The 72089-nt window shown below is 38.0% G+C and overlaps 6 protein-coding genes across 6 annotated transcripts in view; 3 read left to right on the top strand and 3 right to left on the bottom strand.

Annotated features, from left to right (window-relative positions):
* Positions 1–446: 446 nt before the first annotated feature.
* Positions 447–4458, bottom strand: LOC136264972 (adenylate cyclase type 10-like). The gene is made up of 12 exons (XM_066059735.1): positions 4171–4458; positions 3988–4122; positions 3806–3930; positions 3044–3185; positions 2899–2993; positions 2717–2829; positions 2569–2665; positions 1163–1278; positions 1008–1110; positions 877–932; positions 699–823; positions 447–638 (listed from the first exon to the last, which is right to left on the bottom strand). The coding sequence occupies exons 1-12, from the start codon at positions 4456–4458 to the stop codon at positions 447–449; spliced, it is 1587 nt and encodes a 528-aa protein (XP_065915807.1).
* Positions 4459–4468: 10 nt separating this feature from the next.
* On the bottom strand, positions 4469–6474 carry LOC136264973 (uncharacterized). The gene is made up of 5 exons (XM_066059736.1): positions 6342–6474; positions 6192–6248; positions 4841–4909; positions 4635–4786; positions 4469–4585 (listed from the first exon to the last, which is right to left on the bottom strand). Exons 1-5 carry the CDS (start codon positions 6373–6375, stop codon positions 4469–4471), a joined length of 429 nt encoding a protein of 142 aa, XP_065915808.1. The 5' UTR covers positions 6376–6474.
* Positions 6475–9328: 2854 nt separating this feature from the next.
* LOC136264974 (ficolin-3-like) lies at positions 9329–10499 on the top strand. The gene is made up of 3 exons (XM_066059738.1): positions 9329–9505; positions 9567–9945; positions 10486–10499. Exons 1-3 carry the CDS (start codon positions 9329–9331, stop codon positions 10497–10499), a joined length of 570 nt encoding a protein of 189 aa, XP_065915810.1.
* A 54-nt stretch (positions 10500–10553) lies between these two features.
* Positions 10554–37583, bottom strand: LOC136263854 (deleted in lung and esophageal cancer protein 1-like). Its single transcript, XM_066058479.1, has 35 exons — positions 37323–37583; positions 34646–34781; positions 34083–34193; positions 33919–34022; positions 33064–33137; positions 32888–33014; positions 32745–32832; positions 30146–30249; positions 29975–30044; positions 29816–29922; positions 29420–29494; positions 29058–29362; positions 28551–28713; positions 26861–26959; positions 26723–26806; positions 26295–26391; positions 25677–25807; positions 24022–24168; positions 23726–23886; positions 22962–23118; positions 21872–21982; positions 21173–21306; positions 19326–19561; positions 19123–19274; positions 18719–18819; positions 18081–18151; positions 17332–17570; positions 17163–17282; positions 16131–16216; positions 14286–14376; positions 13931–14080; positions 13324–13449; positions 13123–13273; positions 11423–11549; positions 10554–11374 (listed from the first exon to the last, which is right to left on the bottom strand). Exons 1-35 carry the CDS (start codon positions 37554–37556, stop codon positions 11266–11268), a joined length of 4578 nt encoding a protein of 1525 aa, XP_065914551.1. The 5' UTR covers positions 37557–37583; the 3' UTR covers positions 10554–11265.
* Positions 37584–43986: 6403 nt separating this feature from the next.
* LOC136264975 (adhesion G protein-coupled receptor E3-like) lies at positions 43987–50894 on the top strand. Its single transcript, XM_066059739.1, has 24 exons — positions 43987–44112; positions 44181–44288; positions 44337–44409; positions 44476–44580; positions 44842–44936; positions 44998–45167; positions 45278–45326; positions 45375–45615; positions 45686–45811; positions 45864–45954; positions 46063–46242; positions 46297–46414; positions 46469–46575; positions 46637–46748; positions 48472–48628; positions 49185–49251; positions 49484–49550; positions 49611–49714; positions 49772–49898; positions 49950–49991; positions 50098–50148; positions 50210–50225; positions 50390–50488; positions 50778–50894. Exons 1-24 carry the CDS (start codon positions 43987–43989, stop codon positions 50789–50791), a joined length of 2445 nt encoding a protein of 814 aa, XP_065915811.1. The 3' UTR covers positions 50792–50894.
* An 11628-nt stretch (positions 50895–62522) lies between these two features.
* LOC136263705 (adhesion G protein-coupled receptor L3-like) overlaps positions 62523–72089 on the top strand; it is a 10301-nt gene continuing 734 nt past the window's right edge. Inside the window, exons 1-29 of the mRNA XM_066058342.1 lie at positions 62523–62608; positions 62847–63179; positions 63475–63774; positions 63951–64222; positions 64271–64478; positions 64530–64663; positions 64714–64821; positions 64869–64941; positions 65008–65112; positions 65664–65758; positions 65810–65979; positions 66095–66143; positions 66222–66290; positions 66352–66469; positions 66525–66650; positions 66703–66793; positions 67101–67259; positions 67313–67430; positions 67478–67584; positions 67642–67753; positions 68375–68531; positions 69001–69067; positions 70686–70752; positions 70810–70913; positions 70971–71097; positions 71151–71192; positions 71318–71368; positions 71423–71447; positions 71551–71658. Of these exons, the coding sequence (XP_065914414.1) occupies positions 62885–63179; positions 63475–63774; positions 63951–64222; positions 64271–64478; positions 64530–64663; positions 64714–64821; positions 64869–64941; positions 65008–65112; positions 65664–65758; positions 65810–65979; positions 66095–66143; positions 66222–66290; positions 66352–66469; positions 66525–66650; positions 66703–66793; positions 67101–67259; positions 67313–67430; positions 67478–67584; positions 67642–67753; positions 68375–68531; positions 69001–69067; positions 70686–70752; positions 70810–70913; positions 70971–71097; positions 71151–71192; positions 71318–71368; positions 71423–71447; positions 71551–71658 (3457 nt within the window). The 5' untranslated portion in view covers positions 62523–62608; positions 62847–62884. The remainder of the gene's footprint in view (positions 62609–62846; positions 63180–63474; positions 63775–63950; positions 64223–64270; positions 64479–64529; positions 64664–64713; positions 64822–64868; positions 64942–65007; positions 65113–65663; positions 65759–65809; positions 65980–66094; positions 66144–66221; positions 66291–66351; positions 66470–66524; positions 66651–66702; positions 66794–67100; positions 67260–67312; positions 67431–67477; positions 67585–67641; positions 67754–68374; positions 68532–69000; positions 69068–70685; positions 70753–70809; positions 70914–70970; positions 71098–71150; positions 71193–71317; positions 71369–71422; positions 71448–71550; positions 71659–72089) is intronic.

Raw genomic sequence — 72089 nt, forward strand, 5'->3', positions numbered from 1 at the left:
GCTCCATGTGTTGTGTTGTTGCTGCTCCATGTGTTGTGTTGTTGCTGCTCCATGTGTTGTGTTGTTGCTGCTCCATGTGTTGTGTTGTTGCTGCTCCATGTGTTGTGTTGTTGCTGCTCCATGTGTTGTGTTGTTGCTGCTCCGTGTGTTGTGTTGTTGCTGCTCCGTGTGTTGTGTTGTTGCTGCTCCGTGTGTTGTGTTGTTGCTGCTCCGTGTGTTGTGTTGTTGCTGCTCCGTGTGTTGTGTTGCTGCTACTCCATGTGTTGTGCTGCTGCTGCTCCATGTGTTGTGTTGCTGCTGCTCCATGAGTTGTGTTGCTGCTGCTCCATGTGTTGCTGTGACATGTGTTGCTGCTGTTGCTGCTGCTACTTAATGTCTGCTGTCATATATATACTGGTAATGGCAAAGAAAAGAATGTGTAGTGATGATCGTTTGGAAGGAACCAGCTAGCTATTGCGTTCAGTCCAGTATAGCTCCAAATAATTATGAGCTCCCTGGGCAGACTTGATGGCAGAGTTTAATTTCCTTTTGGCTGTTGATGTCTTCTTCTGTATCATGAGGTGGTAAGCTTCCAAGTGCTTTGAGCGTGGCTTAAGCACGGGAAACTTTTTGATGACTTTCTTCAGTTTCCCAACTATCTATAGATAGAATGACATCATAGTTAACAGCACAGAAATGAAGACACTAATACAGCACACCTGTTTGATGTTCTTCTTCACATCCTTATTGTTAGGGTTATGAGATAACATAATCAAATATGACTCAATGTATCGACATAACCCCTTAGCAGCCAAAAGGGTATCAAACTTCGATGGCATACAATCTACAAAGAAATCACAGATTAGCATCCACAAGTTACTATACTCTTGTTCTGACCTTGAGCAATCTTCAGGCTCCGTTCAGCTGGTCCCCACTCCTCATTTCTGCAGTACCTATAGGTGTACAATAATAAATGAAATAAAAAGACATGTTTGCCATAGCTATAGTACATCTCTTAATACACCCACCATGTTGCTATGCTGGCAGTGAGAAAGAAGTTCTCATTGTCACTGTTAAACTCATAGTCCTCTATAAATGATATTAGTCGGTCCATTTCATCATGTTTTATCCCTACAAGGAACCACAATTTTCTACACAATCAAGTTAGTGATAGTTTATTTACCAGTCTCCAAGAGCACGTCTAGCTCATAACAGTGATAGAGTGCTGTCAACTTTGTATCCTCCATCACTGTAACTATTTCCTTAAAATTCTCTAATGTACCCTTGACAGCTTCAATGCTAAAATTTAGTGGCAAAACATGTCAATAATGTCTAAAAATATCTGTACAATGTGTTTGTATGGTACGTGTTATATGTGTTAATAGTGTGTGTGTGTATGTGTGTGTGTGTGTGTGTGTGTGTGTGTGTGTGTGTGTGTGTGTGTGTGTGTGTGTGTGTGTGTGTTGTCAGAAGATTGGAAGGTATCTTGGGTCTTTGCATAGCTCTGTGTTTAGTGATAGGAGTCTTTCATTGTTTACCAAGAAGATGGTGTACTGTTCCATGGTATTGGGGCCAGGGTATTGTTATATGAGACTGAGTCTTACACAATTAAGGAACAGACCATTAGAAAGATTGAGCTGTTTAATATCGGTGTATGTATTGTATACTGTGTGTTAGTCAAGCTGAGCAAAGAATTATATTGACACTTTACCAATGCCCAAATAAGAAGTATGTTTGGAATGGAGACATCTGTGAAAGATATGTTATCTGTTAGACGTTTGTGCCGACTTGGTCACAAAACAAAAATAGATGATGTTAGCTAGGATTCCAAAGAGACTGCTGTTAGGGTGGTTGCACAGGCTCGGCCTCCACATGGAGCCAAGCTTCATTGGAGAGACAAGGTGAGGTAGGTTCAATATTGCTGAGGCTGATTGGCATTGCCTTGCCCTGACAGAAACATGTGGAAATGTGTGCCAGGAAGGACAAGAAGAGGGTGCACAACACTGAACTTTCTGCACAGTTTATTTAATTAATTGTGAAATATGTCCATCATGAATTTTGAAGGAGACAGGACATCACCAGACTCAAGCGACATGTCCACAAGGAAGAAAGAGGTAGCCATGGTTTGATCCAATACCAATAGTGGGAAGCATAATCCAGTGAATGGCTTCTCTTCAATGGTGTTTGTGACTGTGTGTTTAGCATTGTGAAGTGGGGAAGGTTGCAGGTTCAGTGCCCAGTTGACGTTGTTGTTCCTTGAGCAAGAAACATTGCCTCAGCTGTTTAAATGGGGACCTATAGTGACCTGAGGAAACAGCCCACTCAGCCATATCATCAATGGGTGTGCTTGGTGTTAACTGGGAAAGCAAATGCTAACTATCCATGTCTCACATAACAAGTGAAGGCTCAGATGTGTGCATACATGTAGTGTGGCATGTAGTGTGGCATGCATGTGTGTGTGTATGTGTGTGTGTGTGTGTGTGTGTGTGTGTGTGTGTGTGTGTGTGTGTGTGTGTGTGTGTGTGTGTGTGTGTGTGTGTGTGTGTGTGTGTGTGTGTGTGTGTGTGTGTGTCACAGTGTTACACTCACTTAAACATCATCAACTGAACCTCAAGGTGTTGAGGAATGGCTAGAAGTAATAACTGATAATCCTCCAAGTTAGCAGCAGTGGATAAAGCCATCTCTCCTACATTTTGTAAGTGTGTTAATAGGTGAGCTACTAACTGAACATGTCTACCTGACTGACTGGCAGCTTCCAGATCTCCATTGTTCAACTTAAAGCTGCTAGTGGCAGTTAACAATTGGACATATGATGACAAGTCTTCAGTAGTTAGACTGAGCTTTGATGACCTGGAATTATATAATATATGTACACCGTGTTTGTACTGTACATCATACAGTATGTGTTAGCACACTTACTGCTTGTTGGCCTGTTTGATGCAGTGTTCTCCCAGCTTCTTGCAGTGGCTTAGTTTGCTACAACATTTGGTTACTGCAGCATAAGCCTCGATCACCTGTAGTGTAACTTGTAAACATGATTTAGTCATCATCTGATTGATCTAACCTCATTAGTATCACCATCATTCTCAGCTTCATTTAGCTGTTCTAGAGCAGTCATCAAAGCATGGCTGTTCATGTGTTGAGAATGGTAGTCCTCTGTTAGATGGTGAAGTGACTGTGTGGTGTCCCTTATTCCAACACTGCTCCTAAAGTGGTTATAACACATTCATTGTACTCAAACACTCTAATAGAACATACAGGTGTGGTAAGTTCTCATGACCGGGCCTGCAAAAATAGGGTACATGGGCTCCTAAAATGTGCCAAATTTTATGACTCATAACTTTTAATGCCATTATACTATGGCCACACAATTTTCAGCCCTTGTTAAAAGTTTATGTGCAAGTTACAGAATGTACGTACGTAGACGCGTATTCTATCCTGGTCTTAACATTGGATCTGTTGTATGACAGGCTGTAGTTGTGCCCACATGTGTGCCCTGTTTTCACAAATTTATACAGTACAGCGGAAACTCAGTTATCTGCACCCTTAGGACCACCTAGTGTTCAGACAACTGAAAAGACCATAACTTCGAACTAGTGTGTAAAAAACCATCTAAAACAAAGAAATTTTTGTCAACATTCACTACTCTATTATTTTTGAAGTTCAGTTAACTGTAAGTTTGAATAATGGGGGTTCTACTGTATAAAGTACAGTACAGTAGAAGAACAATGCATATATAGAAGAAGTGTGTATGTAGAAGAACAATGCATATATACAGAATAGTTGCTCCTCTAAATGCTTTGTAGTACATAAGTTTTTTGCTCACTTTTTGGTCTTAAATGGCACTGACACGCACACTTGGTGCCTGAACACACGGTACATGATCTTGAAGAACACTGACAACAAGTTCTTTCCAGTTGCTGGTGCCACTTCTACACTACAACTTGATACCTACAGTATACAGTAATATACTAATTCATAATATTATGATCATTACTGTACTCATACTTGGTCAAGTACAGCCATGTCAGTTATATTACTGACTGGTTGAGGTAGCTGCGGAACAACTTCCCATTCTTCTCTGTCACTGTGCAGAGAGAACACACTGGCGTCTGCACTGCTGATGTCATCATCTTCATTTAGCTGAATGACCATGAGTTAGTTTATTGCGTTAAAGTGACTTTGACTTACATTATGATGGTAGTGTAGTGTTGTAGTGTGCAGAGAGGTAGCAGGCTCCAGTTGGGGGATGGTAACAGCTGGTAGGGTTGGAGCTGGCCAAAGGACATCTTCATAACTCCTTGGTTGTTCATAAACTGGTTCATACTGTTTAACAACAGGTTTCCCAATCAGTTCCCAGAAGGTGTCTGGTTGATCATATACTATTGGTATGTTAGTATGTGTGATGTGGGCATTCCTGTTGTTAAACAGTACATCCCGGTATATAGCTTCAGGATCTTCTTCTGTTGCAATATACATTGTTAAGTTATTATTGTTTGATGTAGTAACCTTGGTAATGATGGGATGATGTGTTAGATGTCTCCATCTCCACAACTACCTCATTGATGCTAGGCCCTACAGTAGCTATAGCAGCAGGTGAGTTGTTCTGGATAATGAGAATATATTACATGTTCGTAAACATGTATTGAGAATACATTTGAAAATGATGTTGCCACTTTGGGAGGTGCTGGCTTTAAAGATTCACACACGATAGATTGATGTTTATCTGGTGGCTCTACTTCCTTGGCCTGACCATCTTGTTGTTCTCCGGTGTTAGTAGCACCCAGTCCAAAAAGCAATGCCAAAACTGTGATACATATAAGTGTTTGCACTGTACGCTGTATACATGAACACCTCTCACCCCATAAGATGTATCTTAGGCAAAAGTACAAAGACTTCAAGAGCACTTCCATGGCTCTCCTAGCTAAGGCTGTTAACAAACAATAAAATGAAACGTGATTTTATCTGTACAGTGTATACAAAAATAAAAACTGTCATTAAAACAAAGCATCGGTATAAACCCTGCATCACACACACACACACACACACACACACACGCACGCACGCACGCACACGCACAACACACACTATTACTATTACTAACACTTTACAGTGACCAGCACTGAAGGTCTGACAGGGATTACCAAGGACTTAGACTTCAATGACTTATAGCAAATAAGGTATGTGTAACAGAAAATCCCTCCAACCCAAAGATTCGAACTGCAGGTCACCCAATGTCTAGTCAGGGCCACACTCAGTCTCCCTCCAGGAGCAAGGCCGGAGTCCAGAGATTTTGAGTGCTGACCATCCATGGACCGCAATGGAGGTCACAGTCAAGTACACTCCTTTTTTTTATTGATCGGATGTGATTTTTAGATTGTTTGCTTTCATGTGATACTCAATTCAACTACATGTGTTAAGTACACACAGCATTCCAAGCTAGGGGGGTCTGGGAGTAAGCTCCCCCAGGGAAATTTTTGAAAAGAGATGCTCTGAAATGGCATCTAGAAGCTATTTTACTTGCAAAGCCTCTTTCTCCTTTTGTTAACATCAAGGATATATCCTGGTAATTTTGCACTACAATACTAATAAATTCAATTTCATATCTAAAATTTTACTTTCACAATTTTAGTGAAAGCTTAGTTCTTTGAGATACAGAAGCCATTGAGATTGTAATTGCTAATGCATGACATGTATGATCAATTAACCCAATGCAATGCCATGCAGATGACTCACTGGAACTTTGAGTGATTTGAAGACAATTAACATACATGTATAATGGCTTACACTAAGTAGAACAGTGGCTATATTGTATACCGAATGCTCTATTAGAGTATTGTGATGACTGCTCTATTAGAGTATGTCAATCTTTTTACAATTCAAGTGGTCCGGCCCTGAGGAGGGATGGATTTTCTTCCTTAAACTTAAAGTATTTACTATTACCAACACTTTACAGTGACCAGCACTGAAGGTCTGACAGCAACTTGGCAGCCTTAGGATTACCTAACCTAATTACAAGGACTTAGACTTCAATGACCTATAGCAAATAAGGTGTAACAGAAAAGAGGCTAAAGTAAGGAAAAAATCCCTTCAACCCCAAGATTTGAACTGCAGGTCACCCAATGCACACACAGACACACACAACACACACACACACACACACACATGTACTAGTCTACACCACTACAAACCATACTGGATTAAATACTTACGATGATTGTACAATGTCCTTGTAGTAAGGAACGAATTCTTGACTTTCTGCCACGCCGCTAAATATAAATCACAAATCATTTTACAATCAATATATTTTATCGCAAAATTTATAGCTACAAACAGAATTTATTGTACCCCGATAAACATACCAGAAACCCACTGAACACGACGTCCACCAAACATTGCGAAAAGTCAACGTTGATATGCACAAATTATAGAACTGTAATACCTTTCTCGTACAGAGAACACGCGCGCTATTGGAAACGCTTGTTTCACGTGATCAGTTGCTTGGAAACAACAATGACGTATTTCTTTTTGTTTCAAATAATTATTAGCAGGTTTTTAATAATATCATATGCTACGCGTAGCATATAATATCTATGATACGATCGATTGCACTTCTCTTCGGATCAAGTGCCCGTCAGTACGTATATAAAGAGCAAAACTTTCAAGACGTCTTGATAAATTTTGCGAGCAGAACTCGGCTTTTCACGATTAGGCCACTCCAAATAAATTCTCTGTTTCCCGTCCTGGACACTGGCATATTCGCATGCGGGCGGGCGGTCCATTTCCATTATTTCATTATACGATTGGCTAGCCTTTCAAGCCATGATTTGCCTGGAACAGCCAAAAAGGCTGCATAAAAGCATGTTCCTTCCTTAGTAAGTTGCAAAAATAACACAAACGCGACGTTTGTGCTGACTTGATAGCACTGCTGACACGTGAGCTGACACTGTTTCAAGATAGCTTTTACTGAGTCTATCAGTATGCAAGAATAACCGGAAAATAATGGAAGAATACAGAATAATGGAATATTTAGAGCTGGCAGTAACCAGATGCGGGCGGTGGACGGGAAACAGAGAATTTATTTGGAGTGGCCTTAGCTGAACCTATATATACAAATTCAAATGTAACACACCCGTGCATTATAATCTGTATTGATTGCTGCACAGTATAATATCAAGGCCAGTGAGGCCACCAAACAGGAGGATGTCACACAGCTAGGGAGGGGGGTATTGAATCTGGACATGCAAAAAACCATAGTCGTAGCTACTTCACAGGGACAACTTGTGCTGCAACCTTTGAATTACCCAACCTAACAAACAGATATTGGAGACTTTAAACAGGTACGTAGCTAATAAGGTGAAATAAACAATGGATCAATGTACTGAAGCGACTCAATGGAACATTCTTGCAAAGGCTATGATGCTGACGATATGATGTGACTTTGATCTATTGTGACCAGCTGATTTAGACTTATCTTTTAAACCTCCAAAGTGTGTTTCTTTCCGTTTTGATGGCACCAAAGTTATTCCACAAGGCCTACCCCTATCTAAAAGAACAACCAGATCAATCACAGAAGATATACAATTTTTTGTGAATGATAATTGATGTCTCCTTAAGTGCTACAAAGAAGGTTGCAAGCAAACACATGGTATGCTGTATGTCTAACTTGCATATACTGCAACTGATTTGCTCCCCATTATAAGCTATGGATTTACAGAAACTATATAATTTCATTGCTCCGATTTCACCTGTGTGTTGATGCTGTCACCTTCAAAGCTGGAATCTACTGCCACTCGTTTTCTATAATGGCTAAATTTCCCAGGAATGCTACTCGTGTTGTACTGTACTACCCTGGGGTTTGTTGCCCAAGCCTCCAGAGAAGCCAAACTAAGTTTATTAGCTTGTGTCAGTCACACAGTAAAAACAAACTAGTGAAGGTCACTACTAATGTCTGCTACAATACTCACTATTTTTGTGTAGTGGTGTTCACTACTAATTTTGTAGTGACCCTCACACTATACCATGTAGCTAGTGATGTAATCATGTTCACTAGAAAAGTAGTGAATGTCACAAAAAATAGTGAGTATTGTGGCAGAAATTAGTAGTGGCTACTATATCATCACCAACCAATGACACTGATTGATGTGAATGACAAAACATTACAGTGAAACCTTGTTAATAGGGCCACCTGTGCATGGGACCCATGAAAAGTAACCCTATCTGAGGTGGCCCTATTACCAAAAACCTCATTAATGCAGCCATAAAACAAAACCAGCAACTGTCAACATAGGAGACACTGTCAGGGGAAGCCAAGGGGGGGCAAGAAGTTTTAGTACACAACGGTGTTTATTCCACTAAGAGGATAAGAATAGAATTCTAGTCAAGGATTCTAGTACACAAGTTATATTCATTTGCAATTACATAACTTTATTCAGCATATAGCTGGATGAATGATGGACATAGTTTTTAGACTGTAGTTGGAGAAAAATTTTAAAAATTAGACCTCCCAGGGTTGAATTTAAGAGAATATTTAATTGCACTTAGCTAACAAAGTGTATGCTTTGCAATGCGTACAATTAAGGATTGGTTAGCCTATCTGAGATAAACCTGTTTGATGGTAAAGTGTATACTAAATCAAATTAAGGAGTAGCTAGTTTTGTTATGATTTGTAAAAATTGGTAAATTGATGTATTAGAATTGCGACTGTTCTATTAGAGTAGTGACTGCTCTATTAGAGTATCACGATCTTTGCACAAAAATTCAAATTTATTTGCCTCACTTTCTTTTACAGTGTACAGTTTAGCTGTAAAGTACATTTATAACTGTTAAATTGTCTTCTATTTGCCCATTGGCTTTCTATACTTCTGAATACAGTACGAATGCATGATTCTAGTTTCTGGTATCAATATAGTACTGTAGGTCCAAGGGGGGCAAGAGAAGGACCATGGGGGTACAGCACCCTTTGGCCCCCCTCAGATCCGCCAAATTGCTGTAACAGCAATTTATATAATTGATCTGAACACACTATTTATCAGAGAAAAGTAGGAAAACTCACTGCATCAGAATCATTCCAGCAATTACTTGAGATAATGAAAATACATGCAGTTTTAATTGGATTTTCCCAACAAAGGAAAAAAACAGTATAATATTGGTTGGTGAAGCCAAGTTATTCACAACCCTATAATACCTAATACACTCACCTTATTAGGAAGTACACCACACTACAATGTCCTTATAAGGAAATACACTAGTGTATATAAACAACACAGACCATGGCCAGCACACATCATCACAAAGTACATAACTAGTTGACCAGCAACTCTATTATGACTACTACTATACTATTACAATGTTGTTGATAGTGGCTGCTGTAGGAGGAATAGCAGTAGTAGATGGGGAATGTAAAAGATACAGCAGTGAATCCCCCAGTGATCCTATTGAGAACTGCTGTTGTCTTGGCTACAACTACTCTACCAGTTTCAACAAGAGAAGATCAGTTGTTTACACTCTAGCTAACTTCTGTGGAGTGAAGTGTTTGGACATAGAAGGATATTGTGGTAGTATAAGTGAGGTGGTGGGTGGTACAGAGAAGAAGACAATCATTACAACAAAAGAATTTACTCCATAGAGACTGGGTTGAGTATGAAGATGGGTTTGGATCACTGACTGCAGAGTTTTGGTATGGTCTGAGAGCTCTACATTGTTTAACTAGTCAGGGAGATTGGGAGATGAGGATAGACTTTCAACTTAGTAATGGAACAAGATCTTATATGCATTATGGTGGACACTTTAGAGTAGGACCAGCTGAAGATGACTATCAACTGAGTATTTCTGACTTTAAAGGAATTACACCTGAAGATCCATTTGGAGTAGGCAGCAAGAGTTACTACGACTTGAACTTGATGAAATTTACCACTAGGGACAATGACTTGTGGATAGGTGGTAATTGTGGAGTTAATGGACACAGTCAGGGCCGCCCACAGGGGGGGGGGGGGGGGCAACTGGGGCATTTTGCCCCGGGCCCCCAGGAAGGGCCCCCTGAATACCTGTTTAAAAGATCGATATACTCTAATAGAACAGTCAGATCTAAATACTCTAATAGAGCAGTCACAGTATTCTTCAGAGGAGCAGTGTAGCAAGCTTATAGATAAGGAGATATGGTTGGTGATGGGTAGTGAAGGGCCCCACTTTAACTCTTTGCCCTGGGCCCCTTAATTTCTCTGGGTGGCCCTGGACACAGTAGTACAGCTCCAGGTGGATGGTGGCACAACAATTGTTTCCTTATAAATCCCAACCATAATTATGATAGACCACATGGGTTATTGTATATAAGGTACCTGGTACCATCCACCATTTATACAAATGATGATACGTCCATTGAACTGCAACGTTTATTGTATTTAGTGTGTGTACATGCATAACTGAGAATATGTGTAGTGAATTTGCTAGATACTGACATTAGCAATACATACGTATCATATTGTATGTTGTTACTCTGTACCATAGTGCATGAAATATGACAAGAACATTTATTGGTATCAGATGCCACAGTTTATTTGTAAGACAATATGGTCCATAACAACCAAACAATGACAATCAATAATGGTATGGTTCATCATTACTTAATATGCTCAGTTAAGACAATTGTGACAGATCTGCAAGAACCCAAAATGTATGCAAATTCCATGTTTCCTTTCCAAAGGAATGGGCGATTAATTAAACAGTAATAACTTACCAATTCACATACATTAGGTCCATGCCAATTATGCCAGCTGGGGCATACTAGATAGGTAAAAACATTGAGCATATTTCCAGCATAATAGGCATGTTTTCGTGCATTGGGTATCACAGACGCTAAAACTTTATGGAGTTTGCATGATTCAGACTAAAAAAAAACAGGCAAACAACAAAAAGTCTGATTTAGAGCTACTTGTGAAGGGAAGAATGGCTAAAGATCAAGATACTCTAATAGAACAGTCACCACGTGTTGAAATGTGCTCAAGAATACCTCTTGCCTTGGTGAACACAATGTCACGGTTTTTGTCTTTAGTACATTCTTTTACTGCAAAACCGGTCCTCAAAAATGGTTTAATTTTTGACATTGTATTCACCCTCCCACATTGTATTCAATGCATATTACTGTACAATCAGGAATGTGTGAACATAATAGGTGATTCTTGCAAATCTGGTACAATTGTTGACTCAATACATCAATCATTAACAACAGTACTATACGCATGACAGTACTATACGCATGACACAGTTATTATGGTATCATCACAGTTACTATGGTAACATTGCTTCATCAGCAGATCCAGTACCAGACACAGTAAAGCTCACATGATCTCCTAACACACCCCTGATGTACACCCTCACAACATACTCCAGCTCATCACTACAACAAGGAGATCATCAACTGATCACATTACCTGCTACTACTCACATTGGAGTGAACATCACTGTTATAATAGAAGAGTGATGTGGGTAAGTGGTAGAACACGTTGGGCTGACACTGAACACTTGTCCTGAACAGTTAGCTCTCTCATTAGTGCACTCCTCCACTGGTTCAACTGTATGATGTAGCAAACACATTGTAGCATGTATCACTATAAATTCTATAACAGGCATCTCTTACAATAGGTTAGTACTATATACATATGTTAGTATCATGCCATACATGTTACATACATATATTTCCCATTCGCACATGCATAGGTGACATGTACAACAATAAAATGAGGATGGGGTGCTAGAGTCTCAGTATTGCAATTCTGTATTTCGTGTATTTCAAAGTATAAGCCAAGGTATATGTTTGAGTGCAAGAAATTTCAAGGGATCATCGAACTACGTAAAACAAGGGAGGTCACCTACAGCTGCATACGGTGGAACCTCAGTTATCCGAACCCCTGGGGACCACTTACAATTCAGAAAAGTCCATAGCTTTGATATTTTGTGTAAAATCACCTTAAGACAATACATCTGAAACATGAAAATTATTAACTACTCTAATAGAACACTCACTACAATCAGTTTTGGCCTCTGCTTAACTGAAGATTCGAATGAGATAACTGAGGTTCCACTGTATATATTAGTATATTAGTGGACATTTAAGGTAGTGCTGAAGTAATCATGTGAAGGCGTACAATGCCCATTTGTCGCAATTGAAATTAACCCACGCACTTAACAAGCTATTTCAGGGTGATGGAGAACTTCACTTGAGACCATGCAGTCTACGTTTAAAGGGTTTTTAAGATAGTCTGTAGTGTTGCAGTTAACCATACCAAGTTTCGTGGAACCGCCTGCTTTAATTTCATATCTATGAAACTCTGAAATTAGAAGCCGATTTTAAAAATAACTCTCCTAAGACACAACCTAGCGCTACACTACTTTGGCTTATACGGTTTCTCAATACGTAGAACAACTCTATGGATTCCTTTTTATCAATAAAAGTTGTTAAAATGCTCACCCGTGTCCTTCAACAAGCCTGTCAAGTGCAAATCTAAAAAAAAATTGTTCAATAGACTTTTAAAGATGCATCTCTCTAGTGTCTTGAAGGGCTATGGTACCCAAAAATGAAATTATTAGGCGAATTGTGACTAGCCAAGGTGTGCTCCGTAAAGAAGTGATCATGCAATAACAGCTGTTGCTGTTCACCACGAATTTTCCAAACTTTATACAAGGTGATGATGTTAGAACATGTTGTATCAACAATAATAGACTGACAGGTTAATAGAGCTGATTCGTTCAAATCTTCGTAGCACTCCGCTTTGTTCTATAGTTTTCCGTGGTTTTTCATACATGACCACAAACAGGCTGTCCCAATAACATTGTAAGGCTTCACATAATTACTTCAATGCCGCCTTAATTCCTACTTCAACCTATAGTCATGACTGAAATAGGGATTTTATGCCCACTAGTATATCTGCAGGTATAGGTGACCTACTTTCCAAAGCATTAACTGCATGGCTTACTATCTTACCATAGCTATATGATGGCTTCCATCTATGTATACAAATAAATTTAGTTTGGTGTAAATCATACAAAAATATTTATTTCTAATACGATTTTTTTTGCACAAAGATAAAGTGAATCACGTAAGTAGCTACATTGATAGAAAATGTAACATGCTTAGAAATTTAGTACCTGACAAGTTCCACTGACTAGTACAATTGGAATTGTTGTACACAGTAACTGGTAGAGATGTTGACTGGTTCAGTAAAGTGGCGCCAAATTTCACATGATCGACATCAACACTCAACGTTGGTAGGAACACTTGTGAAGTCAGTGATAACAACTATCAACACATCACCAGTAACTACATTATATCATTATCACTCTGTGTACTTGTTCTACTCCAGTGGAATACTTCACTGTGAGGTGTCCTGTGTTTGTGATGACCAGTGGATCATCTGGCTGGCTGTTGTGTCTTTTAACTACTTCATCTAGTGTCAACTGATAGCCCAAACACACCTACAAAATATTATGTATAGTATGGTACCACCTAAGTGCAATGTCATTTCTCACAAGTGTGTGCAATTAAAAACTCACTAATTAAAGGGTGTCGCAGCCATTTCAATAGTGAGTAGTTACCCGAGTTTTTTAATCATGCGCACTCATGAGAAACGACATGGTGCCGTAGCTCACATTACATTGCACAGATACCATACACACACAACAGCAATGTACACAGTCACACCAATGAAACACTGAGTCACCTACACACTACTCAGGTGCTACATAAGAATTGGTGCAGGAATATCCCCATAGGGACAGGACTGATACCATGCACCACGTCTCATGAGTCCCCAACCTTAGTAACCGTTTTTGTTTTGAGATACAGACAAATGGTAGTTAATACCCAGGTGTCCAATAACACAGCTAAGTAGGATGGAGCAATGCAATTAGAGTTACAACAAACACATACTAGACCACACACACTTAACTACACTACCTGTGCAGTATAGTGAGGAGTGAGAGTTATTGGTAGTGGAACCGATGTATCACATGAGAATGGTGGGTGTGCCATCAGATCAAAGGTCAACTTCATGTCAGTTACATTGTTCAAGTTGACGTTTCGTTTAGTAAAACATGATGACTTCACCTGTAAAGAAGAGAACTATGCACCAGCTGCAAAGATGCCTATATAAACCCAAACTGGCCACAACTTATCTTAACAGATCTCCACACTTAACAGGTTATTTTATACATACAGCAGAGATGACAATAGAATATTTGTAAAGCCACTGACTAGTTTATTGTGTTACTACCTAACTAGTACACAGTCACATTGTTACATTGTTACATACTACTCCATCAGTTCCCAATAACTGGTCAGCCATGAACTGGAAGATCACTTCATCTTCTTTACCATCATCATTATCAAACTCCATACTCAACCTGCACACATGGTACCCCATGGATAAAAGAACATGTAGAATACTGAAGAAGATCAAATACAAACCTATAACAATAAATTATCATACACGTACTTTTAAATTTGTCATTGATGGTCAATTGTGATTTGTGGCCAAATTGTGGGTACCTTATTTTGTGGGCAAATAGTCACAGTTTGCACACTAGCCACCTCAAAAATAAATTACACTTTAGCCTGCGTGCCAGTAACATTCACATACAAATTACCTTAGTAGCGCAATGGTTGTATTTAAATTGTAGGGCAATCATCTGATGTAACCTGTCTACTTGAACTGATAGGGATCTATCTATATTTCACCAGAGCCTTACCTTTTGCAAAGGGGTGGGCAGCACCAGACTAAGTATCCACATGCTTTTCCTTATAATAGCTGCTGAAAGTTTAATGGTAAAAAACGGTGGCCCATTCTCAGCACCAAACATTCACACTGTCCCCACCCATAATAATATTAAACATGTACACCACCTACATACAAACAGTGTTGGGAAAGTTACTTTGTCAATGTAATATATTACATATTACTCTTTACTTTTGGGCAATGTAATAAGTTACAGTTACATATTACTCTAAATGAAAAGTAACTTAATAGTATTACATTACAGGTTTTTGCAATTGAATTCGTCGCCTTTGCAATTGCGGAATTCATCCCGTTTGCAATTGAATTCGTCCGTATTGCAATTGAATTCGTCCCGTTTGCAATTGAATTTGTCGGTTTTGCAATTGAATTCGTCGGTTTTGCAGTAGAATTCGTCGCGTTTGCATTACAATTTGTCATAAACAAAACGGCTCCAAGAAACCAACCTGTTCATTAAGAGATGAACTATTTTGGTCTTGGAGAGTTACACTTGAGACACTAGAAGGTAATAGAAGCTGGTAGTACGCGAAGTTAATAGCTGTCTGACAAGTTAATTAACTTGCTCACGAGTGACCTGACCACACCCATCACGAATGGCATAGTAGAGTTTGGAATGTTGCTGGATAGGCTGTAGAGGAAGAATTATTGCCTTATAAAGAGTTGTTTACTACTGTTGTACTTGAACAAGTTCTTGTAGCAGCTGCTACATCATGTTTTCGTGTTTGCTCCAGCTGCCATTTGATTGCAAACAGGATGAACTCAATTGCAAACGGGACGAATTCAATTGCAAAGTCGCTGAATTCAATTGCAAAAACCTGTAAGTTACTTTTGCTCTGACCATACACCTTTCCTTTACACCTTGCATGTTAGTTACTGAGCTAGCATATAATAAACACTCCTGTAAATATGGCTATTGGCTTCTTGCACCTGTGTAGAGATGTTCATTATTTTTACCACTTCAGCCATACCTAAATATTGTTGGCAAATCACGTGACCAGTTGTCTGAGGTATGAACTAATACGGATAATTATATTATAGGGGATCAGGACAGTAGATTATTGCAGCCACTAAGCTGTTGAGTAACACTAATTGGTTAGTAATGGACCTGGTAATGTGTTATGAACATCTTTACACGTCACTAACGAACTTTTGTTACTAATAAACGAACTGTGGGTTCCTTGAAAGTAACTTTTATATTACTAGACTATGAATAGTAATGCATTATATTACTTGAAATCACAAAATGTACTAACTATTACATAATGCATTACTTTAGTAACACGTTACTCCCAACACTGCATACAAACACCCACTCCCCTTCAATTGTTCTTATTATACTGTACTACTATTCTTTACTATGATCACCTTGGGTAGAGGCTCTTTCCAGTAAGGTCAATCCTCAATGGATCAATCTCATATCCTTCACCTCTCACTGCTCCATCATAGTGATCCTGTGGAAGTGATAACAGTGACCAGAGGGTAGGGTCAATTAACTGGACCCCAATGATAAATGTATTAAGATAAATGAAATGTTTGGATAATTGAAGGCCATTTATTATATACAAAGTTCACTCAATCACTCAATAGAACATATGTGATCGGATTTGCGAAAAGGTACTTTTTCCACACATTTGACATACCAGCAAACAAAATAATGTAACACTTGACTCCTTACACCAATTAACTTGCTCTTAGTATCAAAATGTAGCCAGATACTGTGGCTACATTCATTGAAAATTTCAAGCAATTATATGCTATGATCAAAAAGTTATGAAGCTTTGACGTCCAAAAAATGGGTCAAATTTTGTGTGTGAAAAAGGTACCTTTTCGCAAATCCGGTCACATATTGTATACACTATAGACTCATGTTCGTATAGCCTTGCTACATTCCTAAATGGCTAGCCTTTTTTTTCTATTCAGTATTGACTATTGAAAAAGGCAGCCAAATTACTAGCCAAAAATAGGAGGAATGCAGCAAGGCTGAATGTAGAACACAAGTCAATGATAGAGGTCCAACATTAAAACTATTAAAATCACAGATAGTTGTACTTGACCGCTCCAGATATCAGTGTTAGTTACTTTTATCTTCATATTGTAAAGCAAAGAAATTGTTATGGTATTGTCCCGTATCATCAAGCAATGTTACTAAATGGTTATTCCTTGTAGTTGTGAGGTATCTTTTATGTGGCTTCCTTTGATTTAATGTCAACTATCATCTTCATCACAAAAGATTATTTGAAGGGGTCAAAACAAGTGAAAAAACCAATGGGATGAGATGGAACTGCTGCCTACATAATGCAATGATGCCAGCTTATCTCCAAACATATATAGTCCATCTTTGGCCAAATTGTCCAAATATGTTGGGCAAAAGAGGGCTGAAACAATAGTATAGCTCACACTATCAGAGGTGATGCTGACACGACCCAAAATATAAGAATATATAGATCCATCGCCAGTTTCCATAACAACAGGAGTAAATTCTACCTCAGCAGAGGCACTAGAATGTCCCTTGATGACCTGTAAGTGATCAACAACCTCAATCACAATCAAATTAACCTTGACATACAATTTGATCAGGATGTATTCTAATGGGATGAGATGAGACTACTCCTTCATGAGCCTTGATCATGACCTTCACCAGATTATGTGATCCCTTAATGACTTCATCAGGTATGACATCATCATCACATGATCCCTCATCATCAGTGATATCAACAGGGAATGGTTTACCCACAGCCACAGTGAGGTCTATCAGTTGTTGATCACCAGGTATTTTATTGTACACCTCCCAGTCCACCGTCAGCTCTGTACAAAGGAACAAAAGTTGTAAAATTATCACAATATAAAGGCTAGACCCCAGGACAGTCATTCACATATAAATATAAATTTAGGCAAACCAATAATGTATATATTACATGGTGATCTGTTTCAATGTACAGTTCTATTCTGCAAAATGCATTAGCTGTTTCTGTTAGTATAGCTTAGCTAGAAACCAGTCATATATTTTTATTGCTCTTGTGTATAACACTGTTTTCTTTTTCTGATTAAGTAGCAAGGCATATGTACGTACTACAGTGGAAACTGTCTTATCGGTCGGTCACCTGTATAGAAAGACTATCTCTTTAAAACACACTTTATTTACTAATCAACCTGCCTAAAAGCAATCATGACCAACAATTAATTTTGGTCCAGCTTTGACAAATTCTACTGTATCATAAAAATACAAAGGAAAGCTCTACCAAGAATACAGTGACCAGGTGTGACCGTACAAGGAGAGGTGTAGTGTGCTTGCACCACAAATTATAGCTGACTCACCACATGGACTGGTGTTCTTTAGTTTAACAGTTCTCTTAACAGGTCCACTATCAGCTGGGTGAGAACCAAACCTGAACAACACACACACTAATCACAGCCATACCTTAATGTGACACATTACCTTGATATAGACTGTAGATTCTTAAGTAGTGCAATAGGACAGTACAAAAAACTTGTAGAGTTTCAATAGTAACATTAATGACATGCATTGCAATAGATTAACTAAGCAAGCACCCTCATGTACTTGAACTCTTAGTATGAAGTATCTATCCTATGGCCCCAACATTTTACATTGTGACTATTGTTTAATGTTTACAGGGATGACAACATAGGCTGTTCTTCAGCTGTGCCCTGAATTGTACATAATACAATATGTTCCCGGTTTTACAGCTGGGTGGCTGGAACAATGGGGGCAAAGTTCTTGCTCAAGGAAACAACAGTAGTAGTAGTAGTAGATCCCTGCCTGGGAATTGAACTTGGGACCTGGGATCTCTCGATCACCAGGCCAATTCCCTACCACCTGGGCTACCACTGCCCTGTTAACTACTGAAATCAGGACACCACCCCCAATAGTGTGAAGTGGTGTCAACGTATCCTCCACAATATCACTATACAGGCCATATAACATGTGTACTTACCTCACTATAGTGGAGCCATATGTAGCAGTGGTAGGGAACAATACTGGACTACCAACAACTCCATAACTGATAGGAATTGAAGTATCAGCTAACCCTGGTACCTGAATAATATAGACAACACTCTAATGTTGGCTGTATGTATACACAAATCCGTAATCCAAGCATCCATTTTAAGAATCTAGACAATAGTTTAGAACTACTCCAATTTATGAAAAATTTGCCAGTACACTAATGTCTACCTAATTATTTAGTACAACCCAATTTGATGACATAAAATGAGGTCACATGACATCATATTAGGTCACATGACATCTTATTATGTCACATGACATCTTATTATGTCACATGACATCTTATTATGTCACATGACATCACACAAGTCATATGAGATTCCTTGACATTACCTGACACACTAGTTGATCAGAGTATGCTCCCCACATGTCAGAATATGCCATCACCTGGATCATGTGACTAGAGTAGGCGGGAATGTCTAACTCACTTGGGGTCACAACAAAGCCACACCCCTTCCCTCTAGACAACACCTGATTGGTTAGATCTGCAACAGCAACAACTTTGGCATCACATGACTATCCACAATGTCTCTTACCTAACTGACTCTTTTTGTTTGTCATGCTCTTGGGGTTAGCTAGGTTAGCAGTTTGACTAAGCAGTGTGTTCTTGCTAGCTCTTGTAGTTGGTGGCTCAGTGTGTGTCACAGTAGATAGAAAGTGTACCACATGAGCTATTAGACTGGTGGGTATGGCAGTGTCATTTGTCACTTTGAGGTATAGTGAGTGAGGGGCCTTGCCAAGTGAATTGGTACTACCAAAGTCTAGCAGACACCTAGTGTAGCATATGGTGAAGTAAAGTATGTATATAACTATACAACACACGTGCATGGACAACACACAAGCACACACACACACATTACACTACACTACACTACACTGCACAATGAACACACACACACACACACACACACACACACACACACTTACAAGCACATTCACAACACATACATACACAACACATACATACACAACACATACATACACAACACACAAAGAACAGAAAGGTCATTAGCTGCCAGTACTACTGTCATGCCGAGTGATACTGCCATACATGTATAATAAACAGATGCTGTGGGGACCTGGATACAGGATCAGTGTAGAACTGCATCAAACCTCACAGCAGAGTGTGTGGGTACAATAAATCTCACTCATATAGATAGTTAGCACTTGCTTCCCCAGTTGACAATGGAGAGCCAAAACATGCTACACTATAAACAATATATTAAAAATTATAAATTTAAAAATAAAGTAGGAATCCAAGCGATAAAAAGTAGTGAAACAAGAGAAGAATGATGGTAACTATTACAGCATAGCTTGGTGGGAAATCCCTACTTTGGCATGATATAGCAATTATTTTGTGTTCAATGCCAAAGTATGTAGGAATTTCCCACTGAGCTATGCTGTAATAGCTACCATCGTTCTTCTCTTGTTTCACTACTTTTTATCGCTTGGATTCCTACTTTATTTTTTAATTTATAATTTTTAATATACTAGTTTGTTTAGTTTTTTGTTAAGGCATACAGCTAGCTATAAACATGTGACTGTTCTATTAGGGTGACTGCTGTGTTAGAGTATCTCGAGTCAGCCTGCAAAGATGTGCGCTTGCCCAAAAAGGGGCGTGGTTTCGATCAATTATAGAGTATCTCGAGTCAGCCTTCCAAATTGAAGGTGTGTGGTCACTGTAATACAGCTAGTGCAAAAGGGGTGTGTCATCGTGGTTTCAATCGATAGATCGATAATGTGTAGAATGAAGAATGGACGTGATCTTGTGATCTATCGTGAAGCTATCTAGTACCAGTACCTCCATACAGTACCCTCTGTCATCGATTATATCAGTAAGGAATATAATCTATTCCTCCTTACAGTAGCGTAGTCTAAGCGCCTTAAATAATCTTGTGGCGTCTACTATGCTGCTTAAAGAAAGTGTTGATACAGAAAATTAACGCCTCGATATGGTTTCGTTGGATGAAGAAGAAGGCAAGCAGCCTGATTGAAGATGAAAGAAAAGACAAGGCACAGAGGGAACACACTTGTCGGAACCCCAAAAGGCACATCCCACTGGTGAGTTTGTTATTGTAGCATAAAATGGTGGCTATGCACTGCTTTGTTTGGCCTCTAGGCTTGTGACTGTGGTCAGTCAGGCAGTCCAAGTTTTGGCGATTTTTTTAAATTCTGTATCCGGCCACCTGTAAGCGTTTTGTTGTATTTAATGCTGTTTTATGCATTATATGGACTAGTACTATTCCGTAAAGGTGATTTTCGTTTCGTAAGATATCGCTAGGATGATTTTTAAAGGTGGAATTTTGGGCGGCACGCGAAAATTTCATTCCTACTTAAACAGTACAACCATACCGTTTGATTACTACACAACTAAGTCACTTACTCTTGGTCACTTGGTCTATCCAGTACAGAGTAATGGATGGATAGTCCATGTACATGACCAGTAACACTTAGTAATACAGGATCCTTCATCCCATCCACCTCACAACACATAATGGCCGCTGGTAGATCATCTCCCTACAACACCACAATACACACCACAATACAGTCAAACTCTATTGATCTTATACAATGATAAAAGTGCCCAGAGACTCAATAGACTCAATCCTAATAATTACATACCAAGTAATTGCTCTATTAGAGTAGCTGGGCTCATCTTAACTTTGTAGCTATCACAATAAACTGTGTTTCTCTGCATCAGTCATACACACAATTTAGTGGATGCAGACTTTCTCTCCTCGATACTGCAGTGTAGCATGGTGTAACTTATAATTCAAAGACTATTTCAAGATATTCACAAACAGGATATTAAGTTGATATAGATTGTTCGCTAAAAACGCTATTATACAAATCTTGAAAATTGCTCTTACTCATACAGGGAAATCTCTATTAACAAACTATACAAATTAAGAAAAAACCTTCACAAGACAAATGGAAGATACAAAGATTTTGTGGTCTACATATTTAAAAGGAAATCCTCTATATTGCAATAAAAATGAACTTCTTGATTATAACGTATTCATTATAGCAAGGTATAATAAATAATACAGTATAACGTACACAACAAACTGACAGTACACACCTCAGTGTTCCATGTCACAGTAACAGTGAGATCACATGAGCTCCTAGGACCAATAGTCCCACATGATGGACTGATGGTAGCATCACAACACTTTGCACCATCACCATATAGCTAATAATGGATGTGTGGTGATATATAGGGTAATAATTGTGCTATACACTTGTGCACACATACAAATGTATTGTAGTACCTTGTGGAATAATACAGAAATAAATGCTTACAAATGACTATGTTTACAGTAAATACTATATAAATACTTTATAGCAAATTACTGTCCTGCTTTTGTTGTATTGGGAAACCATGTAGTTTTACCATTCTGTCTATAGTTTTACAGGGGCGGATCCAGACTTTTGGAAAGGCAGGGGGAGGGAGGGGGGTCAAAATGAAATGACACTACATTGTCTGGTTTGGTAAGGTGAGACCAAAAAAAGGTAACAGCCTGTAGACAATAGCTGCCCACCCCAGCATTTATCAGTGATAAAGTACACATAAATCCTAACATAGCTCACTACACACTGCTTTGAATACTGTGACTGCTTTATTAGAGTATTTCGATCTTGGTATACTAAAAAACTTTTAGGACCCCCTTCCCCCACCTGTATCCGCCACTGGTTTTAACACACTGTGTCTTTGTAAAACACTCTAATTGAACAGTCACAATTTACTGCTTGTATAAAGCACTGAAAAGCTATGACAATGTACAGAGATTATATGTACAAGATTCTATAAGCAACAAAGTGCTAGGATATTAAAATAACGTGGTATAACATACCTTACAAAACTAAACAAAAATAAGTTGGTCATGTGTCATAACCCCACAATATATTGACATACAACCAAAAAATGATGCATGGTGTTGATATATTGAAAACCCTATGAACTTTGCAAGAAGTATGGCAGGGCTATGAAGAAAAACACCATGTATTATGTCGAGAAAGGACAGTGAGGGTTCTGGGACATCATGACATGGATACACAGTTCACACATAGGAATGCGTAAATGTGTTTGACTATCAAAGAATTCATTTCTGATCATTTGAGATGGATGACCAAGGAACACACACTACCTTGGGATATCCTCCTTCCCTTACTTGGTTCCTCCAGTTAAACTGTGCCGGTATCATCATCATGTTGTGTAGAGTGATCACATGATCCATTGGGATGTTGACATATGCATCATTCACATGTAGCTCACAAGATTTCAGACACACTCTTGGTGATTGTATCTCACCCAGTACTTCCAGACAACTAAACAATGAGAATAGCTTATAGGTAACAGTACCGTACTTCCTCGAATAAAAACCCGGGCTTTTATTTCCATCCCAGCATTTTTGACCCAGCCTGTAAATAAATAGGGCCTTTATTTGAGACCGGAAATTTATTTTGGGTTAGTCCAACAGACGCCCCAAATTCGGGTGGTAATACAATGGGATTACTGTGATGATAAGCATAGAAAACAGTAATACAGTGTGTTGACCATATAAACAAGTGTAGTCAAGGCTTAAAGTGATTAAAAAATATGTAGCTGCATCATACATATCCGCATGCACGCGGGCTACCCACGTGATTACTTGTAATACTTTAATCCCACAGAAGGCTCTAAACTCAAGTATGAAGAAGCAACAGCAACAAGGAACAATTTAAGCCATTAATAGTAGACTCAAGTAATAGCTTGGCTTCTATTTGAGACCAGGTGTATATTTTCCAAAGGTGCTGGAAACCCCCCGGCTTATAATCGAGATAGGCGTTTAATGGAATGTGGCTTTTATACAAGGAAATACGGTACATGCATGATACAAATGTCCATATCCTTCGAACAAAGCATCTTCAGTATAAAAGTAAGAAAGTAACTCACCTTACAACCCCCAAGTCTGTGGTACATGACAGTATGGTACGTAGACTAGAGTGCGTCACTACCTCCCCTAGTGGTTGGTGTTCTGTGTCACACTTCACGGTACACACCATTGTACCATGAGGTGGCACCTCGCCATCAGAAGGCAGACAAGTCAAACAGCCCTACAATCATCAATACATACAATAATAAACTATCATGGTGAAAGCTAAGCACACTTGCACACACATGTACAAACACACATGCACGCACGTACACACTATTAAATATAAGCAATGTTTCCATGGCTAGGTACATACCAATTGATTAGAAGGGACCACTTCTTGTAGAGTGAACTTGATGGGTATCTCAGTGTCATTTCTCACTGGTAGTTGAAGTGTCTTGGAGCAACCATTAGTAATCAGACCATAGTTGAGTGAGGGAAGGTCAATCGTCAGTGAGGGAGCCTATAAGGAATACATCATTCATAATCCATTAACAACTGGACTTGTACGAAGGATTTAGTACATATGTAAAAATGGAGTCAGAAGTTTAGTAGAAAACATCTTCACATTAACATACATGTATGTGCTAACGTCCCATCCCAGGCTAACCAGAATGTTAAATTCAAGTAATCATTACCACACACTGAAAAATAATGAGCTAAACAAGCACACAATAAATACAGTAACATGTTTTTGATTATTTAGCCACTGGTACTAAAATTGTAGTGACAAAGTGAAGAACCAGCTGTACAATATTATGGTAGCTTACCCAATAGTATAAGCTATTGCAATTGGGTGTGCTCCCTTTTGCCAGAAATATCAATATGTCACCAGAGTGAAACTGTTATAGAATCTACACATCGTAGTCACATTGTTGAATACTTTTAGTAAGTAGATAGTTCTGGCTGAGATCAAACATAAGCAAATTATCATTGTCACCCTATCTCAGAATATGTTCACACTGCATCTTACATATCCTGGGCCAACCAGTGCTCACCCACCTCGTTGTATCATGCCAGGCTGGGCCCAACTCAGCATGGCTTACACTACTATTTATTTTGAACTGTGCTGTACCCGGGTTAGATGGTAGTGGGAACAGGGTGTAAGGATCCACTGGAACCTTAAATAGTGACTTCACTTGTAGTAACTAACAAAAAGCACCAAACATAGCACTGAGCACCCAGTGATCCATAGAGAGATTGTTTTACTGTGTTCCAGCCACAAAAACTTATTGTAACTAATACATGTACATGACACATAAAATTCAGTGAGTGTCATGGCTGATAAACTCCTATACTCAATACCAGGAGTGCATTGAATCCTATGGACAAGGCAGCGTGTAACTCCACACACTACTAATACTACAGGAGAAATTCAAACATGGCGTCCAGTGTTACTATGTATATAATTGGTTACATCATTCTTACATGCAACAGGGATACGTTGAATGGGCTGTTACTCCATCGTCTTGTGTGAAGGTAACAAAGCTGCTTCAATAGGAAGATCATCAAGTCGAAGGTAAAGCTTGGAATAGTCAAGCTGAGTAATTTTGCATGATTATTGAGTGTAGAAAGACTGTCCTACTAGGCCTGTGCAACTATTCCTCCGTCGTGCCATTGAACTTCGTTTCCATAGCTTTGCTTCGTCGCAGCGGAAACGTGATGTACCCGAGCATACACCTCCGCATAATATCCTAATTAGGAAATTTTTAAAGTAGTACATAGCAGCCATGTTTGAATTTCGCTGTTTACGGAGTTACATGCTCCCCCTATCCATAGGATTCGATGCGCTCCTGTCAATACACATGTGCATAAACGTATGTATGCCACAAGCACTTTCATATTAAAGAAAATAAATTCCTAACTACAGTACAGCACCCACTGGGAATACAATTTGTTGCATAGTAAACACACTCTCCAATCAACCCACAAATACTCTAATAGAGCAGTCATATTACAAGAGGTACTTACTTCAGCAGTAGCTCTAACACACATCACCAGAGGTAGACTACGATGTGTGATAGTACAGTTGAGATCAACTGATACAGCACCAGCCACCAGTGGCCTCATCAGAACTTCACAATGACCAGCACCACCGGATACTATACAAGTAATAGAATTGTGTATACAATGGAACCTCTCATCAAGAAGGACACTCTAACATGTGATACCTTGATTAATCAGAACAATTGTCATAGGTTATATCCAACTATGAAGGCTAAAGCTTATAAGGGAGTCTCAACATGTTAACTCCATTGAATGTACCATGGTCCCAATTATATTAGTGCGTACACTTTTGGACTTCTGAAATCAGGACACTTCACTAATAAAGACGTCTTGATAACCAGGACACTTGTCCATGGTCCATTTGTATTAGTGTACACATTTAGAACCCTGAAATCAGGAAACCTATAACCAGGACACTTTGTGGCTATAATCAGTTACAAAAGAAAATCTGATAATTTTTTGGATTCATTGCATCCAAATACTCTGATAGAACATATACACTACGTGACAATATACTCTAATTGAATAGTCACTGTACAATAGATAATGACTGTACTAGCAGTCACAACATCTTGTACCTACCGATGCTTCCCTCACTGGGCTCCACCCTCATACACACATCACCTCCACACAGTGACTGCCACTGATAGTATACTGACGACAAGCTGTTGTTGACCACCTGTAACAATAATGATCCACTAATTGTGGCTTGGTGTGAGTGTAGTGTGACAAGAATGTATAAAGAGTATACAACTTGAAGTATAAACAGTGGATATATTTGGTTATCCAAACAGATATGTTTTCCAATATGGCAACATATCTCAATCCTTCCCCTGTTACCCCTAGTAGTGGCTTTAATCCCACAATTTCCTAGGAGGGAACATTCCCCAAACCATTTTAGCAAACCACATTCACTTCATTCTATTCAGCTCTGAGTCTCTGACCCCAATTATGGTGACGTATTGGAAAACTCGGGTTGAAGTCCAGAACTGTACTATACAATTACTCACCTTTATCCTATAAGAATGCTCTACTCCACACATTAGTGTTCCTGGTATCACCAAACATCCTGGTGATAGGATGACATCATATTCCTAATAGAGAACATAAGGTAATACCATATATAAACACTATACCACACAACATACCTCACATATCCCTGATAGGTGGAGTTGAATTGAAGGGAGTGGTTGCATGGCTTCTGTGTTGTTCAATGTCAATTCAGCAAGATCCAAAAAGTGACCGGGCTATAGGAGTGACAAGTTACATATTACATATTTGAAATACAAAATGTACATCATACACCTGTAGCTATGCACACTTAGTTGCTATAACACAAAAAGTTAATAAACTAACATGAAATAGCTAGGTTACAGTGATAAAAAACAACAACAAAACAGCAAAACAAGAGATACGAACGATGGTAACTAGATATGTGGGAAAATCCCTACTTGGGCATTGAACTGATGGTGGTAATATGCCAATGTAGGGATTTTCCCACATAGACTAACTTCTTGTGTCACTATTTTTTTATTGCTGGGACCCTACATTAATTGTTTAATTGCACTAGTTATTATATGTTGGGATGATATTGCACAATGACATTACACAATGGCATTACACAGTGGGTAGTTTTGTTCAATAAACTACCTACAGTACGTGTACTTGTGAATAACCTCTTCTGCTCTACAAACCCACTATGGAATAATGGAATTTATAGCGGATTTTGTTCCACAAACCCACCATGGAATAATGGGATTTATAGCGGGTTTTGTTCCACAAACCCACTATGGAATAATGGGATTTATAGTGGGTTTTGTTCCACAAACCCACCATGCAATAATGGGATTTATAGCAGGTTTTGTTCCACAAACCCACCATGAAATAATGTGGTTTTGTTCCACAAACCCACTATGGAATAATGGGATTTATAGTGGGTTTTGTTCCACAAACCCACCATGGAATAATGGGATTTATAGCAGGTTTTGTTCCACAAACCCACCATGAAATAATGTGGTTTTGTTCCACAAACCCACTATGGAATAATGGGATTTATAGTGGGTTTTGTTCCACAAACCCACCATGGAATAATGGGATTTATAGCGGATTTTGTTCCACAAACCCACCATGGAATAATGGTGAGTTTTGTTCCACAAACCCACCATGGAATAATGGGATTTATAGCAGGTTTTGTTCCACAAACCCACCATGAAATAATGTGGTTTTTTTCCACAAACCCACTATGGAATAATGGGATTTATAGTGGGTTTTGTTCCACAAACCCACCATGGAATAATGGGATTTATAGCGGATTTTGTTCCACAAACCCACCATGGAATAATGGTGAGTTTTGTTCCACAAACCCACCATGGAATAATGGGATTTATAACGGGTTTTGTTCCACAAACCCACTATGAAATAATGGGATTTATAGCAGGTTTTGTTCCACAAACCCACCATTGAATAATGGGATTTATAGCTGGTTTTGTTCCACAAACCCACCATGGAATAATGGGATTTATAGCGGGTTTTGTTCCACAAACCCACCATGGAATAATGGGATTTATAGCGGGTTTTGTTCCACAAACCCACTATGGAATAATGGGATTTATAGCGGGTTTTGTTCCAAAAACCCACTATGGAATAATGGGATTTATAGCGGGTTATGTTCTACAAACCCACTATGGAATAAAGGGATTTATAGTGGGCTTTGTTCTACAAACCCACTATGGAATAATGGAATTTATAGCAGGTTTTGTTCCACAGACCAACTATGGAATAACATGGTTTTTATATTAGCATTTTCTTCACTACCACTATACAGACACACAAACTCACTTGCAATGGAGAGAAGTCTACTAGGAATGCAGTGGTACTATCGGCAGACAATGCTCCACACTGTGGCTTGATAGTATATGGAGACTTTAGTGATGGTATTGGTTGAGTCTGTGATCCAGTGATGGGACGATACAGGGACCAGTGGTAAGGTAGCTCCATGTGACTATCAGGAGTAGGGATCATGAGATGTCAAAGTGTAACACCACTAGTACTGTTTAACCCACACTAAATGTGTATGACCACTCAAATGTACACAACAATGCAATTTGTGTGTTTGTGCATGTGTCTGTGTGTATGCACCTGAGTACAGCACAGTTAGTGCACTGATGCCATGTCATAGTTAACGTAGGGATTTGGTTCGCTTTACATGTGTGTGTGTGTGTGTGTGTGTGGGGGGGGGGTGCATGCGTGCATGTATGTGTGTGTACGTGGCAATGTGTTTGTGTGAGTGTGTGTTTGTGTGTGTGTTTGTGCATGTGTGCATGACAAATCTATAAAATTATTTACCAGTAGTTTCTGATAGTTACAATACAGTGTCCAATCTGGCTGGGGTTGACTGGATCAAACACAACTTTCTCATCATTTATAAGATTGTTCGGTGTCACATCATCGTCATCATTGCAGAATGAGATGGGTAGGGCTCCATCCCACTGCTCCACCTCACGTTGACTTGTTGCTGGCCTAACACCAGCCACTCCCACACTAACTAGCTCACAATGACCAATCAAACTCAGTTCCTCTACATCACCATTGTTACAAGATATTCTAATGGGGTAAGTGAACTCTCCTGTACTGTCTGAATGAAATGTAACCTGTTGAGAATTTTTTATAGAATAGTAAAAACACCAATCAATCTCTTCTACATGTACCTTGATGGCTACTTGATCGCTTGGAGCAAGATCAAATGTTGTCGGTGATAATGTAAAGTGCGTCTCAAGGTCTTTCTGTACACAATTAAACCAAATAGCTATAGTACAAATTTTAAAATAATAGTTTAACAAACATTAACATACAGTGAAACTTGTTCGTACGGACAGCCAAAATTCTTAGTTTAAGTCCCAAAGCAACTTGTTTGGTACATTAACTGGTATGGAAAATTAGAGAGGGTCCTATTAATGCGGTCATGAAGTACATCTTAGCTATGTTTGCGACCTACTGTACTTGACATGGTCACTTTAAAGAGGTGGTCTTACTAGATCAGGTTATGAAATACACCTAGGGTTGTGTTTGGGCCTTATTTGGTGTAGCCACTAGTCAAAGAATACCTTGCACTCAATAGTATAACAGCCTCCTCCTTGTCCAGTGTTACAGCAAATGATGTTATCTTCAGACTGTTTCCCTGGACCACTATACCACACAGGGAGAGGGGACACTACATGCACAGTTAGAATAGCAGCAGAGTATTGGAGCTATTATTAGCACACCTTCTAGTGATGGCTGTGGTCTTCTTCCTAATAAGGGAATACTGAGACACACACCCTCATGACTGGTGACCTAAAAATAATATATTTTTTCAATTGCACAATAACAGTATCAAGTTATTACTCTAATAGAACAGTCAGTTAAAATACAATGTCCACATGATCACAGCTTACTTGTAAGCAATCATCAAAAGTAGCAATGGAATCAGGACAGAAGGTGACTATGTAAGAACAGGATATTCCTGGGGCTAGGGAGCCCTCACTGGTAGGAAATTGGCCTGAAAACATATATCACTAAAGACTGTACACACACACACACACGCACACACAGATTTCTTATTACGTGGAGAGAGGGAAGGGTGGAGAACTATACTTTAAAATGTACAAAGACTTTTTAATAGTAATGACTGTACACCTGTATCAAATGGTACGGTAGTACCGTTTACGTAGGGATCACCCCAAAAATTCTGCTTTTAAAAATCATCTTAGAGACATCTTACGTGATGAAAATCACCTTCACGGTATAGTACTAGTCCATATAATTATACAATATGGTAACAAAACACTTACAGGTGGCCGGATATAGGATTTTTTTAAAACTGCTAAAACTCTAATTTTAGTCTCACTGCCTCACTGCCTGATCACAATCACAAGGCTAGAGGCCAAACAAAGCAGCGCACAGCCACCAGTTTATGCCAGGATAACAAACTCAGCAGAAGGATGTGCCTTTTGGGATTCTGATGAGTGTAGGCCCTCTGCACCTTGTCTTTTCTTTTATCTTCAATCAGGCTGCTTGTCTTCTTCTTCATCCAATGAAACCATATCAAGGCATTAATTTTCTGTATCAACACTTTCTTTCAGCAGCATATTTATACACCACAGAATTATTTCAGAGCTGGATTTCATAAGCGCTTCAATACCAGTGCTACTATAAGAGGTATACTAGCTAGATATCTGCAACTTTGCGATTGGGATCCTATTCACAATAGGTTCGTGACCACACCCATCAAATAAAGATCTAGGTGGACTAATAGTAATAGAGTACAGAGGCCACACCTCTTAACAATCTAGTTATTGACTGAATAGTAAATAAGATGACCTCACCCTTTATTGGTCTATATAGCTAGCTGCACACCACTTGGCTGATCCGAGATACTCTAATACAACAATCCTGTATGATATTTTAATAGAGCAGTCACAAGTTCCACTGTAGTTAGCTGTGCTACAACAAAAAAACTAGTATTTTTTATGAAAATGTTAATTTAAAAATAAAGTAAGGATCTATGTAATAAATAGTGAAACAAGAGATGTATTACAGTATAGCTCTTGGCACATTAGCTATAACAATTATTTTGTCCAATGCCAAAGTAGGGACTTCCCACCGAGCCATGCTGTAATACCATCATTAATCTCTTGTTTCACTACTTTTTATTGCATAGATCCCTACTTCATTTTTAAATTAACATTCCTAAAAATACTAGTATAGTGTATTTAGTTGCCGAGTATGAGGTTTACTGTAAAAAATAATAAATAAAAACAACATACACACACTAGTACAACCACAAATAAACAGCTACATATTTAATCACTATAATTCCCCTCAAAGTGGACACTATGAAACATAAATGTTCTAATTAATAGGAAATTTTCCAAGTCCCATTTGTATTACACACACTGAAATCAGGACACCTCTGACCTCACTAATGGACACTTTAATAATCAGGACAATTGCCTGTGGTAAAAAGTGATAATATTATATGTACTCATACAAAACCGTTTCTCTCATGCCTTGAAGCGTGTTAACTGCCTCTGCAAATAAATATCATTTGTGACTGAATTTTGAGAAACGTTCCAAATCACACATTAGAAGTTTCAAGATAAACGGTTTTAAAGGATTCAAGCCAGTATAACTTGCCAAGGATAACTAGCATGCATATGAAATTTATACCAAAGGTGCATCAATCTATTACCTTTCAGACCACTTCCAGTACTCGTAGCTGGTTATAGAGTTTCCCACCAAATAAGATAGAAAATCTGAGCAGTTGGACGAGCGAAGTAGCATCACGAGTGCTCACAAAGAGGAGGAGGGTGGGGGTGGCAAGGTGGGCAAGAGTTGGACTTCAAAACGGAGGCAGACCACAATTGAAGTCCAGACATGAGATCACAGGGCTGTGCTGGCTTCTTAGTGGCCGATACGCAGCAAAATCAATAGGAAAAACTAGCATTTGCATAAAAACGCCATTTGAACTCTCCACACCACCCAGAAAAGATGCCTGTTAAAACCAGCCTCAATTAGTTTGAGTAATACTGAGAGTTAAAACTAATAGTGCGATAGTGTAGCTATCCACTGGTGGTGTTAGTTTGATTTTGCCTGATGTGCAATTTAAAAACAGCTTTGTAAAAATCTGGTCACATTTTAGCTATCTTAACTTTTTGCAACTGTTTGATAACGCATCAAATCTTATTGTGTATATAAACCTGGAATGGTAATGTTCAACTGTGAAACCATTTGTTATGGTAATTCTATTCATATAGTTGGCTAAATAGGCTGCATGTACATTGCTTCAGAAAGGATCTCAGGCAAAATAAATGCTTTTCTACCTTAAGAGTTGGAAACCAGTCAGCACATTTTCTAGAACTGCCCTTGGTGTACATACACACATTTAGAATTTAGACCACTGAAATCAGGACACCTCGATAATAAGGATATTTAGCATGGTCCCAAGATTTCAGATAAAGAAAAAAAAAAAAAACCCACTATACAATAATTTACCAACACGTGCAGAGAAGTATCCAGTGGATGGTTGGATAACACTGAATTGTCTACTGGTACTACCACAGTTTGTTAACTGGACACTACCCTGTGGTGTACACAAGTCATCACACAATATACACATGATCATGATAGTGACTTACAGTGTAGGACTGTCCTGGGTGATATTCTGTGAACACTACACTAGTAGGATTTGCTATCATCCTTCCAGCCCCACCCACTGGAACATCAGCCAAGCCCCTCATAGCTGATCCAATTGATACAGGAACACTAACCATGATACACAAGATAAACATTGAACATAATATGCTATACATACCTTGAAGGAAGTGGCTCAAGTTTTTGACCAGATTTACTAAGAGTTATTGGCTGTTTAGCAGAGGAAGGTCGTGCCTGTAATTACAGAGACATTCATGTACACACAACACACTAAATGCCTCTTTCCATCCCCAACATAGGCCTACATGGCAGATATCTATCTAGCAACTGAGTAACGTATGTATGTATTCACACCTGTACAAGCCTATGCCAGGCAAGAGAACTGCTAGGAGGGTTGACAGACTGCAAACAACAGAAAGTACATGTACCTGAGTCAGTGACTAAGTCAGGAAGTAAAAGCATTCTCTCCTACATGAGGTATATGAATTATGTATGCCCTGTTGTTGACTTGCAAGACAAAACACACAAGAAACTTAAATCCTGCATACCTGAATCACATGCTCAGGGAAATTAAGGGGTGATGCCATTACACACCACACCACCAACAAGTCACTACACACAACATGCACGCACACAACACACACTCTGAACAAACACAGACATAACTATTGCAGCCCAGTGAGCTAGCACTGGGATGCCTGTGCACCATTCAGGCACTCAAGCCTAGTGCAGGCAATTGTGACACAAATCCTCCTGGGGCAGGACTAGCAACTCGCAGGAGAATTGTCCAGGTATCATGAAGAGAAGTTGCATAACCCAAAGTTCCGCAATGACCTCAACACTGCTAAGCGAGACAAGGACAGTTGGGCATTTGCTTCCCCAGTTTACACCAAGTACCCATTGCTCCAGTTTACCCAGCTGTTAAATGGGGACCCAGTGGCTTGGTGTCAACTAGGGAAGCAGCCCACCCAGCTGTAACACACACACACGCACACACACACACACACACACGCACCTTTGGTGTCACAGCCCTCCTCGTAGCAATATACATTTCATGTGTAATCTTTGAGTGTTGATCAGAAGTAATGGTGGGCCTACGATGGCTGGGTAGAGATGGTGCTAATAAGAAGACAGACACCAGTAACATCCAAAATACAACCACACAAATAACACACTTACGTTTAGGGCCAGACATGGAGGGTTGAGTGGTGACGAGATAGTTGGAAGGTACTAACAGATTATGCTGACGTAGCAAATTTTCATCCAACTGCCGTGGCAATTGACAAGGACCTGAAAATTTTAAACTCACACATGCACTAATCAATCAAGAACAGCATAGTTCTATTAATAATTATCAAAGCTACAAAGGTATAAAACAAACAATACACAGGCAGTATGCAATTACCAACAGAAGACTATATATGGTATTATAAGAATATTGTGTTCTATGTGGTCCCCAAACTCATTAATAAATAAAATTTCCTTGTTGCAGTATCAGTTGGTATAGTCACTAAGCATTTGTATTCATCAAACAGCCATAATTGTAGATACTATTTAAGCCTTGTCACTATGGTTGCAACAAAGTACATTAACTCATTGATTTGGTTTCATAATCTGATTGTGAGGGCTTCTCTGATTTCAACAATACAGCACCATTTGCCTCCATATTTCTAATATATAGGCCACAAAAGTAACAATAAAATATACACATCTAAAATTGTCAATAAACTACAGGCATTTACCCTTTGGTAGCCCCAGTTGCTGGTCTAACGACGACAGCCTTTTCTCTTCAGCAGCTAATGAAGCAGCCTTGGCCATCATGAGGTGTTTCTCAACTTGATCAACTTCACTTATTCTCCTCTGGTGTTCATCATGTACCTGTATAATGTCAATATACAGTGGAACCTCCCTCATCCAAACCCCTATTATCTGGGTAGGTAAAAACAGTGGACCCGGGGACCCACAGAAATCAAACTCTGCTTGGAATTTTATATACCTCACAGTATTCTATACTTGTACTAGGTACCTTTGCAAGTAGTATCGCATGGCCAATCCACTTTTCCCCCCCTCACGGCGTCTCGCACAATGTATACACCAATTAGAAATTATAATCGCCTCTAAAAAGTGTCTGAAGCTGACTGCATTTATAGGCGACTGCCTGCTGCACAGTAAGCATACTAGTCTATTATGCCACCTAGCTACTAGAGTAGTTTAGGAATATTGTACAAATGCATCATGACGTATGAAGAGTTGCTGGAGCTTGCTTAGCTTGGCTTGTAATTGTTCGCCTGCTGCACAATGAGCATGCTAGTTAGTTTATTATGTCACCTAGCTACTAAAGTTTAGAAACATTGTGCAAACAAATACTCTTGGGAAAATAGCGAGTGACCTGTAATTAATGCAGTCAGCTTCAGACACTTTTTCAGAGGCACTTACAATTTGTAATTGGTGTAAACATTGTGCGAGATGCCACGAGAGGGGAAAAAGTGGATCGGCCATGCAAGACTGCTTGCAGAGGTACCTAGTACAAGTATAGAATACTGTGAAGTGTAAAAAGTTCCGAGAAGAGTTGGATTTCCGTGAGTCTCTGGGTCCTTCCACTGTTTTTACCTACCCCTATTATCCAGGCACCCCCATTGTCCAGACAGACCAAATTAGTCACGTGGCTTGTAGTTTATTGACCATAATGAAGTTTGGTTTAGATGAAAGCACAAGGAGGGAGCCTAAAGGTTGCTGTTTACCTGTTTGGTTGCTTATTTATTCTACTATAACAAACACTTGGTTGCTAGGTGATAATGTATGTTTACAGCCCAGGGGAGTGACCATGAATGCTCTGTAGTGCCTTCCCTCTCTGCCCACTAAACTGCTTAGCACTAACTGATAGCAACAACAGCATTACTTGTGGTTACTTTAGCATAAAAGCATGTAATTCTTAGTTACGGACATTTCTGAGATACGGACAGTAGTATGTACCAGACCGCCCAGATAAGAGAGGTTCCACTGTAGTAGTGACTTCTGAAATAGTGAAGTCTCATTATAGTGACAAATAGGTCCAAAGCATAGGACATGCCGTCATAACAAGACCATCTCAAAATAGTGACCATGTCAAGAAGGTCCCAAACATAGCTAAGATGTACTTCATGACCTCATTAATAAGACCATCTCAAAATAGTGACCATGTCAAGTAGGTCCCAAACATAGCTAAGGTGTACTTCATGACCTCATTAATAAGACCACCTCATTAATAAGACCACCTCATTATAGTGACCATGTCAAGTAGGTCCCAAACATAGCTAAGGTGTACTTCATGACCTCATTAATAAAACCACCTCATTATAGTGACCATGTCAAGTAGGTCCCAAACATAGCTAAGGTGTACTTCATGACTTCATAAATAAAATACGTAGATCCCCTAAACATTATTAGGGTGTACTATATGACCTCGTTAATCAGGCTTCAAACATAGCTAAGGTGTGCTACATGACCTAATGCAGACCTCTCAACTTTCACGGTTTGGTCGTGAGACACACAATTTCAGCCTTCATATCACGACCACTTGCTGGTCTCACGATTTCTCATGATTTTCAATAAACTTTCCTAAGGCACACTAAATCTCCTTGATTTAAGCCCCAAAACGTTTTTTTAGCAGGTATCACGTGATCAGTTAATTAGAAAAGTGGGGTGCCTCTGTATTTTGAGCTGGAAATTTTGGCGGTTTCCCGTATTTTTGACTGTGTCACAAGTCACTACGCTGTCGAACTCAATGAACTGAGCATTATTTCAAGGTGAAATCTCGGGTGAAATCCTTTGAGAAAAGACTCAGCACATATGGAAGGTGAAGAATAAGGTGAAATCCTACCAGTTGTGTTATTACAAATATTTATTGCTTAATTTCGGTTGTTGTAAGGTGTACTTGTGCAAAAAAATCTGTGTTGAATACTGCTAAATCCACTGCTGGATACTGATTACTAAAGAAATGAGCTTCAACGATGAATCACTGGTGAACCAGTACATCAACTGAGTTGAAAGACTGATACACATGATTCAACGATGGAGCAAAGATAGTAGGTTTTTGTCATATAGCTAGTAGGCTACACTGTAGCATAGAGATATTATAAGCTGCGGTAAACAGCAGTATTGCACTCACATAGCTAGCTAGTTGTGCTTTTACATTTTTTTGTTAAAACAAATGTATGTGCATGAGCCCCATCACAAAGATGGTAGGCTTCACAGCTGGATGGGGTGTGTGTGGCTGGCTTTCTTATGACCAAGTCTGGTTCCAGGTTGAGAGGTCTGCCTAATGTCATAATGGTCATGTCTAAAAGTAGGTCCAATAATCTACTTTATGGCATCAAGATAGCATGTTAATTTTTACGCGCCACTAAAATTAATTTATATGTGCATCGCTTTTTCACTCACCATGTTCAACAGCTCCACGTATCGTTTGTGGTAACTTCCACGTTGTTCTGCACTAGAAACTCTTAAGTTGTCTACTCTTCCGCGGTCCAGCGATGGCAATGGCGTGGATGAGTTTTCCAGGAAATGACGAAGACAGGCGTTTACCAGGTGTGCAGTGTCCTGACTACTAGCCGAGGAGGGTCGCTGTAGCCGCATTAGCGGTTCCTGCTCGCTCCTCGACACTATCCTAGACATTGTTACCTTAGCAACGGAAATTTATAAACAATGTGCGCCATAATTCGTAATTAATTTTATAATTCGTATTTCAGTAAGTACTACGAATATTGCATGATATTGGGAATTCAACTGTTGTGTTGCAGTGTTGGTGTAAAGGAACTAAGAGCCAGTACTCCCAGCACTAGATGGTAAAGTCAGTGCTACATGGACAAAAAGAGATCTAGTCAGTAGGTAGAGCTTTATTATTATTATTATTATTATTGTTTACTGAGCAGTCAGCCCTGCTGGTGTGCTCAGGAATCACATAAACAAATACTTTAGGTACAATAATATGATTGGAGCTTACACTGAGCTGGCAGTTCACTGACTTCACGTGAGCCATATTGCTAGTACATGATAGCTAGCAATACGAATACTTCATCAAGAGGTTAATTATATGCTCCCAAATGACTTGCTCCGGTCATTATACTCATGCACAGAAACCATTAGCTGATATGTTTTCAATATTTCCCAGGATTGCTGGACTACCATTAATCGTGACAGACGGTGCATACCATCTATGATACAGATTAGGATTTACAGGCTCCTTGAGCCTTCTTCACCTCTAATACTAACACAAAAATTGAATAACACCAGCAGCCAATGTGTTACTCAAACAGGTGGGACTCCATAAGATAACACTGACTGACTGGGCGGCATGAGCCAACCACCAAGACTACGTACAGAGTACTCATCACTCTACTTATAGCTAATAAGACGAGCAAAAAACCTGGCCAACCATGTACCCTATGCTGGTGTAACAATAGGTGTAAAAAATATGTTCGACCTCACAAATTTGCTGGACATAAGCCTGATGCTTGATGTTTTCATGCTTCTTAATGTACACAAACATCTCTCAAGTCGACCACCACCAAAAACCATTCATAGTGATGTCTAGGTGAGTCCCTTCTTGAGTCAGTGTTGAAGTCAAAGGTGGAAAGATGAAACTCATGGACAGGCTGCCGTATGCATGTTAAGATGCTGTATACCTTACTGTTTTCTTTCCCAGTGTTTTATAGGTTTCTCATTTTCTTCCATGTTCTAAGGTGTAGCTATATCTCTTCTGCCATACGCTGATGTAATGATGTCTTACTCTGTGGTCAAATATAGCTATGTACAATTATGCAATTGATACAAAGTGTTTTTTTAATATTACATATTTGCACTGCAGATGTCTAATGGATATAGCTATACAACTTGCACTAGCTAGTACAAATTGAAAGGCATAGACCAGATTATGTTGATATTCTGAGAGGCAAGATGGATTACCCACTATCTTATAGTATGTATGCAGCTACACAACTATAGAAACAGTACTTCAATGGAGTACATCTGTTGCAAGCACATGCAGCCACACGTATAGCTATATGCATGTGTATAGCTTCATCTATAAAGGAGAATTTCATGTGATCCCTATATGTAGGCCACTATAGCATTGCAATGCCGGAAACAGTTAAAATATATAAGTGTATTCTATAAAGTATTATGAATAATCAATCGTTCAAAATATTATTCCTGTCTGGTCCACAAAGAAATTCAAAGGTAAGGAAATGTCAGAATTGACAGTAGTTTGTAATCTGTGAACCAGCAAGAGTGCTATAGATCATGCTGCAGCGGCTGTGTAATATAAAAATGTATAGAAAAACAGGACCGTTTAACTTTACCGATGCCATACTTCAATTCAGCACTGTAACCAGTAGGTATCACAGATCATTCAATAATTCAGTTTTAATCTTTTACAACACTTAGTATGTATATATATGCTAGTCTATATAGCAAATTTACTATGCATATGAAAAGCACGCCCTCCATATATTCAAAGTTACAATACTGATCATGAATCTATGCCTAATGCAGTATTAGAAGGCATGGCATGGGGTTATTATATATAGCTATAATATATCCAGACATATGCATGTATGGCTACATTGTGATATGTAAAGGAATTAGTCATATATAGTACAGTCTGTAGGAGTGTATGGTTGTTTAGATGACCATTGTAAACTATATATTATGTTTAAAACTTGTATCACTGTACACTGCACATTTAAAATTTGGTTATGTCTGCTACCATTCGAATTGAATTGTTACTAATAAATGCAATATCCTTTTACTATTAGTGCGTCAAGCAATAGTAATATTAGAATGGTAGAGGTTACCATTCTACACTCTGCATATGGGATGACTCCTGTAGACTCAGTATCAGTATAGCTAATGTATCTAAGTAGATTCGCATCTCATCTGATTTGTAATCAATGATAACCAAACAAATTATAAATTAACCCAAGAATCACTATTCAAACTACTTGCTAAACTGAATGAAATCCATAAGCCCACATTGTTGTTATGTATAATAATGAACACGTAATTGCGCACCAGCAAGCACACATGCATACACACATGAACACACACAAATTCATGTACACGTGCACACACACACACACACACACACACACACACACACACACACACACACACACACACACACACACACACACACTACATGGTATAACATGCGCACAGCATCATTATTTGCAATTTTGTGTTACTCAAGTAACAGGCATTACAGTGGCAGATTTAGGGGGTTTCAAGGTTTCCATGGAAACCCTCTTTGAAAATGATTACACAACATTTGAGTATTTTAATTAATTGTTGTGGCGTGCACCTATAATAAGCAATATGCATGCTCAGCAGTCCATAAATAGACTCCGTAAATATTTATTTTACAAATAATGTCACACTAAAATTGTTGCCAAATGCAGTCTCAAAGCAACTAAATTTCAAAAATGTTCTGGGGGGCATGCCCCCAGACCCCCATATAGCACATGCATTCTTCGCATGCATGGTGTTTGCACACTCACTCATGTCAGTCCACCTTCTAAACTGGAAACTGCCTTTATAAATTCCTAGATCCACCACTGCATAATATGTTGTTATGTAACAGATAAATTTCTTGTCTCGTTTGACATTTTTAATGTAGCCATATGCAGTGCTAGAGCAATCTTATCAAACACTATAAATACCTTTACACCTCATGATGTATTCAGAACGAGTTAGAATCACTTCAACATCTCTTCACTTAAAAGATATCAAGTGACATCAACAATAGTAGGGCAGTCATTATGGCATAGTTACTGTGTCTTTATGGCTGCAAAAATGTGAATCAATGTAGCTAGAAATACTGTATGAATCAGAATTTGTGACATTTTGTCTCAGAGTTGCAGTAATGATACTAGTTGTTTTTATTGTGGCGAGTGTGACTGTTTCAGCTATTCAAGCATCTCCTATTGGTGAGTACATGTAATTGTATGTTGATAAACACCACACTTCCTACAATACAGCTGTATATACATATGAATTAAGATATATGCTTTTGAAATGTATTGTACTGTGACAAGAATATTATACTATAATAGCTACGTACGCTAAACTATGAAGTGAAAGTTTCTATCTAAATTAATGTTGCACATTGAAAACACAAATGTGCAGAGTGTTCAGTTTTTGACACTGTATAAGGTACAATTGATATTTTGTACAGTGAAAGGTCCTGAAGATGCTATCTACTTTCCTGGCCAGAATGACAGTGTTATATTTGAGTGTCAAGTGTCAGAGGAATTCTCACTGTCATGGAGTGTTAATGGTACAGAATATGCTCTGAGTAATCTCTCCAGTGGAGATCTTTCTGGGCACACCATCAATGGCACAAATATTATAGTATTCATTCCCTACAATGGAACATCGTACACTTGTATTGCTTCATCTGGTTCAAATAGAACACACAGTGGTACAGCCTTCCTGTACATTGCTGGTTAGTACACACACACACACACACGCACGCACGCACGCATGCACGCACGCACGCACGCACGCACGCACGCACACACACACACACACGCATACACACACGCATGCACACACACATGATTGTGTACAATTGTATGTGGTGTAGTGCTTCCAAAATTATTTAACTCACCCGCCCACACATATTTTCTAGATATATTCTACAAGGGTTATTATATTTTATTATTGTGCCATGCTTTTAGTATGCTATAATGTACTACTTAATACTGTTTTCAGTTGTCTGTGGTGTTGCAACACACATGTTTAAAAACAGTGGTATACAATAAATGTCATTTCCAAAGCCATAAACTGACTTTACAACATCATAAAATAAAAACTAAATAGAATATCAAAAAACTGTCACCACAAGTTTTAGTTTTCTTCAAAAAAATAATGAAGTCAAATTCAAATTCTTAAGCATGTGTAACAAGTAGCGGTTTTTCAAACACCATGAAATAGGAAAAAAACGGATATAACTTCTTATTTAAAACAAATTTTCAAAATCTGTCACCACAAATTGTTAGGCTGAATGAGAGCATTTATCAACTACAATTGTTTGGCACAACTCAAAAGTGTCTAGGACTAGTTTCAAAATAAGTAAATTTCACTATTATTCATATCACAGCATAAATGTGGTGTTTACCATGGAAACAAGCACAAAAACTAATGAAAATTTGTGAATATAACCATATGCAAAAAAACAGAATAAAGATATCTATTCTAAAGTTATGATCAAAAATAACTTTTGGAAGTTCATGCCTTGGTGCACTATATATTGTATTCTTAATGAATGCTCACAACATACTCCACTCAACAGTTATGAAATTATGTGTGATTATATCTGTGCATGTTTAGGTGTTCCAGGTCCAGTTGCTAGCCTACAGTACTCTACAATGCTGTTAGGAGAAGCCAGTGTCTCACTATTGTTAACTTGGGAGGAACCATTCAGTAATTATAATCCAATAGACCACTACACTGTATCTGGCTGCACTCGTACGAAATCAGTAACTGGAATAACACAGTGTCCCAATATCACTGTGTTCCCTACAGTTAATGGTAGTATTAAAAATTTCCATCTTAATGAACTATCATCTAATGCTCGTTACACGTTTATGGTAACAGCCGCCAACAGTTTGGGTGATGGAGCAGTTGTCAGTGTTAGTGTTTCAACAATGATCATGAGTACTTGTAAGTTGAAGAATACAAGCCTACTTTCCAATTAACATTGTACTTTAATTTCATAAGTATTAAAAATTATTTTTAAAATATGACTTATATACACACAAACTATCCACCCATACTTATAAATCACCAATTTTGGTGCGAGGGTGTTTGGATAAAAGCTTCCATTCTAGATGTATGAATCTCTATATAGCCTCACTAAATGTGGATTTAATTCTACGCTTTCTGTATTTGGATCATGGATATTGCGACTAATATGTTTACCTACTTAGCTTCTCCAAGTGTCAGCCCAACAGGGATGAAACCAGGACCTGCAAATTTGACAATGCCAATCACATTCATGTGTTATGCTACTGGTGAACCTCTTCCAAACATCACCTGGTACTTCAACAATACTGAACTGGTGTTCCCACACACCAAGTATGAGATGAACCTGACAGTAGTAAATACTACAACAGTCTCCAGCTCATTGACAGTCCATAGTGTGGCATCCTCTGATGTCAGATTGTACACATGCCTTGCTAGCAATGATAGTGGGAATGCCAATGTCTCTGGAGTGTTGACAGCAAATGGTATTATGTTACACACTCACATTTACACACTCACATACACCACACACACACACACACACACACACACACACACACACACACACACACACACACACACACACACACACACACACACACACACACACACACACACACACACACATACACACACACACACACACACACACACACACACACCATGCACTGTTACCAAAATATACGCTTTTATCATTAGTCTGTCTTGGACCGTTACTTTCTCATGGGATAACATGGCCAACAACAGCAGTTAATGGAATGGCTAGGACAAGATGTGCAAGAATACATCCATCATTTGGTTATGGTCCTATGGTTACTAGACGATGTCTTGAAGGAGGAGTGTGGGATACACCAGATTTGTCACGGTGTAGCATTGCTGTTAAATCAAGCTCATTAGTAATTTATTCTACATATCTACATGCTGCGAGTTCTCGTGAAATAAGACGGCAGTCTACAACCATAACAAACAATGTTAGTGTATAGTAGCAATTATATCATGATGTAATAATCATTAACATAGGTGATGATACTGCTGGATAGCACTTACACTACTGCCATTAGTTTGAGGGTGTTTTCAGGACATAACAGAGAAGTACCCGTGGTGTTGGTATTCCAACTTTCCACTGGAGTCTCTGCTGATGAAATTATAGACAACATTACATCAGCTGAAATAGATTTTGCAGGATTTGAGGAGGTGTCAGATACAGTTCCACAACTAGTTACAATCACCCCTGTTGGTATGTAGTACATGTACAGTACCTGACTCAGTTGTATGTTAAATCTCTCCCTCAGATGTGTGCATGTGTGCTGGTCAAGATAATCAAAATATTTCTAACAACAGTGAAGGCAACTATACAGTCATTAGTGAAAATGTTTGTAAAGGAACTTCTCTTAGTCCATGTGCTTGCAATAAAAATAGCTGCATGGTGAGGATTCATTAAATTCCTCTGAACATTTATACAATGAGATACTATTATGATTACTACCTTTACAGTGCAACAGACCTGCTTATGTTGGCAACGACACTATCTGTGCTAGAGATTCTGATCAGGATACCTTTCCTGATGTTCAATTGGACTGTCCCCTACCTCAGTGTATTAAGGTACCCATATCACAACCATGGTTGCCATGTTCTCATTATTAAATGTAGGATGAGTGTCCTGAGATTTTTAATCAATTACCAAGCGGTGTTCAAGATATTGATGCCTGTTCTTTATCACCAAGTATGTATGACTTGCATGTAAATTAGGACATATTTGTTTCATAGCTACATATACTCTTGTATGCAGATTTAACGGGAGTATGTCGTACAGAAACAGATGCCATGTTTGGAATTGTATGGCCCAACACTGAATTCGGTGCTATGGCTAGAATAGCATGTCTGAATGGAATTGGTGGGTAAATAAAATAATTCTGTGTTCTTTTAAACATATTCAGTTAGATACAACTTATAGTGCTCCCTCTTTAATCCAAGTAACTCTGTACTTTAAATGCAGTCTTTTAAATTTGTGCAACCCATTGACTCTAACACATAATCCTTCCTGGCTGTCCTCATAATTAGAACAGGCATGCATACAGAATACAGATAGACAGAAAAATGTTAATAGATAAATAACTGTTCAAATAGGTTAGATAAGTGGTGTCATTCTCAATAGGCAATGCTACAAGACTATGTAGACGATCTGGTGTTTGGGGACGACCTAATGCAACAGAATGCCAAACACACCAGTTCATTGCAGTGATGGAAGAGGTACGTAGCTATATGACATGTGCCCATGAATTAGCAGCTACACTACTCCATTAACAACTAGGTTACAGAACTACAAGATGATCTGAACAATGGGGACTCTACGGATGATATACCAGAGAGAGTCAATCAACTTGTAACAGATTTGATGACAATTACTGTAACAGATAATGGATCTTCAATATTCCCACTAGATTTAGCAAGTACTAATTCTGCAATGAACGTAGCAATAGAGTAAGTAGATGACCACAGCATATGCAAATAGATATTCGGCATCATAATTGCATGGTCAGATCAGTTATTAGAAAATTTTAGTTGGCTATGTTTAATGTTTGTCTGCTTAGCGTTGCTGGCCAAGTCATGACAACTTTTAATGAAGATGATTTTGTTGAGGTGAACACAACACTCGTTATTCTTTGTACATGCTTCCAATTATATTAGAATGTGATGGCCATGTACAATATTATGTTGGATGCTGACAACCTCATTGGGTGGAATCAGCTACAACAGGTACACATTCATATATTTAGAATGCCATTAGAATTTGTGCATATACCACCAAAGATTAACCAAAGCCAAGGACAAGATATGTTAGTTGGGATAGAGACGTTTGGTACTTTAGTTGGAGACTACTTGAGGCATTATAACAGTTCAGAAATTGAATTCATTGATGAAAATATTGGTAAACATATAATATGATCTATTGGTCTACAGAGTCAGCTACATATGTACTACATGCTTTACCACCACAGCAATGTTTGTAACAGTAGTAAACACCACCATTGATCAGAGAGATGTCAGCCTTAATTTAAATGCAACCAATAATTCAAGTATCAGAATCCCATTCTCTGCACTACATAGAAGAGCAATAAGTTCAGGTATATGATACTACATACATTAAAATCTGATCTGACATAATAATAACAACAGGTGATAACCAAGTTTCTGTGTCATCATTCACATACAGAAACATGGAGACAATTTTATCCTTCTCAAATATGGATACCAATTATACTATCCTGTAAGTGCACTGAATGTACATGTACATATGTGTATAGTATTGTAAATGGGAAGAACTGTCTGCCTATGTGCCATGTAGCTCACTTATATTCTTACTTTATATGTGTAGGAGACACCGAAGACATGCAAGAGCAATACCAGCAAGTGGCGTCCTGTCTGCTACAGTAGGAGATTCAGAGTTTAACTCCTCACTATTGGATTCTGTAGAATTGATTTTTACATATTCACCAATGAGAAGAATCACTAAAATAAGATGTGAGTTTTGGAACACCAGTTTAAACCAGGGCAAGTAAGTGAACAAAGTGATCAATAATACAAGAAGTTATATTCTTCACATGTACAGTGGAGGATGGGACACTAATGGTGTTAGTGTAGTCAATGTTAGTAATGACACTGTCACATGTACTAGTCTACACTTGACCAGTTTTGCTGTGTTAGTAGATGTTGCAGGAACTCAACAGGTTTGTTGTACACTATGCAAAGTTATTTGTGGTATAATACAGTGCATAACATAGGATATATCTGATGATGAAAGACAAGCCATTACAATTGTGTCATATGTTGGATGTGGAGTTTCCATCCTTGCTCTCCTAGTTTCCATCTCATTATTTATTTATTGCAGGTTAAAAGTACACCTATTGTGTTGTACCACCCTTTGACTTGTCTAATATGTTCTACAATAGAAAAACTTTCTTTCCTGGTATCCAGAATTTCATACATCTCAATCTGTCAATTGCATTAGCCACAGCATTGGTTGTGCTTGTTAGTGGAGTTGAACATGCTGCTGACAATAAGGTGTGTGTGTGTGTGTGTGTGTGTGTGTGTGTGTGTGTGTGTGTGTGTGTGTGTGTGTGTGTGTGTGTGTGTGTGTGTGTGTGTGTGTGTACATACCCCTGTATGCTAAGAGTTTTATATCAAGACTCATGGTATTGAGTCGCACGGCCAAGAAAGTAAAAGGTGCATGCCTCAAATTAATAAGCACAAAAGAAGTGCTACTGTGAGTTATTTACATGTAGGCTACCCTCACCATAATGTTTATCATTTTAACACCTCAGCTCATGGACATCAATTTCCAGTTGTTTGTGTGTGCAAAATATTATGTACATACAAATATGTAGCCAATAAAACTTTCATGCCATCTGCCCCAGGGGCGGACAGCACTAGAAGGCTACTGGTCTCATTGGCTACTTTCAATCACTTTCCCTAGTCAACCAACTCGACATTGACAGTTCAAACATTTAACTCGATATCATACTCAAACAATATTTTACTCACCTATTGAGGTGAATCAGTGCCAAGGAAGTCGTGAGATTTTTCTGTTGCACACATCCAGATCGTTTTCTTTGCTTGTTTCCTCCTGTCATGATCAACATATGTGACCTAGTCTGACAAAACCAGTCTTAGCTATAGCCCATCAAATTTGACCACAATTGTAAAGTTTGAAATTGATTAACGTTTTCTGTGAACATGATAACCTTTAATATTCTCACCACTTATGTAGAAATCTATCAAGATTTTTCTGAATCTTACAGAATTGTTATAGCTCACACAGAAATGGAATTGCACAATATTAAGTGTAATTATGCAGCTGCTACTTTCTGTAGCAACAATTACACAATAAAAATAGTCTACAATAGTTTTCAGGTCGAAATTATTCCTGGGGCTAGACTCCCAATAATGACATTCAGTATGACTGTTGCTCTACTGTGTAACTTTCATTGCCAATTAAAGTTGCCATTTCATCCACTATTTGTCTTGCTCAAACTCCTCTGCTTCAGAAGCTCCAACTTGGGAACTTCATTGCTTGACTGAATCATCTTGAAATGTTCCAGTGCATTATTACAGCTGTGAGATTTTTGTCAGCTGGTTAGCTATCTGCATGGCCACACATTTGTATCTTGCAGGAACATATTCTGGATCACGTAACCATGGTACAGTTCATAATCTGGATCACGTAACCATGGTACAGTTCATAATCTGGATCATGTAACCATGGTATAGTTCATAATCTGGATCACGTAACCATGGTACAGTTTATACCAATGCAATTGATTCATAAAACAAGTAATACCCTCCATGCAAAAACAGCTTGGCTGTTAAAGAGAACATGTCCATGAAAGTAAAAGCTGAAAGAGCTGATATCTGGAGCAAATTAAATGATAATACAACTAATCAGATTTATTATTGGACCCTTATCACTGGCTCATGTTCTATTGCTGTATTCCCAATTAAGTTGTTTTCACTCTAATTAGCTAGTAACTTGGCTGCCTTTTCCCCCCACTCTAACTATTGAAAAAGGTAGCCAAAGTACTAGCCAATTAAAGTTAAAAGAATTAATTGAGAATTCTGTAAGACTGAATGTAGGACACAAGCCACAATATTATTAATAAATTACAGTTATTCATTCTTGACCACCCCAGATATCAGCTCTTTTATTTTTACTCACAGCCAAGTTGGGAGTAACAGAGTATCAGTCTACACACAAAAATGTTAATACTGTATTTCTTATTCTTAACAGGTTGGCTGCTTGGTTGTGGCAATCTTGTTGCACTATTTCTTAACTGCTGTGTTCACATGGATGTTGTGTGAAGGAATAATCATCTACTTCTTACTCGTGAAAGTGTTTAACAATGGAATTGGCAAGAAGAAATGGTTCTATTTGGTTATTGGTTGGGGTGAGTATTAGGCACCCACCCATTATTTTCTGCTTAAATTTTCCTGAGGCATTAAGCACAATGCTAGAATAATAAACAAAATAGTCAAAATCATATTGTGAATCCTTGTCTGTATAATATTATAGTTGTCATACTCTAATAGAACAGTCAGTAACTCTAATAGAGCAGTCAGGTAATTATTTGACATGACTGTTTAGATACAGTTGCCAAATGAACAACTTTTCATAAAAAAAGCATTACCTTTACTCACAAGCTAAACTTTAATTATGATCATTATAGCAAGTGAAAGCTTATTAGTAAAGCATGAAAGCTGAGGCACATAATTATTCTTATAATTGGTTGGAATTTAATTAGCACTGCAGCATTTAAAGAATAATAGGCTGATGTTTAGTGAGTATATAAAAGTACAGTTTATATGCAGCACACAAGCTTGTTATACATTGTATGTGCATGTATAGATTAGTTATTTGTATATTCTGTTAGCTACATATATATGACTTCACAAGTGTTGCTGGTAATCATTATTATTGTAGCTTTGCATGTACATTAATATTAGGTGTGCCAGTTCCAATTGTATCCATTACTGCTGGCATAGTTCATGATCACTATACCATGACACAGTAGTAAGTTGTTCACTGTAATAACAACATTACTTATTCTTTGAATGTGACACACATATAACTTGCTTTACATTAGCTAATGTATGTATGGTATACATATAGTGACAGTGTTTTGACATGTACACCTTGATACTTTTGTCTCTTTCCCTAAAATTAAAGTAGAAATGTACCTATAGACTGATTTTAACAACCATCTACAACACTGTAATTATAATGATCCATTTTCTATTCATAGTTGTTGGATATCTACTGATGAAGGAGCCATATGGGCTTTTACAGGTCCAATGACAGTAGTATTACTAGTGAGTACTTTTGCATTATTAGCTCCACAGACATTGTGCTATCCCTCACTTGCATTTCAGGTCAATGCAGTGTTTCTGTTCCTGGCATTACGTGCTCTGTATCATATCAGCATCACCAATCAAAAAACAAAACCCACTAAAAACCCCAATGCAGCATTAGCCAAGTGAATATAGCTACCATGCTACATATGTTATCACATATGATAAACACACATATGCAGGTCAATGCTGAAAGCTACAATGGTACTATTCCCCCTACTTGGGTTTACATGGTTCATTGGAATGTTTGCAGTCAATAAACAGTCTACAGTTTTTGCCTGGATCTTTACCATCCTCAGTTCTCTGCAGGTCAGCTACCTTATAGCTCATATTTTCATTGGTCAATTTTAAACTCTACAGGGTTTGTTCATCTTATTTTGCCATGTTATTCGAAGTGAACATGTAAGTACACTATCATTTGTGTGTAGTCCACATTTTAATCCTTACAAGCTTAAAATTGTGATAATGAATAGCTACACATGAAGCTGTCATGTATTTCCTTGTATAGATATGGAAACGACTGACTGGCTTGGTTCACTCACTTAAACAGACATCGGTGGTAAGCACCACTGCAGCGCAGTATTTCACATCACATTTATTATATAATTTCTTTTTTCCAGCTAACTTCCTCAACTGGTATGGAAGCACACATTCACACACAGTATATATATACACCTAAGACTAATGCATACAAACAAGCAATGTCTGGTAGCATAGGTATGACAATGTCAGTCAGTAAGTGATTATAACTACATATATACTAATATTTTATTGGCTATAATCCATTGATGTGCACTTAGGAGGTAGAAAGATATCAACTGCATCCAAACAGCAGGTGGCTCTTGACTGCAGTACAAGCAAAGATTTTTGTGATAGCACTGCCACCCTTTGTGATTCCTGTAAGTCATTTCAACTACGTACATCCACAGATCTTATTTTAAAGGCCAGATGGGAATTTGTAGTATTAAGTTCAATATATATGGTAATCATTTTGTAAACAGAAAAAATATTTTTAGCGATTATGATTTTGAAGTTTTGAGGCTAGCAAAATAATATCTGTGAATAATTACCTCCACAAAAAATTCCACCAACATTACACACTTTCAAAAATTTAGACCACACAAAATAGTGACTGCTAACAGAGAGCTTGTTATGGTAAAAAATTGTATGTGTATATCATTTATTCAGATGTCTCATTTTGATGATGATCCCGATAGAAGATACCTTATTTACACTTGAGAATGAAAACATTTGTGATACATATCCTTTGCTCAGTTACTGACTGAGTGCTGTTGTTATACACGATGTACATATGTATGCATTATAACTTTATATGTAACCGCATATGAAAATATTTTAAACTTCAGAATTAGCTCATTAACTCATATGCTAGCAGCTAATAGTATTCTACTTGTGCTTTTATTAGCTTTAAAATGACGTTTGAAATAGTACAAATGTGTTTATGTTTGTTATTGCTTACTTGGTAGTAAAGCTGCAGGTATCATACAGTACGATAGTATCATGCAGTGCAATAGTACTGTAAAGTAGGGACAATGAAGGTGTGGGTGTGGCCCACGATAAAATATCACCAAAAACCTGCCTCGAGTTTTTCTCACAGCATGACAGTATTGGTTGAGTAAAATCAAGCCCAAAAGTTCCTTCAGATCAACCCAAAACGTTTTTTTGTTAAGTTGCTATTTTTTTATTTGACAGAATTTTCTATTGCCTGATGCGTTTAGTCAAGCATAGTAGAAAACAGGATAGAGCTACAGCCCTACTTATTTCACAAAAATGTTTCAAATTCACTTAAGAAGAAACCTTTGGCATATAACTGATTGTATAACACCAGTGGACACTGGTGTGTTATAGAAGATACAATGCTGAGTGAGTTATCCAATATCACTAGAGACAATTTAAGTGTTTTGTTTTACTGAACTACTTGTATTTCTAAACATTTATTGTGACCGTATCAAGACACTGTTCATTACATGCAGGTGCACTGGGATCCAGACTTCTAAAAGGGGAAGCTCCACTCATAATGGTAGACTCCCAGCAATGTTTCACTGTTAAATCTTACCATTTAGGCCTTTAGAAATGCAACTGAAGCCTTTAACTTGCATTAGAAGATAAAGAAGATAAATGTTTTTAGAAGCGCTTATCACAGTAAGATATAACAGTTTCAAGTGATATTTGAAGTATTACTGCTGTATACAAAAGTAGAAGTATGTGTTTCATCTTGTAATAAGTGTTTCTTTGACTGATAAACTAATTTTAGTTTTATTAAGAAAAAAAATTGTCAGCAGTTAGACTCAGTCAGGTGTCTGCCAAATGGGGCTTCCAACCCTTTGAGCCCCACAGATCCGCCCCTGCACTAGCTGCTTCTCTTGTTCACTTCATCATTATCCAGACTGGTAACATGCATGCTTTCCTTTGTGCTTTCTTTCACATGATGTGTCAAGCAAACTACAACATATAGCTATAGCTGGGTGCTATTTGTACCATGTAAACAAAGTTAGTAAGATAACTTGATAAACTTCTAAGAGAATACAGTTTAGCAATAATAATTATGTGATGTGTTATACATTTAGCTAATCGGCAAAGATTTGCTGACTACTTGCATATACCCGTATAGTGCTGTCATTAACTATCAATTGTGTAGTATTGTGACCACGGTTTTGTGAAAAGGGGCCTTCCCACGTACACATCAACTTTAATGATTCATAGCTTCAGACAGATGTAGAAGGAAATTAATGGCATCAAATCTATGCAGCTCCTATATTATATGGATGAGTGTTAAAGACTTGCTTTCAAAATCCAGTTAGATTAATTTGCGCTACTATACAGTGTGTTTAGTGGTAATGAACTTGCAGGAAAAGTTCACAAACAAGTAGGAATTTTAAACTAGAGTAAGGACAATGTAGTACCACAATAAAAAGTACTGAAACAAGCTGGATTGGAATAGTATGTAATGTCCAATTGCTGTAAAACAATAAGAAGCATATATCCCTACTGTACTGTGGAGATTGAAACACACAGTAGGGATATTTGGTTCTTATTGTTTTGCAGTAGTTAAAAGTATATTTGAGGAATAAGATATATGATCGAAATAGTAGTGCACCCAAAGGACCTCTGCTTGTAAAAACACATCCTATGTGAGCTGGAACTTTATCTGTTCCTCTGCACTGTATCACATCATTATATTATCACGCATTCTGCCATATCAAATTTATACTGTTAAAATTCTGTTTGTACATTTTTTTTGTATTGTAGCACCTCACTTAGCTACCTTACACTTAATTTCTATACACTATTTCAAATGAAAAATGTAGGTTTTAGGCCACTGCAAGTCATAAAGTCCAGCTTGGTGGAGTAGTTTACAAAGGGTCTTGGTGACAGCTGCATATGACAAAGGCTGGAATCTGCCAACTTAAAAGAGAAGATCTGTGAGGGCCACAATGCCTGAAAGCCTGTGATAATGATCAAAGGCATGATATGGGCAAGTGGATGAGTTTGTGCTTTAATATCAATCATGCATCCACATCTGAAAGGGTCCATCTTGGATTGGTGCAATGTGATAGTGATATGATCAGAACAGAAGGTAATGTCAGATCAGCGGAGGTTAGTATATTTGCTCACCCTTAAAAACCATAAAAGGCTAGGGTGAAAGTAGCCCATAACATGCACTGCTCTAGCTTGGACAGTGTATTGTGATTGACGTGGCTAGCTGATCTTTCCAGGGTACACATAAGGTTAACAGTGATAGGTAAGCAAGCACGCTGGTTGTCACCCTGCTATAGGTTAAATAGTTACCTGCACTACAGGAAAGTAGCTATAAAGTTATTTTTATATTACGAAGTGTATATTTAGCCGGTACCGGTTTGCAAACACTAACGGCTATTGTGCCGGCACTAGTAGGTTGCCCCGAGCATTCAACTTTAGGGCACGCGTCTAGTAGGTTGCCCCTAGCATTCAACTTTAGGGGATGCGAAAAGTAGTTCCTTAGCGTTAGGGGTAGGCTAGGGTTCAGCTTTGGTTTCTTCTTCACTCTTGTTATATATAGAAGTCACTTCAGTCGGATGTTTATAACGTAGAAACTAAATAATATGACTAGCTGCAGCACCGGTGGTATAATCGTTACAAACATTGCTTATGAGCACGGATGCCCGGGCTCGAACCCTCGCTTAGACAACTTTTTTTTTTTCGCTTTCTTAGGTTTTTTGTACAAGTTTTTTTTTAATGCACGTAACATTCTAAGTATTATACCCTCCACTGCCGGCGAAATAGCCGGCAAAACAGTGTAACCGGTACCGGCTCTATATAACCTGCCTTTATATTATGTATAGTTATTTGTAATTGCTAAAAACTCATGTGCAAGTGTTGTGCAATGTCATTACAAAATAAAATTTAATGTGTGTCATTTAATTGTCTACGCTCTTGCAACTAAATTAGCTGGTAGCTGTAAGTTGTTCCATTTTGGAATTGTGGCTGCCATGGGGATAAGTCAAGAACTGCATATATGAGCATCAATTCTTGAAAATGGATTGTATTCATGACCTCTAGTAGTGCTGGTATTATGAGTAACGGAAACATAATTCAACTAAAATTGTTATCTTTTAATATGCTCCTTATGTGACATATATCACACTGCTATATTAAGTTGAAAAGTCTAACAGACTTTACAAATCTTGCAGCTCAGCATTGGATACGTAGCTTCAAGTTTATTATTGTTACAGCATATTTATGTAAAAACAGCCAAACTTTATAAAAAGGTGTGGCCTTCAACAAGCCTGGGTGAAAAAAATTAGGTGGCGGCCATGAAATGGCTGCAATGATGTGGATAACAATAATTTTTAATAGTGGCCATTGTGCATTAATAATACTGTCAGTATATACTCTAGGAAGAGTCTTACAATTACATAAGTTTGATAGGGATCTATTTATGGCAATGGTATAGTTATAGATAGAATGATAAAGTATTTATTAGCTTTTTGTAAGTCCTATTGATACATGACATGTACAGTTTTAAGTCAATAATATTACACCTAGATATTTAGCATCATGCAGCTTGAGTTTGCTGTAGTAAAGGATGTAGGATGTCTTGGTTTGGGCCTGTGGTAGTGGTTGGGACTTAATTGGCCTGTCTCTTATGATATTTGTTACGTTTACCTTTCTTGTGTGCCAGGTGGGACTATTATCAGTTTGTGCTCTCCAGGACCTTCATCAAACTAGTTCCAATCCTTTATCACATGATTTTACATGTAACACTATGCTTATATAATTATATAATATACAAATAGCCACCATCTTATCGTCGTACCACTATCCTCTACAATCAGTGCTAGATGACATGATTTTGTGCATGTTTGTTTTGTTTGGAAAAAGTACCACTCAATATCTTATAAGTTGAAAACCATCTTCAATTCACCATGCTACTTTTTTCTAACTGTTAAAGTGTTATATTTTTTTGTTGCAAATTTGTTTTGTTTGCTTGTTTGTGCGTGTGTTTTTGTCATGTTATATTGAGTATACATGTAGTTGTGTTTTTGTATTTGGACAGTACCTCATACAGGCTTGCTTTTTGCACTGCATGTTCCTCCCCTTGTGGTAATACTAATACCCCTGCTGACACGATCCAAAATATAAGAAGATATATATCCAATGCCAGTTTCCATAACAACAGGAGTAAACACCACCTCAGCAGAGGCACTATAGAATGTCCCTTGATAACCTGTGAGTGATCAACAATCTCAATCACATTCAAATCAATATTGTGACACACAATTTGATCAGGATGTATACTAATGGGATGAGATGAAGCCACTCCTTCATGAGCCTTGATCATGACCTTCACCAGATCATGTGACTAAATGCAGCCTCACTTCAACTGATCATAATTTTCTGGTAGGCACTTTTCAGCCAAGCAAATACAACTAGCAGTAGTAAATTGCTTTCTATCATTGTTTACCACCACCTCTACATGGGCCCAAACAATTGCACCAATAGTGTTAGCATCTATAGAATCAAAGATGAAATTGTACACAGTAACTTTTAGATGGCTGAGTATAGTGGATGCTACAATCCAGTGATTTTTTCTGTAGCGATGCATAATTTGCAGAAAGTTTTTGGTAAATCCACCAACAAGTGGTGTGTTACCAGCACATACTACACAACACACACTACACACACACCATTGGGTTTCACAGCTCTCCTTGTTGCAATATACATTTCATGTGTAATCTTTGAGTGCTCACCAGAAGTAGCTAATGGTCAGCCTATGATGGCTGGGTAGAGATGGTGCTAATCAGAAGACAGACACCAGTTATATTCAAATACAACCACACAGACAACACACTTACGTTTAGGGTCCAACATTGAGGGTTGAGTGGTGACAAAATAGTTTGAAGGAACTAACAGCCTGGTGAAAATAAGGAATAGTGACATAAATAGTAATTATGCTGACATAGCAAATTTTCATCTAGCTGTCATGGCAATTGACAAGGATCTGAAATTTTTTCATGTATAAATACGTATATCAAGAATATAGCATACACTGATAATCACCAGAGCTCCAAAGGTATTTAGGTATTTACACAAACATATATGTACGCCTTATACAGTTCCCAGCAGATGATCAACTAAAAAAGTATTGTAAGAATGTTTTTGTCCCCAAATTTGTTAAGTTTCCTTGTTGTAGTGTCAGTTTACATTGTTATGCTCATTAACAGCCATAACTGTGTAAGTGATTTAAACTTTGTCCCTTTATCTATGGCTGTAACAAAGTACATTAACCCATTGATTGGGTTTCATAACCTGGTTATCTGAGTGCCAGATCTGCAGCCAGTGATACAGCACCATTTACCTCCAAAAAGTACATTATAATTGTTAAAAAATTAACAGGGTGATTTACTATAGCATACTGTATTTAGCTCAGTAAATTTCTTAAACTACAAGCATTTACCCTTTGGTAGCCCCAGCTACCTGTCTAATGGCGACAGTCTCTTCTCTTCAGTGGCTAATGAGGCAGCCTTGGCCATCATGAGGTGTTTCTCAACTTGATCAACTTCACTTATTCTCCTCTGATGTTCATCATGTACCTGTATGATATCAATATATAGTAGTGACTTCTGATATAGTACAGCTTCAGCCACTAAGGTATGTCAAGTATGCCCAAAACATAGCTAAGGTGTGCTTCAGACCACTCCTAATATTTCCCATCCCTAAAGTTTGCCATGTGGGTGGGCGGCTAATTCAATAATGTTAACTGCTGCAATGTATGTTAACATGGATCAAGTCGCAAGTAAACAGATTACCTAGCAAGCTTGCCCGTGCCATGCATTCATCATACCTGACTACACTTTCAGCAGTCAGTAGCTACCAATTCCCACTCCTCCTTGACCACCCATTGACACTTGATTGTAATTTTAGTCTAATGTTATGTATATATATATATGCTATTTTCATTGAATCGTGTCTGATAAGACTCTAGACTAAAACAATCACCTAACACTTAGAATACGTCAATTTATAAAACAACGGAATTGGAGCAGCTTCATGACACAAAACCACCTCATTAAAGTAACCATGTCAGGTATTGTGTAACCTAAATATTTTGAGGGAGAAAATTTTTGTTGATTTCAAGGTTTTGGGGGTTAACAGATTTTAGACTTCAATAGTCTAATAGGTTGTTGCAAATCCATGAAAATTTTAATTTTAGCTACATTGTTCAACCTTGAAAATATTACCCCTCGAAATATCAGTAGAGTGTACCGCATAGCCTAAATATTTCAAGGGGCAACTATTTTGAGGTTGAGCTATGTTGCTAAAAATAAAATTTTCGCAGATTTGCTAACACTCCCAAAATGTATTAGATGTCTAAATATTTCAAGGCTAAATTTTTCGCTGATAACCCCAAAACAGCAAAATCAGCAAAAAATTTTCCTCCTCGAAATATTTAGGCTATACGGTACTATGTACATAATTATTAATTAATCAGGCTTCAAGCATAGCCAAGGTGTGCTACATCACAGTGGTAGGTTCTAAGCTTAGCAAATAATCTACCATAACAGTATGTAAACATTTACTTGCCTTTCACTCACCATGTTCAAAAGTTCCATGTCAGTATCACTTATGATAACGTCCACGTTGTTCTGCACTAGAAACTCTTAAGTTATCTACTCTTCCATGGTCCAATGATCGCAATGGCAAATAGACCACTTCATTATAGTCAAGTAGGTCCCAAACATAGCTAAGGTGTACTTCACGATCTCATTAATACCCTCATACAAAGGTAGGTCCAAAACAGGTGTACTTAATAGCTCTGGATGGTAATTTGCATGCACGAGATATGCTGGTCAGCATTGCAGGTGTAAAAACCAATCTCAATTGTAGCAAGCTGGGCATACAAGACAGTACATTGAAGGTCCAATAATAATGAGCTATAGCCCCTTCTAGTTTTCTGCTGTTAGCAGCTGACAGATGGTGCTTAGTATTGGTGACTGACAGTTCAAATAAAATGATGGCATCGTTAGAAACCAATAACATCTGGTCTATATACTGAGATTAGAGAGGTTAGGTGGAATAGTATTTAATGGACTAACACTTGGCAATGCATGCATGATAGCCAGGGAGATCAGCATAAAGTTTGTAAGATGGTAGATTTCTCTCAATTAAACTTATTAACAATGACCTGAAGAATAGAGTCGTGGCACCATGTGTATCTCTCCTGATCTAGAGCAGTGGAGCAAACATGATTATAGGCTGGGATGAGTGGCAAAGAGTACATTTCGGACTAATGATGATATTCAATTTTGCCAGATTCATTGGAGTTGGCAACATGTCACAACCAGCACGTTATAGGAAAGACAATTTTTTCTCAGGAAGTCCATACATCAGCTTCCTCCATATTAGATAATCTTGCTCCAGGGCAACTATATTCAAGAATTTATTTTGACTAGAGAGAAATTCAAGTTTGGTATTCCAGTAAAAGAACGCAAATTGTTATGAGCATTATTCTTCAATGTGGCAGAGTGAATGTTGACTACAGATGTCTTAGCATCAGACAAAGCATCCAGATACACTTTGGCCTTCAGACGTCAGAATAGATCTAGGCTGATGCAATTCAGTAATCATTGGATCCACCAAGCATTCAATTGCCAAAATGTATGATATAGCTTTGCCGAGTTCTGGAAGTGTGTAAATAAGGCAGATCTAACACATCTGGACGGAAAATAATTAACATCGAAGATTGAGCTGAGGCAATGGATGACAGAGAAAGCCTACATGTATGAAAATGGAGAATTACCGTCAAAAAGTTCTTAAGAATCCACACTTTATATGTATTCTCCTCTAATAGAACAGTTGTCAATATTTTGCAGGTAAATTTATTGTTTCAGATTGTTTGAGGCTATTTTACAGGTGGCGATGAATGAAATGTCAATGGTTTTGCCAAAAATTTGGTACAGTTAATATCACAGACATTGATAGTATGTCCACCAGACATTGAAAACTAAGTGGACAATACTACATGGCATCCCAGCAGCATAAATCAGCAGCAGCTGAGATCAAACAGCAAAAATTAGCAGCAGTCGAGATCACAGCCTCAGCAGTTCAGCCCCTAGAAGTTGCATCACTTTGTAAATATATGTGCCAGAATATCAGTTTTGTTCTTGGTTTCCCCAGTGCTTGAATGCACTCACTATTCTTATAGAGCAGCCATGTCGGTGTGAACTTTCACCAAGAGCTCAAGTTAATACTACGTTTGCTCCAGTATACTAACACAGGAAAAGGCACAATGAAACTACACTAGGATTCTACAATAGGTTTATTCCTCTATACAATTAATGCTGAATTGAACACACTATGGCAACAAAGACCTTCAGCACTTGTGCGGTAAATAAATAAAAATTATGTCAGATTATTCTTGTTATTACAGTGTATTCAATTTGGCATTAATTTTACAGACCAAGAAATCCTATTGTAGAATCGTGTGTATTGTTCTACTGTAACTTTCCTGTGTGATGAACCATCAGCTGTGGATATTCATGTTTTTAACTGAAGCCTACTTTGGCCATTACCTCTCTTATATGACAGCCAAAAAACTTGTTGTTTTTTACCTGTTAATATTCTATAGGCTTCTCATGTTATAAGGTATAGCTATATTTCTTCTGTCTCAGATGCTAACAAATATATTGTGGTCCAATGTGTGTGCAATTACGTATACATAATCATTGTGTTTGACAATGTAAGTCACTTACTCAGAATATAACTGCAGATGTCTAAATGGATTTACAGTACCCATTTAGTACATGTGATTTGCATCAGTGCACATTGAAAGGCATGGACCGAATCATCATGTTGATATGATGGTAGGTATTATGGATTACCCACTAGCTACACAGCTATAGAAACAGTGCACGTATAACAATTTGTACTGACATGCAGATATTGTAAGCTGTTAGATGCACAGCCACACGTAACTGTAATTTCTATACTTTATCAATTTTTGTGGTCCATTGCAATTACAACATTCAAAAGCAGTTAACTGGACCCAATGTGTTTGTTATTGAGTAGCATAGCCAATTGCAAGTTGACCGTAACTTTCTACTACATGTACACATAGCACATTTGCTATATAAGTGTTTTAAAACAAGTGTAACAGTATCAAAACTGATTTATGGTTACGACTACATAAAATGAAGCATGCATGCATGCTCAACTATGGTGCTTTTCTATAATATCTTTTTATATTGCACAGCAGCCAAAGCATGATCTTGTACTCTTGCTGGTTCACAGATTTCACAAACTACTGTCATCAACTCTGACATATCCTTACCTTAGTTGTTGCAGCACTATACGGACCAGATATTTTGAATGGATGATTTATCAGTTGTAAAGTCTTTCTGCATAATTGAATTTTCTGTAGCCAGTTCAGCACCCGTTAAAAGTGCTAGACAATTCTGAAATCAAATGAGCTGGAGCCACCTAGAAAAAGAGGACAGCCCTGGCTCCTAGGGAAAGTGTATAGAGCATAACAGCGAACAACCAAACCTGCATCACAACCATGGTATCACTGACCCATATGACAACTTCTCCCAGAGAAAGACAGGTCTTTTGTAATACACAGCAGCAGTGTGATCCATACAACTAAAGATTGAAAATACAAGAGGGGTAAAAGAGACCATCTCAATTTCCCTAATACGTACATTGCTCATGCTTCCATTGTTTCTCACACTCAAAACATTGATAAAGAGAGGATATTTGTGTGCAGTAACAATAATATGAAGGAGCATTTAGCATTATTTTACATCAAAAAATGCTTTCTGGGGTTTCTGATGTTTACATCCTCAAAATCCTGAAGCAGAGACATCTACATGAGCATGCATCATCCTCACATTGTAGCTGTTGCAAATTGAAGGGTGTCACCTGTAAGAAGCTACAATAAAGTTTTTACCTACGCACTACAGGCTACTAGAGAGTGGGGAATCCCCCTGTGGGGCAATTCATGGGGGGTGCTGAGTATCACAATTTGATAAATCAAAAATAAGCTATTATGTACTTAAAGATTAATTCCACTAAAGGAAGAGTCACTTTCATGGAGGCAACAAATTCATCATCAGAACACTTGTAAAAGTATCTAATACCCAGCCCACCAAGCTGAACTGGCAAAGCAAATAGGGCACATTCTTATTTATCAGTTAAGGCTGGAATAAACCTGTGAAACAACTCCTCCTATGCATGAAATATTTCCACTTACCCGTGTACAAAAGCATAGTAAGCAGATCAGCATATTTAAAATGTGGTAATGTCTGCTACCATAATTATTCAATTGTTGCTAATAAATTAAATTTCCTTTAGCTATTACCACATTAAGCAATTAGAATGTTCAAGTAGAAGTTACCATTCCACAGAATCCACACACTGCATATGCCTTTAAAATGATTATCTCCAGTAGACTATGGATAAATAAAGTTAACAGACTTGGCATCTTGTGTAAACCATCTGATGCATATGTGTAAGCAGAAAATCAATGATAGCTACAATAATTTAATGTAACATATATAGATGCACTGATCAAAAGCACTTGCTTAACAGAATGGAAATTGTAAACTCGCAGCTGTTGTGCACACACACACACACGCACACACACACACGCACACACACACACACGCACACACACACACACGCACACACACACACATGCATGTGCGTGCAATAACATGTACACAGCACGATTCTTTGTAACTTTATGCTACTCAAGTAGCAGGCATTTTGTTATGTTATGTAACAGATACTAATTACAGTTTGAATGTAGCCATAATAGTAGTGTTACCGAATACCCTTACACGTCATGGTGAAATTAGAATCACTTCAACATCTCTTTAATCAATAGACATGAACAATAGTGAGGCAGTCATTATGATACTTCTCACAAATCATTTGTGGCTGAATGCACATAACTAGAAATACTCTATGAATCAGACAATGTGACATTTGTCTCAGAGTTTCAGTGATGATACTAGCAATTTTTATTGTGGTGAGTGTGGCTGTTTCAGCTATTCAAACATCTCCTATTGGTGAGTAATTGAATGTTTAAGAACACTACACTTCTGTAGATATGAACTAAGACATACATACATAATAATTATAGAAGTTTTCTTTATTTAAAGCTGAAATAGTTTCTATCTAAATTAATGTTGCACACAAAAGTGTATTGCACATGCAAAGGGTACAGTTGATTTGTTTGCATACAGTGAAAGGTCCTGAAGATTTTATCTACTTCCCTGGACAGAATGACAGTGTTATATTTGAGTGTCAAGTGTCAGAGGAATTCTCACTGTCATGGAGTGTTAATGGTACAGAATATACTCTGAGTAATCTCTCCAGTGGAGACCTTTCTGGGCACACCATCAATGGTACAAATATTATAGTATTAGTTCCTTATAACGGAACATCATACACTTGTATTGCTTCATCTGGTTCAAATAGAACACACAGTGGTACAGCCTTCCTATACATTGCTGGTTAGTACACACACACACGCACACACACACACACACACACACACACACACACACACACACACACACACACACACACACACACACACACACACACACACACACGCACACGCACACACACACACACTAACATACACATGTGTATATTCATGAATGTGCACATGGTGTTGTATTGTGAATGCTCACAACTTACTCCACCCACACAGTTGGCAATTATATCACTGATCTATTACATGTATAGGTACTCCAGGCCCAGTTGCTAGCCTACAGTACTCTACAATGCTGTTAGGAGAAGCCAGTGTCTCACTATTGTTAACTTGGGAGAAACCATTCAGTAATTATAATCCAATAGACCACTACACTGTATCTGGCTGCACTCACACAAAATCAGTAACTGGAATAACACAGTGTCCCAATATCACTGTGTTCCCTACAGTGAATGGTAGTATTACAAATTTTCGTCTTAATGGACTACCATCTAATGCTCACTACATGTTTATGGTAACAGCTGCCAACAGTTTGGGTGATGGAGCAGTTGTCAGTGTCAATGTTTCAACAATGACCATGAGTACTTGTAAGTTGATAGATGAAAACATCAAGTCCGCCAATCAACACTGTACTTTTGTTTCATAAGTTAGTTGTTACTAATCCAGAAAATTATATCTAACTAGCTATAAAATTTTTAAGCCAAAGACTTCTGTACACAAACTATCCACCCATACTTAGTATTCAGCAGCCAATTCTGGTGCTAGGATGTTGCCATTTGTGTATGTAAGAATTTCTATAAAGCCTCAAAAGGGTGTGATTTAATTAATATGTATTTCCATATTTGTGTATTGTGAATATAATACATATGTGTACCTACTTAGCTCCTCCGAATGTCAGCCCAACAGGGATGAATCCAGGACCTGCAAATATGACAATGCCAATCACATTCACGTGTCATGCTACTGGTGAACCTCTTCCAAATATCACCTGGTACTTCAACAATACTGAACTGGTGTTCCCACACACCACGTATGAGATGAACCTGACAGTAGTAAATACTACAACAGTCTCCAGCTCATTGACAGTCTATAATGTGGAGCCCTCTGATATTGGATTGTACACATGTCTTGCTAGCAATGATGCTGGAAATGTCAATGTCTCTGGAATGTTGACACCAAATGGTATTAAGTAACACACTCACATTGCTGCATACACACATATGCACATACAAAAAAACACACACATGCACAACTGATATGTTCACACTCTGCACTATATACACACATACACACATACACACATACATAACACAACACACACAACCCACTTTATACTATTCTCACTACTTTCCATTTAGCCTGTCCTGGACCATCACTATCTTATGGGATAACATGGCCATCAACAGCAGTTAATGGAATGGCTAGGACAAGATGTGCAAGAATACATCCATCATTTGGTTTTGGTCCTATGATTACTAGACAATGTCTAGAAGGAGGAGTGTGGGACACACCAGATTTGTCACAGTGTAGCATTGCTGTTGAATCAAGCTCATTAGTAATTTATTCTACATATTTACAAGCTGCGAGTTCTCATGAAGTAAGACGGCAATCTACAACTATAACAAACAATGTCAGTTAACTTAGTGTATGGTAACAATCATATCATAATATAATATAGATGATGGTACTGGTGGATAGCACTGCCATCAGTCTCAGGGTGTTTTCAGGACATGATGGAGAAGTACCTGTGGTGTTGGTGTTCCAACTTTCTACTGGAGTCTCTGTCAGTGGTGCAGTAGAAGATATCACCTCAGCTGAAAAAATTTTTGCAGGATTTGATGAGGTGTCTGATACAGTTCCACAACTTGTTACAATCACCCCTGTTGGTATGTAGTACATATTTACATGACTCATATTTTACTTGTTCTCTTCCTCAGATGTGTGCATTTGTGATGGTCAAAATAATCAAAATATTTCTAGCAACAGTGAAGGCAACTATACAGTCATCAGTGAAACTGTTTGTAAAGGAACTTCTCTTAGTCCATGTGCTTGCAATAAAAGTGACTGCATGGTGAGGATTCATTAAATTCCTGTGATTTTGTATGACTACTTCCTTTTCAGTGCAACAGACCTGCTTATGTTGGCAATGACACCATCTGTGCTAGAGATTCTGATCAGGACACTTTTCCTGATGTTCAATTGGATTGTCCTCAAACTCAATGCATACAGGTGATTATATCAACCATGATTATCATTGCTCTTACTATTAAGCATAGGATGCGTGCCCTGAGATTTTTAACCAATCGCCAAGTGGTGTTCAAGATATTGATATTTGTTCTTTATCACCAAGTATGTATGACTTGTATGCAAATTAGGACATATTGTTTATACCCAACCACATGTACTTGTATGCAGATTTAACAGGAGTATGTCGTACAGAAAGAGATGTCATGTTTGGAATTGTATGGCCCAACACTGAATTTGGTACTGTGGCTCAAATAGCATGTCTGAATGGAATTGGTGGGTACAAAAATAATACTACATTTTTTTAAATTTTAAATAAATCCCCAACTAAATCTTTTGTTTCTTGGGCCAAGTACAGGGTTGGTAAGTCAGTAAAAATTATTAAATTTTGCTAGCTGGTGAATGATTTTGCAAGTCAAATGGTAGCTAAGCTCATATACATTATGATTACTGTGCCACTTGTCAGTAGGCAGCTACATGGTGAAACATTGAGTGTTCCTTACTTTGGATTGAGTTTAAAAGTAACTTGTAACCTCTTCATTGTATTAGATTATGCAGTGATCACATGTGAGCATAAAATTAATATTTTGCACTGAACAATATAGGGTTGGTCTGGCATAAGAAACAAAAAAAATTAGAAGAAGTATTAGATACACTGTAGCAACAAAATGTGCTCCAAGTAACTCTGCCCTTTTAAATTACTAATGTCTTTGAATTTGTTCAGTTAAGATAATTTGTTCAAATAGATAACTGTTCAGAATACAGATAGATAGAAACTTTGGAAAACTGCTCAAACAGGTTAGATAAGTGTTGTCATTTTTCAACAGGCAATGCTACAAGATCATGTAGTCAATCTGGTATTTGGGGACGACCTAATGCAAGAGAATGCAAAACTCACCAGTTTGTTGCAGTGACAGAAGAGGTATGATATGTGCCCATGAATTAGCAGCTACACTACTCCATTAACAACTAGGTTACAGAACTACAAGATGATCTGAATAATGGGGACTCTATGGATGATATACCAGAGAGAGTTAATCAACTTGTAATCGATTTGATGGCAATTACTGTAACAGATAATGGATCTTCAATATTCCCACTTGATTTAGCAAGTGCCAATTCTGCAATGAACGTTGCGATAGAGTATGTTGATCACCACCGCAACATACATAAATATATATCCTACAGCATGCATTATTGCATGATCATCAGTTATCACAAAATTTCAGTTGGTTATTTTTAATGTCCATTTGCTTAGTGCTGCTGGCCAAGTCATGACAACTTTTAGTGAAGATGATTTTGTTGAGGTGAACACCTCCCTGTCACCATACTGTATTAACTTAATTGCATCTTTGTAAATGCTTCCAACCATATTACATATATAGAATGTCATGGCCATGTACAGTAACATGTTGGACACTGATAACCTTATTGGATGGAATCAACTACAACAGGTACACATTCAGATATTAAGAATGCGATGAGACTTTGTGCATATACACCTGTACCACAAAGATTAACCAAAGCCAAGGACAAGATATGTTAGTTGGGATAGAGACATTCGGTACTTTAGTTGGAGACTACTTGAGGCAGTATAACAGTTCAGAAATTGAGGTCATTGACGAAAATATTGGTAAGAATGTTGGTATGATCTATTTGTCTATATACTACATGCTTTATTACCACAGCAATGTCTGTAACAGTAGTTAACACCACCATTGATCAGAGAGACGTCAGCCTTAATTTAAATGCAACCAATAATTCAAGTATCAGGATTCCATTCTCTGCACTACATAGAAGAGCAACAAGTTCAGGTATATGATACATGATACTACATTACAATCTGATCTGACGTAATAACAACAGGTGATAGTCAAGTCTCTGTGTCATCATTCACCTACACAAACATGGAGACTATCTTATCCTCCTCAAATATAGATACCAATTATACTGTCCTGTGAGTACACCAAATGTACATGTACATAACTATGTAAATTCTGTCATATATTCTATTGTCTGCAAATGTACAGTGAAACCTCACTTAGCGGCCACCTCTTTAAGACCACCTCATTATTGTGGCCACCTCTAATAGACCCCAAATACTGCTAAGCAGTGTTTTATGACCTCAATAATAAGGCCACCTCATTATTAAGGCAACCCCATTATTAAGGCCAAATATTTTGGCCCCAGAGGTGGCCCTATTAATGAGGTTTCACTGTACCATGTACATATGTATATGTATATATTCCTATTATATATTCAAGAACAATACCAGCAAGTGGTGTCCTATCCACCACAGTAGGAGATTCAGAATTTAACTCTTCACTGTCGGATCCTGTGGAGCTGATTTTTACATATTCACCAGTCAGTGGAATCACTAACATAAGATGTGGCTTTTGGAACACCAGTTTAAACCAGGGCAAGTAAGTAATCAAAGTGATCATTAATACAAAAGTTATATTCTTCACATGTACAGTGGTGGATGGGACACTAATGGTGTTAGTGTAGTCAATGTTAGTAATGACACCATCACATGTGTTAGCCTACACTTGACTAGTTTTGCTGTGTTAGTAGATGTTTCTGGAGCTCAACAGGTTTGTACTCTACATACAAACTACTGAAAATGTTACTCACAACATAGGATATATCTGATGACGAAAGAAAAGCTTTTACAATTGTGACATATGTTGGATGTGGAGTTTCCATCCTTGCTCTCCTAGTTGCCATCACATTGTTTATTTATTGCAGGTTAAAACTATAATATTGTTTTGTACCACCTTATGATTTGTCTATGTTCTACAATAGAAAAACATTCTTACCTGGTATCCAGAACTTCATCCATCTCAACCTCTCGATTGCACTAGCCACAGCATTAGTTCTATTTATTGGTGGAGTTGAAACTGCTGCTGACAGTAAGGTGTGTGCATGTATTTGAGTGTGGTATGTGCGTGTGTGTGTTTGTGTGTGTTTGTGTGTGTGTGTGTACATGTGTGTGGGGCCCATGCTGCCAACCTCATAGTGGTGGGCCTGGTAATACACTACTAATGACAGTGCTTTGTGGTGTAGCTAATGGCAGCAGCCCTGTCCCTGACCATGTGGTGGAAACCAGCTGCAGGTAGTGCTATAAAGTGGTTGGCTTTGCTAATTGCAACCAAGCAACACGGCCTCACTATGCATACACTTCATGCATTGCATACACCACTTGCATCAAGATGGAAAAAGCTAAGAAGCCCAGGTCGCTGCTATTGTCCAAATCCCATCCTCCCGCCATGAGGCCCACTTGGTTAGAATTCACAGCTTGCAATTCTAGGTTTCTCAGTGTCCCTTGGCCAGGTGGGTGTGATGTGTCTCATGGGAGGTGGGGGCCAGGATGAAGAGGATCTGGGACAGGCAGTGAAGAAGTGTGTGTGTGTGTGTGTGTGCGTGTACGTGCGTGCGTGCGTGCTATGAGTTTTATCAAGAGTATATAATAGTTTCTATTACATACTCTTAGTTTTATATAGCAGTCTACATGCATGAGTGTTGGTATTCTTCACAGGTTGGCTGCTTTGTTGTGGCGATACTGTTACACTATTTATTCACTGCTGTGTTCACGTGGATGTTATGTGAAGGAATACTCATCTACTTCTTACTTGTGAAAGTGTTTAACAATGGAATTGGCAAGAAGAAATGGTTCTATTTGGCTATTGGTTGGGGTGAGTACATATTAGGTACCCACCAATAATGCCAGCATGATTTAGCTACGTAGAATAATAGAGAGAATAATGATGAATCCTTGTCTGTCAAAGGATGGCTACTCTAATAGAACAGTCACATATCTATTTGACATGACTGTTTATACAGCATACTTAGATAAGTTGTCAAATGAATTATGTTTCAATGAAAAAACATTACCTTACATAATTACTCATGAGCTAAAATTATTATAGAAAGTGAAAGATTATTATGGAAACTGAGGCACATAATTTTGACAGCACTGCAGCATAACATATATAGCAGATAAAATGGATGATAGACTGGCATTTAGTGAGTATGAGAAAATGCATTTGATATGCATCATGCAAACTTGATACATTGCATGCACGCCACGTATAAATTAATTAGCTATTTGCATTCTATTATATAGTCAATGATTACTGTTGTAACTTTGTATGTGCATTTTAGGTGTGCCAGTTCCAATTGTATCTATTGCTGCTGGTGTAGCTCATGACTATTATACCACGGAGCAGTAGTAAGTTGGTAACTATATAGTATACATTTAGCTATTTTTGTATAACAGCATTACTCTAATAGTAAATGACACACAACTAACATGCTTTACATATTAGCCACTCTTTACTTTATCAAACAGTCCAGTAGTACAAAAGGTGTGTATGATATTTCTATGATGGGTCTTAAAGCAGAAGTTTGGGTGATACCCATCATTTCAGGGAGAACCTTACTAAACAGTTTACGGAACAGTAGTACATCTTACGTCAAATACAGCATTTAAGCAAGAAAACACAGGCAACTGGAACTTTTAAAGGTGACCAAAACCAAATTTTAGCAGTCTACTTGCCTTCCTTACCAACCACAGTTGCAAGGCTAGAGACAAAGAGACCTCATAAAGCAGCATATAGCCACCACAATAACAAGCTCATGGGTGACATGTGTATTTTCTGATTCCAGTGAGTGTCTGCCTTCTGAGCTTCACCATTCCTTTTATCTTCAACAAAATAGTTGTCATCTTCTTCTTTCAAGGAACCTATACCAAGGTGTTCATTTTTCATGTAAACACTTTCCTTAGAAGAGCATAGTTAGATGCCACAAAATTATTTGAAGTACTTAAGAGGGAGTAGCCACACTTTTAGCATAGAACCACACCATTAAACAATCAAAACACACCATCATGCCCTGATTAAAACTGGGTCACCATCACCCTTAATGATCTAGCTGCAATCAGTTACGTGCAGTACTGTGGGCCATGTTTTACTTACTACTCAGTAGTAAGCAAAACATATCCCATAACAGTAGCAAGATCAGGATACTCTAATAAAGCACTCACAGTCACACATGTATATCATAACTACGTACATGTATATATAGTTAATAAAAACTAGTGCAATTAAATAGTATTATTTAAAAATGAACTATAGGTTCCAGTGATAAAAATTAGTTAAACAAGTAATATAATGATGGTACAGTAGCTACCCTACTTTGGCACTGAATCGCAGAGGTGGTAACATATCAAACTAGGAATATTCCCACATAGACTAGCTAACATCACTCCTATTTCTTGTTTCACTACCTTTTATCACTGAAGCCCTGCTTCATTTGTAAATTTAATAAGTTTTAATTACACTATACATGGTTTAATTGTCGTGACAGTATTTAACACCTAACTTTTGTTTCTCTGCCTAAGCTTAAGGTAGAAATGTACCAAGACTATAGTATGTACATGTTGAGCTGGATCCTCAAAAAACAGTTAATAACTCATGGGTGTAATTACACACGATCTTGAAATTTGGCACACGTGTAGTACTGCTTGACCCACTAAAAGTGTTTCAAAATCTTTTCGTTCAAATGTCTGACATAATATTTACGACCAATCCAAAATTTACCATATATTTCCCATGAGGAAACCATTAAAGTGCAGTGTCCATTACAGCGCTTTCCCAAACTTGTAATGGAGCCAAACTGCACATGTTTGTTGTTAACACCTTTGCTGTCACCATTAATTATCTGGTTGGCTGAAATGTTTACTCTGTATAGAAAAATCCACTTTTAATAATTAGCTGTTATTCAGGATCCTTGTACATACTATATCATCTACAACACTGTAATTTCAATGACTTATTTTCTGTTCATAGTTGTTGGGTATCTACTGATGAAGGAGCCATATGGGCTTTTACAGGTCCTATAATAGTAGTATTAATGGTGAGTTCTTTCGCATTATAGCAATGTACTTTATTTTAACGCATACTTGCATTTCAGGTCAATGCAGTGTTTTTGTTCCTAGCATTACGTGCTCTGTGTCATATCAATGCTATCAAGCGAAAAATAAAAGCCACTAAAAATCCCAATGCAGCATTAGCCAAGTAAATACTACAGCAGTTTTCTAATATATCATAACCTATTGACCCACAAACATGCAGGTCAATACTGAAAGCTACATTTGTACTACTCCCCTTACTTGGGTTTACATGGTTCATTGGAATGTTGGCAGTCAATAAACAAACTACAGTTTTTGCCTGGATTTTTACCATACTCAGTTCTCTACAGGTCAGCTAACTTTTAGTGCATATATATTTGCATAGTATACAAACACCTTACAGGGTTTGCTCATCTTATATTGCCATGTTATTCGAAGTGAACACGTAAGTACATTATCATGTGTGTAATCCACATAAATCCTTACAAGACTAAATACAAACCTAAAATTGCAAATAATGTACTGTATTGTAGCTACACATGAAGTTGCCTATGTATTTTACTTGTGCAGATCTGGAAACGATTGACTAGTTTGGTTCACTCACACAAACAGGCATCAGTGGTAAGTACCAATGTAACCCAGTATTTCATATCATTCATAATTTTTTATTTCCAGATGACTTTCTCAACATCAAATACTGGTATGGAAATGCACACACAAACAATGTACCTTCCTAAGACTGATTGCATGCATATACAAAGAAGCAACCTATGGAGGCTATAATCCATTGATGTGTATTTTAGGAGACAGAAAGATATCAACTGAATCTAAACAACAAATGGTTCTTGATTGCCGTATAAGCAAAGGTGTTAGTGATAGCACCGCCACCCTGACACCATCTTGTGATTCCAGTAAGTCATTTCAGCTACAATGACTGAGACCAGACAGCACATGTTATGTTTATTATTTGACCAATTAAACAAGACATTTAAATGTGAAACTTTTGTATGCAAGCAAGCCAGGGGCGGATCTAGGATTTCTAAAGAGGAGGGTAGGCTAACTCAAGGTACTAATCTCTTGGGTGGATGGGAACTAGGGGGGCCTGGGGACATGCCCCCTCCCCCCCAAAGGAAAATTTTGAAAAATAGATGTTAAAATACTGCAATTTGGAGACATTTCCACATAAAATGCATATTTCTGCTTGTAGATATTTTACATACTGCCTTTAGATTATATAGGTATGGCTCTCTGCAGTATTTGCTAATGGAAAGGTTTGGGTAGATTCAGACCACCAAGCACATGATGCACCCTCTCACAATTATGTACATAATAGGATAATAAT

Source organism: Dysidea avara, chromosome 8, assembly GCF_963678975.1.
Source record: "Dysidea avara chromosome 8, odDysAvar1.4, whole genome shotgun sequence".
Classification (NCBI taxonomy): domain Eukaryota; kingdom Metazoa; phylum Porifera; class Demospongiae; order Dictyoceratida; family Dysideidae; genus Dysidea; species Dysidea avara.

Coding starts and splice junctions, on each gene's coding strand:
- LOC136264972 (XM_066059735.1), bottom strand. CDS start 4,458: ATGTATATTGCAACAGAAGAAGATCCTGAAGCTATATACCGGGATGTA. Junction 2,830..2,898: donor ATCAAACAGGCCAACAAGCA/GTAAGTGTGCTA, acceptor ATATAATTCCAG/GTCATCAAAGCTCAGTCTAA. Junction 824..876: donor GAGCCTGAAGATTGCTCAAG/GTCAGAACAAGA, acceptor ATTTCTTTGTAG/ATTGTATGCCATCGAAGTTT.
- LOC136264973 (XM_066059736.1), bottom strand. CDS start 6,375: ATGTTTGGTGGACGTCGTGTTCAGTGGGTTTCTG. Junction 6,249..6,341: donor TCGTGTTCAGTGGGTTTCTG/GTATGTTTATCG, acceptor ATTTATATTTAG/CGGCGTGGCAGAAAGTCAAG. Junction 4,910..6,191: donor AAGGACATTGTACAATCATC/GTAAGTATTTAA, acceptor GTTTGTTAACAG/CCTTAGCTAGGAGAGCCATG.
- LOC136264974 (XM_066059738.1), top strand. CDS start 9,329: ATGTTGTTGATAGTGGCTGCTGTAGGAGGAATAGCAGTAGTAGATGGG. Junction 9,506..9,566: donor CTCTAGCTAACTTCTGTGGA/GTGAAGTGTTTG, acceptor TGGGTGGTACAG/AGAAGAAGACAATCATTACA.
- LOC136263854 (XM_066058479.1), bottom strand. CDS start 37,556: ATGTCTAGGATAGTGTCGAGGAGCGAGCAGGAACCGCTAATGCGGCTA. Junction 24,169..25,676: donor GTGTTAGAGCTACTGCTGAA/GTAAGTACCTCT, acceptor TATTCCTTATAG/GCTCCCTCACTGACGATTGA. Junction 11,375..11,422: donor ACAGTGATGTTCACTCCAAT/GTGAGTAGTAGC, acceptor TCCTTGTTGTAG/TGATGAGCTGGAGTATGTTG.
- LOC136264975 (XM_066059739.1), top strand. CDS start 43,987: ATGTGTGCTGGTCAAGATAATCAAAATATTTCTAACAACAGTGAAGGC. Junction 45,812..45,863: donor TAGAAGAGCAATAAGTTCAG/GTATATGATACT, acceptor TAATAACAACAG/GTGATAACCAAGTTTCTGTG. Junction 46,415..46,468: donor ATGTTGCAGGAACTCAACAG/GTTTGTTGTACA, acceptor TGCATAACATAG/GATATATCTGATGATGAAAG.